Source organism: Cupressus sempervirens, chromosome 7, assembly GCF_028749045.1.
Source record: "Cupressus sempervirens isolate cs-2001-9-10 chromosome 7, ASM2874904v1, whole genome shotgun sequence".
NCBI classification, from domain to species: Eukaryota; Viridiplantae; Streptophyta; class Pinopsida; order Cupressales; family Cupressaceae; genus Cupressus; species Cupressus sempervirens.
The window spans coordinates 797,807,912-797,880,000 of NC_143124.1; the positions used below are offsets into that span (position 1 = coordinate 797,807,912).

Genomic DNA, 72,089 nt, shown 5'->3' on the forward strand with positions numbered 1-72,089 from the left:
AATTTATTTAATCAATTAAAATAATAATGCTATTTTACTTAGGCAAGAGCCTACAACACAGCGGTTATCTGGGAGGACTTGGGTTCGAATCTAATCAAGATTAATAAATATTAATTATTATTATTAGAATAATCTTTATGTTTCTTTTTAATGCTCACTATTGTATCTTATTGTATCTTTGTAAATATTAGAATGTTTCTAATATTTAGGTGTAGTCTAGAATAGAATGTTTCTATTCTATTCTACTCTCCTCTTTGTATATATAGATCATTTGATCTCTAATTAATCAGTCAAGTATTTTGCCATTTATGTGTGTAACATGGTATCAAAGCCAACACTTAATTTTTTTTGAAAATTTTACAATTTCTTTCGAAATTATCTGCTACAAAAATTTTGAAGTTTTTTCAGAGGCTTTTCTCATCAACTTGTCTAGGGTTTTCATTTTTGAGTAATTTTTCAGCAAGCCACAACTCATGACTTCTAAAATTGCACATAGAATAGATTCGGCTAGGGTTTTTAGATAAACATATCACCAAATTTGTCTACAACTCAAATGCTCCTTGGTTCGTGGTTCATTGATGCAAAGTTTTGGCCATTTGACTGCATCCCGAGCATTTTTTTCCTACTCACGACTGGAAACTACTGCATCTCGAGCGATTTTCTACTACCAACGACTAGGAAAATCACATCTAATCTCTACACCTACACGATTCTTTCCAAATCGTGTTTATTTTTTGGTGCGATTTTTCCCAAATCGTGTCTGTTTTTTTTGGGTGTTGTATTTTGGTGATATATGGTAGCTTGTGACTATGCCTTTCTCTAATGTTTACCAAAATCAAGTTGCGCCCTTTACACAACCTTTGTCACCTTTCATATCCGATCAGTTCTTGGTCTGGTTCTACAACATTTCTTCTCAATTCTACCATTATTTGGAGCTTGTTTTGCTATTGGCTAGGGTTTTTCCCGAAACCCTAATTTTTGGGGTCGAAATTTTTTTTTGATCACATAGTCTTGGTTTTTTCGAGATCTCAAATGGGTTATCATTAGATTTTTTAGGTGCCTCAATTTTCGAGCCAACAGATCCAGATTCCAATAGCATATTATTTTTAGGTTTTTCGAGCTCCCTTCTGGGTACTTCTCTAATTTTTCTGGGTCTTTCATTTTCTCACCTTGAAGTTTATGCCATTTGAGATATTCACATATTATGAGCATCTGTATCAGCAACATCAAAAGTCAAACTCAATTAAAAAGCAAGTCGATGTTGCCCACCACTGAGAGTAGAAAGAATCTATCTTCCATGCATTTATGGCCAGTATACCTGCAAATCATGTGAAACCTTCTACCTGGTACATAAATTTTGGTGCCTCCTAACATTTCACTCACAGGCGTTATTGGTTTGTTAAATTCACTCCCTATTCTAACTCGATAATCTTTGGAGGCGGCAAAGAATACAATATTGTTGGCAAGGGAACTGTTCAGATTCAATCTGAAGGAAGAAGACTCATGTTCCTCAATGTATGTTATGTTCCTAGCATGAAACATAATATTTTGTCTATTAGTTAGATTATAAAGCACTCCCCTCAGTTGGATGTCTTTTTCAGTGGAAACAAGTGTTTGATTATTGATCGTGCTTCTCACACTACACTTGCTGTTGGTTTTGAGGATCATGGTATTTATAGTCTTGTAGATTTAGGCGATTCCCTTAAGCCGTGCCTTCATCACCAAATCATCTGCTCTTAACAGCCTCTGGCATCAACGATACGGTCACCTGAACATTCAATATCTAGCACAACTTGCTCAGGATAATTTAGTCCATGGCCTACCTAATATCCAGACCCAAAACCATCGCGTTTGTGGAGCTTGCCAAGAAGGGAAGCAACATAGGACACCATTTAGGGATGGTGAATCATGGTGGGCATCTAAAGTACTCCAGCTAGTCCACGTTGATGTATGTGGTCCTATGAATACTCCTTATGTTACTGGGAACAGGTACTTCTTACTCTTTGTGGATGATTTCAGTCGCAAAATGTGGTTATATTTTCTTAAGCAAAAATCAGATGCTTTTCCTGTATTTCAGCAATTTAAAGCCCTAGTAGAAAAGGAGTTTGGTTCCCTCATTCGTACTCTTAAAACTGATAATGGGGGGAATTATGATGTTCTGGTTTCTCTGCCTTCTATACTACTCAGGGCATTAGACGTCAGTTTAACACACCTCACACCCCTCAGCAAAACGGTGTTGTAGAGCTTCGAAACCATATCATCATAGAAATGGCTAGGGCTATGCTAGAACATAGAAATGTTACCAGAAAATATTGGGCAGAAGCAGTATCCACAATTGTCTATCTTCTAACCAATCACCCACCCTTGCAATTAACCATAAAACTCTTGAGGAAGCTTGATGTGGTTGCAAACCTCGGATCAACCATTTGAAAGTTTTTGGCTCTCTAGCATATGTATGGATTCCTGATGCCAAACGCACTAAGTTGGATTCCAAAAGCCAGAAACTCATGTTTGCAAGATATAGCCACAGACATAAGGCCTACAGGCTGATTGATGTAAATACTGATCGTTTAATCTTCAGTCGTGATGTTGTGTTTGATGAGAAACTCAGACCATTTCAGCTCTCTACATCCCCACTGCATTTTGAGATTCAGTCTTTAGCAATCTCTGACTTGGGTCCTTCTATTTTATATGAGTCATCTAATGCTACTGATACACCACCTCAGCCACCTCTAGATACTACAGCTCCTACTCCTACTCTTCATCCAACTATTCTGACAACATCTGATATTGGCTCCTCGACTCTTCAGCCAAAATGGTGGGCTCAAACAATTAGTGATCTTTGTCCTAATGAACTCATTAAGGGAAGAACCTCTAGAAATAAGAGCATTTAGCACAACACGGTTAATGTTGCTCTTATGGCCAACATCCATAGTATCCCTGAGCCCCAAACATATGCAAAGGCCAAAGGAATTCCAGAATGGGAACAAGCAATGGAAGTTGAGCTTCAAAGTCTTCAAAAGAATCACACCTGGATTCTTTCAGATCTCCCTCCTAGGAAGAAACCCATTAGTTGTAAATGGGTCTATAAGGTCAAGTACCATGCAGATGGTACCTTGGACAAATACAAAGCCAAACTTGTTGCTCGAGGATTCGCCTAACGCAAAGGCATTGACTATGAGGAGACCTTTGCGCCAACAGCCAAGATGAGCACTATTCACCTGCTTCTTCCCATTGCAGCTCAATATGGCTAGAAAGTTCATCAGATGGATGTGAAGAGTGCTTTTCTCGATGGTGAATTACAAGAAGAAGTCTACATGACGCAACCCCTAGGTTTCAAGATTGTCGGTTCAGAACCAAAAGTATGTAGACTCCAGAAGGCCCTCTATGGTCTTAAACAGGGCCCTCGAGCTTGGTACATAAAGATTGATTAGTACTTGGTTGCTTAGGGATTTCAGCGTAGCCCGTCAGACAGTAATCTATATATTAAACACTCTGGTAATGAATTATTTTTTCTTGTTGTCTATGTGGATGATTTGATCATTACTGGGAGTTCAGAACATTTGATTTCAGAAATCAAACAGGATCTATGCAAAACTTTTGATATGACAGATCTCGGATTGCTTCATTATTGTTTAGGTACTGAGGTTTGGCATACTAACAACAGTATTTTTTTGTCTCAGTCCAAGTATGCCAGAAATTTGCTTGACAGGTTTCAAATGCAGGATTGCAAACCTGCCTCTACTCCTATGGAGACTGGTCTGCAATTTTTCGCACAATCTGATTCTCCTCCTGTAGATGAAACACTCTTCAGGCAACTAGTAGGTAGTCTCATCTATCTTACTACTACTAGACCTTATCTCAGTTTTGCAACTAGCTACATCTCACGGTTCATGACGAACCCCAAGACTGATCATTAAATTACAACAAAATGTGTGTTGCACTATGTAAATGGTACTTCAAATTATGGTCTTCTTTACACAAGGAGTGCTACTCCTCAGCTCAATGGATTCACCGATTCTAATTGGGTTAGCTAAATTGATGACAGGAAATCTACCTCAGGCTATGTGTTCAATATCGGATCTGCAACAGTTACTTGGACTAGTAAGAAGCAACAGGCACAAGCATTCTCCTCTACAGAAGCAGAATATCGAGCAGCTATCAAGGCAGCTTGTGAAGTAGTTTGGCTCTGTCAAATGCTTGCATATATGCATATTCCTCAAGCAGGTCTGACTTCTTTTTTTTTCAGATAATCAAGGAGTCCTCAAACTTGCCAAGAACCCAGTGGTTCATGAACGAACCAAGCACATAGAGCTTCATTGCCATTACATCCAACAGTTAGTAGAAGATGGATCTATTCAGTTACTCTATGTCCCTACCTCGGAGCAACTAGCAGATATTTTCACAAAATCCCTTGGTCCTGACGAGTTGGTTAAATTCAAGGGATCTATTGGTGTAGTAAATAGACTGAGCATTAAGGGGGGGTATTAGAATAATCTTTATGTTTCTTTTTAATGCTCACTATTGTATCTTATTGTATCTTTGTAAATATTAGAATGTTTCTAATATTTAGGTGTAGTCTAGAATAGAATGTTTCTATTCTATTCTATTCGACTCTCCTCTTTGTATATATAAATCATTTGATCTCTGATTAATCAGTCAAGTATTCTGCCATTTACATTTGTAACAATAATTAACCACAATACATAATAATTAATCATGGCTTTTGCATATTACCGATAAAAAATAAAAATAATAATGTTATATGACTTTAAAAATAATAATTTGACTTTTGTAAGGGGGAATTAAATTAAAAGTTAGGATATTATAAAGGAGTATATGTTGAACCTTGAAAATCAAAGGTTATTATTTAAGTGTAGTGTTCAATTTATTTAATTAAATGAAATATAAAGTTATTAAATGAACTCATTTTTATATTTAACCATATCATTTAATAAGATTCTAAAGTTGTTTAGAACTCAATTAATTAAATAAATGCATAAGTTTAATTAATTTAGTGTTTAAGTTAATGTTAAAGGGTTAGCAAGTAATAAAATTATTACAAACATTAATAATAAAATTATTAACTAACTTGCTATAAATTTAAGTTAAGATTTGATTCAACCCAACTATACCTAAACCATAAACCAATTAGTTAATTTAATAATGACAACAAAAACCTAGTCAAGACTTTGACCTTAGTTAACAATAGAGTTTTAACTTATCATTTTAAATGAGTAAATAAATAATTAGGTAAGGAGGTTGACTGGATCAATCATAATGATCAAACAACCACACGATCAATGTTAGTCATGATGCCCCATAATTTGTATGCTTGGCTTAACATGTTGCAATAACTATCGCAAACATAGTTACACTTCAACTATCAACTTAATAAACTTTAGTACTCGAAAAGAAAAATTGGTGTTTTTCTACATTTTGGTCGTGACACCAATCTCATTATTATATCAGTCTTAAAACAACTAAAAAAGGATGTGTACCATGTTAACCTTTCTAATGAACATATTTTGTTTTAAATTTAATAAAATTTTGCATGAAGCAAGAGGCTCTTAAGAGGGTAGAACTAAAAAGTAAGAGTTAAAAAAGGATTTAAAAATGTAATATTTCCAATCTCTATTAGTGAACATATAATTGTATTTTATTGCATTTTCTTATCTTAATAATATATTGTAAAGTGTTGTCTAGAATATTTATGTTAAAAATTCACACAATAAATCTTTAAAAATTCTAATTTCAAGAATCAATGCTCCCCCTAAATGAAAGCTTTTTTAAAATATCAAATGAATTTCGCAAGGCCCATAAGAGAAACAAAATGGAGTTCAGTCACCGGGAAGTGCAATATAAACTTAAATTCCTTATTTATATAATTTGACATTAATAATTAAAACAAAGTATCTTTTCTTGAAAATGTGAAATTATCAAGATACCTAATTAAAACATCTAGGAGCATTCGCAATAGATTCTTACAAGCAACTATATTTTGAAGCACCAAAAATAAAAATAAAATACCTAGAAAAAAATTTAGAATAACACTAATAATTAATGCAGTAAATTGTATATATCAAAGACGCCCATTGTTTCATTGTACTTGAATTACCAACCATGTTATTAGCTTTGAAATAGATGTTAATGTAAACGAGTAGAATTATTTAAAAGCAAAAATTAACAAGAAAAAAATCATGACAAACAATCTTTAGTCAGACATCCTTTCCTGCCCATATTCATCCATGGCACAGTAGCTACAGAGAACATATAGCACTTGATTGGCTTTTAAGTAAACGCTGCAGGCATGATTTATATCCCTACAAATAAATTATAATCCTATGGTAATGAATTTGCAACTATGACAATGCTTAGGTTTTTCATTGGTAGATACTGTTAATAGAGAACAATGATCTGGAATGGAGCTGCTGGGACACCTGAAAGGAAATGTGTAGTTCCGTAGAAATCAAATAATAATACAAAGTGGCAAAGTGCATATTAGTTTTGTAAGAAGAAGCAGCATTACACTATGGCAACATACTAGAGTTCAAAGTAGTTACCAATGGCAGTGTATATTCTACAGGTTGGAACTCATTGCAAATTACTCATCAAAATTTTCAATATATCAGAACAAAGCTTAAGTTACAACATTGCCAATGAGATTTAATAAACAAAGTTTAAAGTTAAAATGTATCCGTCCTCCTTGAATATCTATGACAAGGAAAATAGCACTTAAATGGCAGCTAAACAAACAAACATCTAAAACTGTGCTCATTCTTCAAGATCCTCATCTTCAGGCACACCACGCAAATATAGTACATTGTTGCACCTGCATTTAAACCAGATTAAGTGCATAAACCAGATTTTGTAGAACCACATTCAAATAAAAAGATTTTCAAATTCAAAACAAAAACTACAAGATGATATCAAAAGCAAGGATTCAAAAATCTTGTAACAATATTTCTCGCTCTTTCTTTTCTCTGTTCTCTTTGCTCAACATATATTTTTTGGTCATCCAGTTCAGTCCATGAATGTTTTGCTCTCTTTAACTAAAAATATTGTTAATTTTTCAACTGGCCAAATTAGATAAGCTACAACGATATTGTTCAGAGTCTCAGACAACTTGTTCAGTATTCCAAAAGTCTCATTTATTTTAAGGCCGTTATTTTTTATAATGTCCCATTTTCGAAATGATATTATCATATCAATTAAAATATAAAATATTTGAAATATTTATAAATAATATAGAAATGAAAGTTTCATATTGATTTAACCAAAAATGAGAGAGCGTGGAAGAATCGTGACTATTTTAGGGGAAAAGATTATAAAAGAGGCACCAAACAAGGAGAATGAAGCATCATACAAAATATATATCTTTTATCACAGGATAATTACTCTTTTGGAGCATGGAACTGCAATTCATTATTATCTGATAGTTATGAGACTAAAACCCATTTATCTTCCTTCCCAAGTTTGTGGGAAAAGAATCTCAACTCAGGCTGATTATGAAATTATTTACCAAAGGCATTAGGCTGCTGTAAACTTGCAGAATATTGGCAATAATACAAAACAATACCTCATATGAATTTAGGCAGATTTCTGAGTGTTCAAAGCAATTTAATAAGTTAAATTTGACAGTACTAAATCAACAAGTTTAAACTTTAAAGTCAAGAATTCTTATCACTGTACAAGTTATTAATAATCAAAAATTCTTATTACAAATCAATTGGCCACATTCATATTCTGTGTGCTAGGGGTTTAAACTAAGGGAAATAAAAAGGGTCACTACAATTTTCTACACATTTATTCCAGCATGAATCTATTGATCTATCTTTCTAATCAGTGTATCATTATTTTCCATTTAAAAAGTATCATGTCACTATGCTACAATATGATACCAAACAGTAATGATATTTTACTTGGAATACTTGCATCTTGAGAATCTACTACAGGAATCAGTACACAATATGACTTAATCTTACCTAATAAAAACTTCTCCAAGGTTGCCTGTGAACTGCCCATCAATATATTCTTCGGTGCTGGCTAGCTGCATAAGCACCAGAGCAAAATTCATTAGAGAAATACAACGTTACTAGAAGAATAAAACACTAATTAAAAACATTAAGTGAAAAGAAAAGCAAAATACCTGCAGATTCATATAAGAATCAACAGACACCAAATAACCTAATATGCACATTTCACAAGACATTAGATAGTCGGTGTATGTCAAAGTATGATACTAATCTAGAGCTTTCACATTTAATGGTTGGCATATAATCAAGTCAACAATTACCTTTGTATTCCATGCCCCATTTTAATTTCACAATAACAGGCTTCCCAGTCAGATTGTTTAGAAATGGTTTTGGGTTCACAGGAACAGTCTGCCAAGAACAGATCAATATCAGTTACTGAACAGCAAACATAAGAAATTTTCAAAAACAACAATATCCAACAGAATAAAGCGTTTTTAAATTTAAAACTATAATTTGGTTTATTTAAGCTGAACTAAAATTACATGTCTCTTCCTCACAAGTATGTCAGCCAAAAACAGAAATACAGTTAGTCAGCCTTGAAACAAGTTACAAAACACATGCAACCAAACACCTATAATCATGAGAAAACATCATTGCAGCAACTACACAACTTACAATAGATTACACTAGCACTTGCAGTGTTATATGATAGGTTGAATACTGATTCTAAACTGTCAGGTCTCTTTGTAAAACATCAGCCTTCATTTCTCTGAGCATTCTATTGAAGTACTAATATATCTCATCAAAGATGGAACTGTCAAAATCCACATATCTCATGACTATAAAATTAGAAATATGTTAAAGATGTACATTTGGCACTTGAACAATAAGTCACATTTCAACACTTCCTTCACCCTTAACCTCTGCCCTATCTGATTCCAATCCTATGACATGATCACTAATCATAAGAGCTCCTAAATGTCAATCAAACTCTTTAATAGGATTAAGCAGAATGTGACTTGATTTTTACAGGTTTGACAGATTCCTTTTTGAAAGACCAAAATAGCATGACATATGGTGATTGGAAAGAAATATTTGCACTTCTCTAACATCGGCTACAACTTGGTTGATCTTTGAATTTGTGGCATGCATACGACAATAGGTACAATAGATACGCTTGTAGGCAGCTTCAACCAACTCCAGATGCCTCTACACAAATGTTACATTCATCACAACCTGCCCCACATTGCTATCGATGAGTGAGTCGGTGTCTAATGTTCATCCACCCATCCACAATAATGTTACATCACACAAGTTCAATGTGGCATTCATTCCCCCAGCAAAGCAATCATCTTGTAATAGTGTTTATCAAGGCTGCCTCAGGCAATTTTGGACATGGCCTCATTAAAATAAGTAGAGTAAGCAATCGAATGGAATGCCCCACCAAAATCATTTGCTTCATCTTGAACCTATACATTGCAGATATAAAACATGAGGTAGAGTTGAACTCGTGCCCTTGAAATTCCCCTTGGGCTTCACTGCACTTGCCTCAAAAATAGAAACTTGCATTTGCTGAGTATCAATGATTCAAGAGGGTGTCGATGCTAGTAGAAGTTGTGGATATGCTATCATTACACAACCTGATTATTGCAATCCTCTCTTCAACTGAGAGTTTAGGGCATATTGCAGCCCCTTTACCCTAGATGTGTACAATGCATCGTTGTAGATGACTCCCATGAATCAACAATTTATTTCACATCCATGCTTGTTGCATATTATCATAAAGGAGCCTTCTTATTAAAAGGACTCTACTCATTGATGTCGCCATTAGACATCTTGATTACAGAGAGTTTTGAACATCCTAGAGCCCCTTATCATAGATGTGTAGGTGTGGTATTGAAGATAGCAAAAATAGCCTCTTTATAGTTAACTTTCCCACGAATTAACAATTTCATTCACATCTATTCTTGTTGCAAATTCTTGTAAAGGAAGGTAGTTAGGGTTCGTTTGGCAGCATGAATATGAGTGGAATAGGCATATGTAAATTCTTAAAATTTCAAATTCTCCATTTGGGTGTACCAAATCAGAATTGTGAATAGGAATACGTATTCCAATTTTGGCTCAAAAATGAGAATTTGCAATTCCACCTAAATAGGTGGAATTGGAATACGTATTCATATTCCAGTTTTATTTATTTTAGAAAACATAAATTTTTGGGTCCGTGAATTCTCCATCAAATTTCGATTGAACCAAACAAGAATAGGAATATGTATTCTTATTTTCTATTCTAGAATAACAATTCCAAAATACATATTCCTATTCCCATATTCTTATTCCCACAGCCAAGCGGACCCTTAGGGAATGAACCCTTGGCATACGTTTACAACTTAGAAAGGCTGTTAAAATTCGTGCAAGAGTGGCATAGGAGTTGCACTCATGTGAGAGAAAAGACACCTTGTACTTGAGCATTACCAACTCAAAGGTAAGAGTTTGTATGAAAAGAAAGAGATTGTTATCCTTCATGCAATCAATTAAAGGAGACCATATTTAATGAAAAGGTACTTTAAGGTAGAGAATGATGGTAGTCTCAAGTACTTCTTGCAACAAAGAATTTTTGTCAAAAACTACAAAAAATGAGCATAAAAAAGTTGAGAATGACTTCGCAATCAAATCGGAGAAAGGAAAAGAGAATGTAGTTGGCAATACTCAAATTAAAAAGGATGATTCAACAAAGTCACTATTGCGCATCATTCTCATTCTATGGGCAAATAAGGTGAATAAGGCACAAAACTAATAGGATGTGAATACACAATATCTCATTCAAAAACCTCATTAAGATCCAAACAAGACAAATTTGTGTGGAAAATAAATGCTCTCTCGTACACGAATAGATTATACTTGTATAAGCCTCAACACTTACGAGTAAAGAGTTTCAACCTAGCAGAGTTAGCAAAGCTAGATGAGGAGGGGAGAATCGTTTTGGAACTTGATATATCCTTCAAACACACACCAAGACATTGTAAACGAAAACCATTGCAAAACATATGATCAAATAAAAGAAACTGCTTAGTAAAGATGCAACATGGGAGGATGAAGCAATCCTCCAAAAGCATCCTAGGATTGCCAACGTTAATGACAATGTTGGCTTTTAGGGGAGTGGTGTACTATGTCCTTAACCTATAGAACTCATTGGGATATTTCTCACCAAATTGTAGTTGGCATAACCTTTATTTAATTTGTATGATCATTTCTATAGATTTTTATTGCTAGTAGGGTCAGCCTAGGTATATATAAGAGGTAGTGATTAGTATGTCATCATCACATTGTAAGTTTTCCTCTTATTGAAGACATGTGGAGGTTGTCCACTCAAAGTGGCTTATTATAATTAAGTATTGGCAAGTAATTCCTATTATATTATCAAATATTTCCTATTATATTCTTCTTTGGTGGCAATAATTTCATTACAAAAACTCTTTTTTTTATTGATTTACGTTTTCATTATTTATACATAACTTTTGTTGTGCCCTAGTACTCCTAGGGTTTCAAGCTTTCAATCTTGATATTTTTATCCCTATCAACAGCATGCCATGCCAAGAGACATTACTTTATCAAAATCCTAGTGGATTCCGGTGACCTATATTATGAAGTAATTGGTACATATTTGCTTAATAGGTACATATTTAGTTAATGTTAATAGAGACCAAGAGGTCAATATATACAAAAGACTAAAACGATGTTTCCTTAAGAAACGATCGTAAAGAATAGAAACATTCTATTCTAGCTAAAAGAAAGCTAAAGAAAGCTAACAAATAACTACAAACTAACTAATATTAGAAACATTCTAATATCTACAATAGATTACAAATAGATAACCATTAACTAATAATAGAAGCTTATCTATTATAATAATAACCTCCCTTAATGGTTAATCTATCCACAACACTAAGTTGTCCTCTGAATTTACCAAACTTATCAAGACCAAGAGGCTTGGTAAGAATGTCTGCAATTCGATCTGTGGTAGGAACATACTGCAAGTCTAGTTGTCCTATGTGTAACAGTGAACATCTACATGCTTGGTTCGTTCATAGAAGACTACATTTCGTGTTAACTTGATAAGGCCTTCATTATCAACAAACAAAGTGGTCGGTCCTAGTAGTGACATCTACATATCCCCAAGCATCCAACGAAGCCAAACAGCTTCACAACCTGTCTTGATTGACCCTCTGTAGAGGACAGAGAAACTCCTTGTTGCTTCTTACTAGTCCATGTGACGGCACCAAATCCCAAACTGAACACATATCTAGAAGTTGACTTTTTAGCATCAACAAAGCTTGCCCAATCTGAATCTATGAACTCACTGAGTCTAGGATTAGAACACTAAGAGTAAAGAAGTCCATAATTTGAAGTGTCCTTCACATTATGAATCACACGCTTTGCTGCCATCCAATGATCAGCCTTAGGAGCTGTCATAAAATGTAAGATGTAGCTAACTGTGAAGCTAATATCAAGCCTAGTAGAAGAGAGGTAGATGAGGTCGACTACTAGTTGCCTATATGTAGTATCATCAACAAAAGGAGAAGCAAATTTGGCTGATAACTTGAGACCTTTCTCTGTTTGTGTAGATGCAAGCTTGCAATCTTGCATACGGAATTTGTCTAATAGAGCCCTGGTATATTTGAACTGAGAGATGCAAATACTAAAAGACTGTTGCCAAACATCAACACCTAGGCAATAATGCATGAGCCCAAGGTTAGTCATATCAAAAGACTTGCATAAAGTTTGTTTGATTCCCTGAATCAAAGATGTCGAACTGCTAGTGATGATCAAATCATCCACATAAATAACCAAAAGAATAATGTTACTATCAGTAGTCTTGATGTACAAATTTGAGTCTAAAGAACTCCTCTAGAAGCCTTGATCACTGAGGTACTTATCAATTTTCATGTACCATGCCGTAGGGGTCTACTTCAAGCCATAGAGAGCTTTCACTAATCTGAGAACCTAATGTTTTTTATTGACAACCTGAAAACCAGGAGGTTGCGTCATGGAGACTTCTTCATGGAGATCACCATTCAGGAAAGCACTCTTGACGTCTATTTGATGGACCTTCCGGCCAAACTACGTTGCTATGGCTAGGACTAATCTGATTGTGCTCATCTTTGCAATAAGGGCAAAGGTCTCCTCATAACCAATACCCTGACGTTGAGAAAAACCCTTTGCAACTAAATGAGCTTTGTACTTATCCAAAGTACCATCAGATTTGTATTTGATTTTGTAAACCCATTTGCAGCCAATGGGTTTCTTCCTTAGTGGAAAATCAAAAAGGACCCAAGTGTTATTCTTCAGCAGGCTCTGGTGTTCAAATGTCATGGCCTGTTCCCAATCTAGAATTCCTTAAGCCTCAGAATATGTTTGAATTACCAACATTAGTATTAGGAGATGCTCTATGATCAAGTTCCTCATCTGAAGAATCTAAATCAAACTCAAGTGAAGCATCTACAAATTTGGGTGATCCTGCAAGAGAAGCTGGAGGTGTCTGTATAGGAATCACTGGTATAATTGGAGCCGCAAGAGCTACTAGAGCCCTCCCATCAAGAGGACCTAATAGAAGCCTAACTCCCAAATCATGAGTCTTCATAGGCTAGTCTTCTAGATCAGGAACAGGAGAAACAGGCATGAAGGGTCCTCATTGCTCATCGCAACTGTACAAGAGACGAGATGTCTCAGTGTCAATCAAGCAGTAGGCTTTGTGAAGACTATTGCATCCAGCGGGCATGAGTTTCTGACTCTTGGCATCCAACTTGGTGCGAGACACATCAAGGATCCAAACAAAAGCAAGAGAGCCAAAAACTTTCAAGTGACTTATTATGGGCTTGCGACCTGACCAGGCCTCTTTCGAAGTCTTACCTTTGACCTCCATTGTGCGTGTACGGTTCAAAAGATAAACTGCAGTGTTAACTGCTTCTGCCTAGAACCTCTTCGAAAGATGTCTGTGTTCGAGGATGGAGCAAGTCATCTCGATGATTGTTTTGTTCCGACATTCAACTACACTATTTTGTTGTGGTGTGTGGGGTGTGGTTAATTGGCGTTTGATGCCATGAGTATCCAAGAAGCTAGAGAATTGATTAGTACAAATCCCCCCGCCCATTGTCTGACCTAAGAGTAATAATAGATTTCCCAGACTCTTTTTCAACTAAAGGTTTAAACTTTTGAAAGACAGGAAATGCATCTACTTTCTTTTTAAGAAAATATACCCACGTTTTTCTACTAAAATCATCAACGAACAACAGAAAAAACCTAGACCCAAGAACAGAGGGAGTGGCCATAGGGCTGCAAATATCGGCATGAAAAAGCTTAAGTACCTGAGAAGCTCGCCACTGGTGAAAGGTGTGCGATGTTGCTTCCCATCCTGGCATACATCACAAACCCCAAGCTGTTGAGCCTGAATCTCTGCCAAACCGAGGACTAACTCTTCCCGAGCAAGCTGAGAGAGATAATGCACATTTGAGTGCCCATACTACTAATGCCAAAGTGTGCTAACAGAAGACTGCCAAGCAGCTATAGCTAAGTTTCGAGAATCACCAAAATCTGTAAGTCGAAAAAGACCATGATCCTCAAGACCCACAACAACAATAGACTAAGTTGCCCTATACACTAATGTGAACTAAAGGTGATATCCAACTATGGAGAATGTCGCAACAACTGACTGACTAAGAGTAGATTTAGTTTCATCCTTGGAACATAGTACACATCGAGTAAATTGAGATGCCTCCCAACAAACCGAATTTGAATGTTGCATTTGCCGACAACAGTGTACTCCGCCACCAAAAATAACAGAATCTGAATAAGGTTGGTAGTCAGTGAACCAATCTCTGCATTGGGTGAAATGACGAGACACACCTAAATCAATATACCAGGCACAACTTCACATGATCTGCAGATCTTTTAGCCATGAAGCCGTAAAAGGCATATTTCGTCTACTCGGTGTGCTCTGCATTGTTCGCTTTGGGCTATGAACCTGATTGCTTAGATTGGGTAACTAAGCATTTTCGACATTCAACCTTCATGTGACCAAACTTGTGGGAATAGTTGCATTGAATGTTCTTCTTTCAAGAGCCTTCTGAAACAGGAGCAGATGACTTCTACTAAGGTGACTATTAAACCTTGCTTTTTATCCTTTTGAAAGGATTTAGTAGCAAAGGCTTGCTTTGTGGAGGTGGAGCTGGAACTACTACCGAACTCTTGTTTCCACTGATCTTGTTGAAGTGGGAGTGTGCAAACATTTGTGAATTTCAGATCAACACCAAAAGAAGTGATATTCAGAGTCTCGATAAAATGCTCATAGGAGTTGGGTAAACTCCTAAGAGTGATGACCACAATGTCCTCTTCCTCCATCTTGCGACCAATGACAAGCAACTAATCACTGATTTCCTGAATCCTATTCAGGTGAGCCTAGAGCAATGTTGACTCATCCATGATAATAGAAAACATAGTGTTCTTCAAAAAGAAAGCTTTGCTTTTGTCAGAAGTCTCATGAAGATTCTTGAGATGTGCCGATATCTCGACAAGTGTCTTGCCGGATGAAATCTGAGAGTTGATCATCAACTACAGTTAATTTGAGATGCATCACCGTCTCTCGAATATTCAGATCCCATGTATCCTAATCAATATCTTGAAAAGAAAAACTATGATCCGCTACAGAAAATTAGGGTTTTGAACAAAAATGGCCCTGCTGCAAAAAAAACCCACAAAAAATGGTGGAAATGTGCAGAAAAAATAGACGGCAGTTGCAAAAAAATGGTCGTAAGAAGCAGATTTCACAGAAAATAATTTCTAAAAATATTGCTCTAATAATTTCGAACAAGAAATTATAATATTTTTTGAAAAAATTCAAAGAATTGGCTTTCATACCATATTACAAAGTAATTGGTAAATATTTGCTTGATATTAACAGAGACCAAGAGGTCAATATATACAAAAGAATAAAACGATGTTTCCTTAGGAAACAATCCTAGAGAATTGAAACATTCTATTCTAGCTAGAAGAAAGCTAAAGAAAGCTAACTGATAACTACAGAGTCACACACTAACTAATATTAAAAACATTCTAATATTTACAATAGATTACAAATAGATAACCATTAACTATTAATAGAAGCTTATCTATTATCGTAATAACCTCGACATTGATTGATGCCTCTTGCAAAGTGAAAACATCAATGGGCTTGGAATGGAGATTGGATCTTGCTTTTATTGCAGGGTTGTGTTGTTGTTTTGACTTACAATCATAGTCAAAAGTATGTAGATGGCAAGAGACCCAAGAAACTATGAGCCAACTCTTGGTTTGCTTAGTCTAGGTTGGACCCATGCACTATCTTGCAAGATTAATTCCTCCAACAATAAATGAAGACCTTTGACTCCTATAACCAAGGGAATCAAATATAATTCCCAAGTGATTCCTGCAGGCACACTAATCAAATTTCCACACCCCTAAAAAAAGTTATTTTTAGCTATCAAAAATCTCTCTCTCTATCTCTCTCTAAGATTCTCTCTGAGATTCTCAGAGATTTTCCATATGCAGATCTTTCAAATTAATGCAATTTTGATTCCAGTTCTTACCACCTACTACCAAATTTTTGCATTTTTATTCAAAATAAATTTGAAGAAGCCCAAAAGCTGACAAGAAACCTATTCAAATGTGAAAAAAGTGTGGTTTGTGGATAACAACTTTATGAACAACATCAAACAATGTATTGCTCTGTATCTAAACTTAAATTGCTTAAAGAAAACATTCTTAAATGGAACAAAGTACATTTTAATAATATTTTCAAAGAGAAATTAGACATTAAAGAACTTAAGAAAGTAAATGAAGAAATAATCAAAAAAGAAGAGGATAATGAAAAATACATCAAAGAAAAGGAGTTAATAGCTAAACAAGAAAATATATTAGCAAAAGAAGAAATTTATTTGAAACAAAAGTCGAGAGAGACTTGGTTTGCTAAAGGGGATCGTAACAAAAAGTTTTTCCATAATAGCACCATCAATAACAAAAATATCAATAGAATCACTAAAATTAAAAATAAGGTAACTTGGAAGAAGAACCCACAAGAATAGATGAGGTGTTTGTGGATTATTACAAGAACATCCTAAACAAATTTGAAAGTTCTAACTGGATTGCACAAAAAATTATCGTAAACGCTACCCCAAAATTAATATCAGCTGAGGATAACAAATGATTAAAAATAAACCCTCCACAATAGAGGAAATCAAAAAAGCGCTATTCAGCCTTAATCCGGATAAATCTCCTAGCCCAAATGGCTTCCGAGCTTTTTTCTTCCAAAAGTGTTGGGATATTCTAGGCTTTGACCTTTGGAAAGCTATGGAAGCATCGAGAAATGTGAGATCACGTCTGACTGAGATTAATCATACTTTTTTAATGTTAATTCTGAAAAAAGCAGATCATGAGGAACCAGGTGACTTTCGACTTATAGCACTTTGCAACAAAATATATAAAATTTTATCAAAAGCACTAGCTAACAGACATAAACAAGTTCTCCCAAAACTTATATCAGAAGAGCAAACAAGTTTCATTCTAGGCAGATCCATCCTAGATGGGAGAATCACCATCCAAAAAACAATTCATTCAGCTCAAAACAACAAGGACGCATGCATGCTTATGTTAGATATCCAAAAAGCATATGATAAGGTGGATTGAAGATTCTTATGCAAAACTTTAAGAGCTTTTGGCTTCTCACACCAATCTTATCTTCACCTGTATTGCCACCCCTAAAATATCTCTTCTCATTTACGGCTCTCCAGAAGGATTTTTTAGCATATCCAGAGGAATTAGACAAGGAGATCCTATCTCACCTTTTATATTCATCATCATGGTTGAAGCATTTGGTAGAGCACTCAAAAAAGCACAAGAAGGGAAAATCAAAGGGATAACAATAGTAGAAAACATCCCCAATATAACACACCAACAATTCGCAGATGATACAATCCTACCTGGGGAAAGCACAGCAGAAGAAGCATGAAACTTCAAACAAATAATACAAACTTATATGGAGGCATCCGGGCAAATGGTTAATGCCGAAAAGTCAGAGATATTCTTCTTGAACACACCAATAGAAATGGAAGATGACATCTGTAACATAATGGATTTCTAGAAAGGCTCATTCCCTTGTAAATATTTAGGAATCCATCAACTAACTAAAGCAAGCAGAGCAACAAAAACCAAAGTAGTGCTCTCAGCTACACCCACATATCAGATAACTTGCCTCCCCCTGACTAAAGGGGTAAAAAAGAAATTAGATAGCAAGCTCAGAAACTTATTTTGGAAAGGGATAGAGGAAAAGAAGAAACTAGCCTTGATTAAATGCGAAAATATTTGTAAACCAAAAGAATCGGAAGGCTTAGGAATTAAAAATTTTAGTTGACAAAATGAAGCCTTGGGAGCCAAACTAGTCTGGAGAATGTGCAAAGAGAAATAAAGCAAGTGGACAAAATTTCTCTATTGCAAGTATCTTGATAGTACGGACTCGTTATCTCTTTTCAGAACAAGGAATCCGCCTAAAGGCTCAAAATCATGGAATTTCATGTTACAATGTCGTCTTATTATTAGTAACAATCTAACATGGGGCATAGGGAAAGGTGAGGAAGCCCTATTTTGGGAAGACTTTAGGGCCCCTGATAACTATAATCTTCCAGATAATATTAAAAATACACTAGTCAACCTGTGGGACAAACATGTGAACAACTACAAGCAAGTAATACAGAAAGCGGGCAAAGAATCCTTGATATAAAAATCAGTAAAAGGAATTAATTTAACATTATAGGAAAAAGAGGCTTTTAAAGACTTTCTTAGTCAGAGACAAACCAATCACAAAAATAGAAAAGATAAACTAATTTGGGGAGCATCCAAGGATGGGCAATACAGTGTTAAAAAAGGATATGATCTTATAATCAACTCTCAAAGATGGGAAAAGATAAATATACCTCTTAAGTTATGCTGGGATCCAGCATGCCTAGCTAAGGCGGGTATATTTCTATGGGCTACGACATAAAAAAGAATACTAACAATGGATAGATTTACTAAGATGGGTTTTGAAGGCCCATCGAGATGCCTTCTTTGTAAAAAGGATTCAGAGAATGCAGAACACTTCTAATATCAATGCTCCTTTACAAGGGAAAGTTAGTTTTGGCTATGTCAAAAATTCAATTGGATCACAGCCCTACCCGAAAGTCCCGAGAGTCTTCTAAATAGCTGGCCTAAATTCGGAAATAAGACAGTATATAGCAAACTTTGGAACGTTACTCCTACTATGTTGTGGGAAATATGGAAGGGAAGGAACAGAGGAATTTTCAATGACTCAGAAATGACTATTTCCTCCTTCCTTAACAAAGTAGAAGCCAGTATAGCAAAAGTTATGAATAATAATCTTAGAAACACAGCCAAAGAAGAAGGATTATTCTCAGATTGGGATGCAGATATGTGAAAAAACTGGACCTATCTAATTAACCCACCAATGGTATACCCTAAGAAAAACAAGCAAGCAAGAGAGGAATGCAATTGGGAACCTCCCCCAATATGATGGACCAAATTGAACTTTGACAAAGCATCCCAAGGAAACCCTGGTAAAAGGGCTAGGGTGCATCATCCGCTCAGAAACAAGTGACTAGATTGCAAAGAGAGCCAAACCATTAGGAATTATATCGAACAATATAGCAGAACTAGAAGCTCTAATGGAGGGACTTAATCTAAGCTTAGACCTGGGTATAAAATAGATAATAATCAAAGGAGGCTGCCAAATAATCTTAAATGCAATCAGGAAGTGCAACACCCCTAACGGGAAAATTAATTCTAAGCTTGAAAATGTACTTATTCTCTTAGATAAGTTTGAGGAAACAAGAATACAACACATATACCGAGAAGGTAACAAAGAAGCCAATCAGCTAGCTAATATGGGAGCAGATGGGGAGGACATCTTCCTTAAATCGGCCTAGGTCAATTTAATCCCAAGAAACTTATTCATCCTGTTGGGTGCATTTTTTTTTAGACTTCTTTTGCTACATTCACCTAGTATTTTGACATCATTGAGATCAAAGAGTAATTTTCATTTCTTCCTATTTGATTTGCCAATTTACTACCCTTGCTCTTCTCTATTTCCCATTCTAAATCTATCCTCTTTGGGAATATGCTCTCTATTGACATTGAAACGGTATAAGAATTTTATAAGGAGGATGGATAAATAATATTTAAGTATGGTTTGATCAGGCTCAAAGGATGTAGGCATATCTAACCTTTAAAAATAGAGAGAAAACGTAGCATTATAAGACGCACACTTATAAAGCCCATAAGAATCCACATCTTAACTTACAATGATTACTTCCTCTTGGGTCTAGTGGTTAGGCTTTCTGCTTTTATCTCTCTCGAATCATATAAACTAAAGATATGAACTTGTTCTCTTAATTATTTAATTATACTATATCATATTCTTTATTACTTAATGAGGCCAAAGAGCTTTTCTACCAATGAATTATTAGTCATCCTCATGGAGTAATCTTTGGCCATCATCTAGACCCTTCTAGTCATTTCTTGAAGTTGGAAGAAGCTTCCAGTCTTTCCTGCTATTCCTATATTAGGCGTGTCTTTTTGTGAGTTAGGCTCCTACGCTTTTTTCCCCTGTTCATCCACCACCCTTTGGTAGAATCCTACCTTGGTTTTAGTATGGAATCTTCTGTTACTTTGTTCCATGCCTTTGAGGACAAGACTATGGCCTTTAGAGGCTTTGTCAAACCTGACAGATGGAATAGGTTACTCAATCCTATAGATGACATGACTAGGCTAGTTGTGAGTAGGGCCTTAGGAGAAAAAGTGTTTAACTATGAGTGCACCTGGCGCACTAACAGCTCAATTATTTGAACTTTAATTACTTGTATGCCTAGAGCGCAGGTAGGACATTGGGACATAATCTGCCTCTGCAACAGCATGTTTGATGGAACATGGCTAGATGGTCTTGAGCAAGCAGTCTTAAGTATTACTAGGAATTTGGAAATCCCCTATGCAGAAGACTATATGACTAAGCCTCTTGGCAGCCTGCTTCAGGCCAAGGTTCTTAGACGTCCCATCCTCCAAATTTGAGATCTTAACGAATTCAATGGTGCATGGCCTAAGATGAACGCGAGCATCCAATTCCTACTAAGTTGGAGGAACATCATAGAAGATCAAAACCAGGATTGGCTCTTCAACTACCTTAGACCTTTCAGTTTCTATGCAGAACCAAAGGTGGATTTCTCTCTCCCTGACTTCAATAAATCTAGCAAGCAAAAAACAGCATATGTACTCATGCCCAAGTTGATGGAATTTGATGTAAAGGAGGTTGAAGATTATATATGATATTTATGAAAGCGGACCTCTGAGCTTTTTGTTATGGTAAATACAAGTGATAATTAAAATACAATATATTCCTCTAATAGTTTTTGTTAGGGTTAGATGTGGCGACATTTGTTCAGTCCAAAGACATTTGGTCTCTTATGGGCTACGCCATTTTGTATACGTTCTGGGACGTAGCCTAACTTATTCCTGCATGGAAGTTTTGTCATTAGGTATCTTCTCCATAGTTCTGAAAGAGTGTCTATTGGCTGGGTCTAAATGGGGCTTTGTATAAATATTGTATTAGTTCTCTAAGCCCTAGGTTCGAGCAAAGAGAACACTCCAAATTTTTGTGTATACCTCTGGCAGTTTGTAAACATTTCGTATTTTGGAATACATTAATAAAAAGTATTGTTTCTATCTTTTATGGCAACCTTTTGTTAGCGTAATATTCATGTGTTTTGCTTCTCACATCTATTGAACAATTTAATACAAATTGAATCCATAGCGCCTATAACGTTTGAATTAATCTCTCAGACCAAGGAAATGGGTCGAAACTATCTATTAAGTGAATATTCGAAACTGACATCTTTTAAAATTAGGCAAGATGTCAATGGGCACTTGGTCTATTGATGAAGATGAATGGCTCACAAAGAGCCCACCAAGAATCAAGTCTTGCTGAGTGCAAGGCTCCGACATCATAAGGGATGAGGTCGAGATCGTGCCGAGGGTGATTTTGGCGGTGTGGACACCCCTCGGACCTTGGCTCTAAGCCGAAGAGGTTTCAGGCACACGTGGGCCCGTATCGGGTTCCTAAATCTTTAAGTGGTGGCCCTCGCTGGTTGGTAGCTCGCAGGCCTCGCACCTCGTTGGGCTGCGTTGCTGGTTTGAACCCTCCAAAAAAAAATTAAAATTAGGCAAGATAATTTTAAATCAAAATGCTAATCAATATAATTGTTAGTAGACGCAAAAATCCTTGAAATCGAATTTTGTCCTAAAGACTTGATCAATCAGAGAAATATAGTAGCTTCTCAACAATTTTCAATTGAGATTAAGAACTCAGTAAAGGGAAATCGCTAAATGGAGACAGAACATACTGAATAAGAATGGTCAAATTCCCTCTTAACTATAATGGTTAGGATTGCAATCTAGTTGTGCAGCGTTACCTAGGAGCTCCTCTGGTTTTGAAATTCTACTAATCCCAGACAATCTGTGTGAAACAGAGAAATAATTAAGCTTTCATCATGTCTCTAAACTGTTAGAAGGAAATGATTGTTTCAAAATAAGTCAGGATAAGTTTAATAGCAAGTAGCGAACAATTGGCTAATAATGATGATGGAAATTATGACTTTTGGCCTCCAACTCGAATTTTATCGTTTCATTCCCCTCTCTAAATGCGAATAGATGAAGAGTCTTCAATCTGGATCATACAAAAAGACAAGCAACTCTTTGAACGACTGCTCCTTGGTAAACTCTTCATTTTCTCTTTTCTTTCAAATTCCTTTGTCATCCACCTGCTTGGGCTCTATTTAAGAGCGGCCTAACTTTATTTACTCTCATAGGGTTACTAAAATGAAGTTGATAATCAAGTTGAGGGGTCCCTCTCCTCAAATTGCATTTGATGAACCCATTTCTGACATGCATCTCTCCCTAATACTGCAAAACACCCATTATCTGATCAAGAGGGCAGTATATAGAATTTTGAGTTAAGGATTTGTGAACAATACAGATTGGTATAGAGTCCTTAGTGATATTCCCGCTATGTTTGTGGCTATGGCTTGCTCACTTGAACCAAATAAACCAAGTATTTCAATCTTATGCAAATGGTTATTCAAGCATGCATACATATGGAACCTTGACAAAGCAATGGCATGTATCAGAAACGATATATACATTTGCAAACCCTGCCATTATGATGTACCCATAGATAAAAGACAGCTTATTCTGTTTTATCCCCTTATTTCATCCTTTGACTCTAGCAGACTGGTTAAATGGTTTCCCATTATCAAAAATAATCTCGCTTTTCTGTTAGTTTTCTTTCACATTCGACCAGCAGGCAGTATCAATTGGATGGACATGCCTAGCGGAAGAAGAGATTGAAGCCTGGGACAGCAACTCGACTTTGGATGCCAACTTGTTAGAACTACCAAGCCAAAGTTTTGAAGAAGAGCAGGAAGACAATGAACCATCATCGCCTCTGATTATGCCAGACGACAAAATTTATTTTCATTTAGCCAAATAATTGAAATGTCCATCTCAGATAAGTTAGATTAATTGTGATGATTAATATAAATAATGTTGGGATTAGAGTAATCTTTCTAAGTTATTTAGTCATTATACATAAAAAGTCTGGAATTAAGATAAGCTGCAATCCCTATATATTGGAAAGGATTTCAACGCATCACTCTTCAGTATTCATTCAGTTCTTTCTTAATAAAACTAATCATTGACACAATTCAACAATCAGCTGAACCCAATATTTGTCCCCAAAATGAGTCTAATTCATAAAATTGATTTCAGCTTCATTAAGATTATTTTCCCAGTAGAGTAGACGTGAGACTAGGAAGCAATATTAGGATCGAATATTCCTATCTTAGGTAAACATTTCCAAATCGATTTTTAAGTTTCTGGCAAAAAGATAGTAATTGTATTAGAAAGAGAAAATTAAGTGGTAAGGAAGAATAGATAAAAGGAGAGTTTCAAATGATTTATGGGCATAGAACAATATATTCCAAGCCAACATAGATTCTAAAACTATAATAGGAAACTTCAAATAAAAATAGAACTATAAACTTATGATTATACTTAAGACAGGGATGACGTATTTATATAAAAGCTTCCAAAGATGTCTTAAACTATGAATCTTTAATCTTATATGAGTTATGAAAGTTGCTGAATATCAATGAATCTGGAAAGTTTATATTGATTTTGCACTAATTACTAACCTCAAGTGCAGGTGATTGGGGAATACAAAATAAAGGTACCAAAGAGCTATAGACTAACAGCTGAAGTTTAAAAGTGGAAAAGCAAGATGAATCTGAAGAAAGTGTGAACAATCAATAAACAATAAAAGCACGAAAACGAAAAGACACCTTCTGAGTATAAAATGTAAAATGTATACTGAAAGAATGTAAGGAGGGGTATGCCTCTCCAAAGACCTTTACAGAAAATCAAAGGCAAATGTATTCTATTTATTCTGGACTGTAAAGTCCCGGGCAACACTGGGGGTTTTCTTCCCCATTCTTTTTTCCCCAGTGCCCGCACTCGAACAGGGACAAAATTTTGTATATTTTATTTTAAATTAATATAAAGGCTTCAAAGCCGTTTATCGATCGGAAAAAAAAATTAATAATAGCGTCAAGTTTTTTCTAACATAGCACACCAACTTCTAAAACTTCTGTATACAGTCCCCCAAATTACTCATAGAATTAAGATTCGTTGAGTTTGTAACATAGTTTCTTAATTAACTCCTCTCCTTTTCAAAGAGTTTCAAAGTGAACACAATTTTTCCCTTCATAAACATATGACTCCGTCAATGTATGTTCATGAGTCGATTGTTTTTTAATATTTAGATTGTTCTACAGATATTTTTGCAATTTGAATTTATCACTCAACATATAAAGTATTAGATGATCGTATGGAGTTAGAAGACTCTTGGACCAAAATGTTCGAAAAGGTCTGTTGATTGGTCTACAAACCAATTGTTAATCAAACTTCAAGCAAAGTGTTGGTGTTTTACCATCCCTTCATTTCCACCAGAACAGACTGAAGAGAACTCTGAGTTTTAAAATAATTCTTTATGTTCTCATGCACTACCCATGCATGTAAATATGATCAACCTGATGCACTAATCTACATTAGCAATAGAAGAACAGGCCCAATCAAACATGCATTGTCAGAGGAGAATAAAAGGTGTTCATAAGTAGGTCAAAAGAACATTAATTTTATCATAAAGGCTGTGCTATACTTTATTTGTAAACCATCAACATTTGGCCTGTACTCACCAGATTCAGATTTTAGATTTTGGCCACTATGAGACAAGTGCAAATAAAACAAGAATGAAACGTGCAACCTTGCTGAAATATGCAAGTTGTTCCTTCTCAACCTAGTCATATAGTAACACCAAACTCCTACTGGCACGTTAGAATCTCCAGGGCATAAACCACAGAATTTTCTTTGTACACCAGGAAATTAAGGAAAAAGAACAATAAAGTTTGAGCTCTGCTGGAAGCTTTGATTTCTTCCTCTTTCTTGATGAACAACCACACCTGATTCAGTAAACTATCAATGAGGACATTGTTTATCTGGATGACAATAGCAGATAAATCCCCATGAGGAATCCAAAGGTCCAGTTTCTTAAGACATTGAACATACATTAATGTCTTTTGAGAAAGGCGTCATATTTTTGCAAGAACCATGTTAAATTATCGTTACAGGACTTCACATGAAACTTGACCAAGATTCCCTCTCTCTTGAGATGAAATGATTTTTTTAAATGTGATTCCAAGATTCAAGAACCTTTATAACTAACCAAGTATTTGCTAAAATGGAACCCCAAAATGCAAAAGTGCATCCATGGTATGGCCTAGTGATAGGAAGAATTAGCTGTCTCCCATGGAGACAGCACATATTCAAATCCTAGTAGACCAGGAAACTGTGATCAAATGAAGTAAATGATTAATGATGTAATCAAAGGACACGAATGTTTCCTAAAAACAAATTGAGGCACTTCCAAATACAAAACAACACAAAGGAGAGTCTGCTTCTATATATGGACATTCAAGTTTTTTCTGTACATACATGTCAAGGTTAAAATCAAAATTCAACATTAAAAAAAATGATAAATGTCTTCAAAATTTATCTATAAGCAAAATCACTGGCAGACTCAACTTAGTTCTTATTAAGTTATTTGTTAATAGCTGAAAATAAGCATTCATTTGTGTGTCATTCTTACAATCAAGCATATGCAACATTGTTGAATCAGCATAATTAATGTTAAAATAGTTGTAATAATACTCCCTTAAATGAACTACTTAATTTTGGAAAAAAAAGACCCCAGATAATGAACAGAAAACTTAGGCAATAGTGCACCCGTTGATAAGGTAAAACTGAGAGAACAAAAGTTAATGGACAAAGCCAGAAGAAGGATCGATAAAAGCTAATTTCTATGGGGTTCCTAGTGGCTATCTGGGACCTTTTGAGGCAGGTTACGCATTAGAGACTGGAAGGATAATACAGTGGCCTTTGGCTCTTAGAAACTGATGGAGGTAACAAACAATGAAGAAGAGGCTCAAGCAGCATTACTCGCCTTGAAAGTAGTAAGCAAATTGGAGGTGCCAAAATTTCATCTGCAAGGCGACTCACAAATAGTTATCAATGCACTTACGAATAACGAGATGTCAAATTGGATTGGATACTTTTATTTTCAGTCAATCTTTTTGAGCAACATAATAGGTCTCTTACAGTACATCGAAGCATGACAGAGCCACAAGGTAAGACAAGGGTTGGTTTTCACAGGCATCCTGACCTCGAGTGCAGTGGAAGATCTCAGCAGGGATGGCCTTTTAGCAAATGCACTCAAACCCACTCAATCCTAAAGAGTTCTATAATTCACAGGGAGAAATATGTATTTCAACACTCTGGGAAAGGTGTTTTTCCAGGAAATGATAAAAGACCACAGTATGTTGAAAGTGGCAAACGAATTGGAGGTGCCAAAATGGCATTTGCAAGGCAACTCACAAATAGTTATCAATGCAATTAAGAATAAGAAGATGTCGAATTGGATACTTTCATTTCCAATCTTTCTTTGCGAGCAACATAATAGGTCCCTTACAGTGCATTGAAGCATGATGGAGCCACAGGGTGAGACGAGGGCTGGTGTTTGCAGGTGTCCTGGTCTCAAGTACAATGAAAAATCTCAGCAGGGATGACCTTTAACAAACGCACTCAAACCCACTTCAATCCTAGAGAGAACTATATAATTCACGGAAGTAGAAATATGGATTTGAACGCTCTGAAAAAGGGGATTTTTCAGGAAAAAATCAAAGACCACAGTATGTTGACTGGTGGACGGCGGGTAGAGCATGGAAGATTCCAGCACATCCAAAAAACTGCATCCCAATAACACAAAATGCTGGGAAGGACACGGAGGGGACTCCCATTTGAAGGGGTTTTGCTCCCATTTGAAACATGGGCCCATTTGATTTCAAAAAGTTGACAACAGACAATAGAGAAAGACCTTAAAGTAAACCCTAATATGATTCATGCAACTACTGCTCCTTTGTTGATGGATCATAAAAAGAAGGGCTTTGTTAATCTTTTGAAAAGGAGGGCTTTTTCCTGAAATGGTGTTCTCCGTGGCCTGCTTTTCATAAAGTTCGTGAATGGTGTGACATAAGCTGGGGAAAGGGTTGCACTCTGAAAACCCTCCCCAGTAGTTTCTATTTGATTATTTGCTCTTCAGCTCAGCAGTAGTGGATTCTTGACAGTGATCCACATATGATCAGGGGCAAAGAGTTTTTCTTGAGGATTGGATGCCAAACTTTAATTCAAAAACAGAAGTGGTTAGGGAGGTCCCTCTATGGATTTGTCTGTACAACCTCCCGCATGAGTATTGGGATGTTGGAGTTTCAAAGCGTATTGGGAATGTTTTAGGGTCTTTAGTCAAAATGGATGAAGCTTTGGAACATGAAGACTATAGTATGTATGCCCAGATTAGCATAATGTAGAAAGACATACACCCTCTGCCGGCAATGACTAAGTTAAAGTCTGGTGAAGGTGTTTGGAGGCAACAGATTGAGGTTAAAGAGTCGAATGATTTTTGCAGCTCTTGCAAGGGTAGGGGTCATGTAGCTGAAGTATGCACACGCAACCCTAAAGGGATAAACTTGGAGTAGGATGTCCTTGCAGCTCTGCTGATAGCTTTGAGTAAGGAATCAGAGGAAGAAACTCTGAGAAGTCTTAAAGAGTGCCAAGACATGGAATGGAACCACCTAAGTCCTCAGGATCATGGGTCCTCTTTAACAAATGAAAGAAGTCAGAAAAAAGTGATTGACTCTATCTTTGAAGATCATTTATGTTTGAATGCGCAGATGGATGAAAACTTAGCTTCTCTTGTGCAGTATTGTGGAACAGCTGATAGGAACATGCTGGATGAAGGTGCTGCAAGGAAGGATCTGGATAGGGTCTTTGCAGCTAGGTGAGATAGGACTGCATTAAATATCCTCAGTACATGGATATTTGGGACAATGTTATTGAGAATCAAACTTCAGCAGACCGAAATAGCAGTGCAAACGCAAAGGATAGGTAGAAGTGAACTCCCAGAAGCAGAAGATATTATTTTTAAGGACATTCAAATGTCGCCGCCAAAAAAATTTGGATAAATCTTTTGAAGAGGCTGCTACAGGGGATTTCCCTACCAGTGATGAAGACAGTTACTCGGACTTTGAACGGGAAGAGATTGCCATGAATGACTTAGGAATGGAGGGTTCGTTGGGGATAGGAGAAGAGATCCTGGGAGAACCAATGGCCCATAACAAGAAAGCAAAGGCAGATGAAAAAAAAAAGGAGAAGAGGTGCAAGAACCAGCTAGAGAGCTGCTTGAGATGGCTGGTTGTGCTGCTGGCCAAAGAAAATTGAGATCGGGAAAAGATTATACTTTTCCCCGCGAAGGATGAAGCTCCTTTCATGGAACGTCAGGGGCTGCAATGCTCCTTACAAAAGTTGTTCGATCAAACAAGACCGGATGTACTTTTGATGCAAGAAACAAACCTTAAGTATGATGTTTGTCAGTTTTCCTTTCAGCATGCAAGATGGTGGAGAACGTCCTTTGTTGAGGCTGTTCGTGCCTCAGTAGGTCTGGGGTGTTATGGGATGAGTCAAAGGTGGATTTACAGGTGAGGGGTGGGAAGAATACGCAGGGCTGTAAAGCTTTCTCTAAAATTTAAATGTTTCTAACATTATTGTGATGTATGGTCTGAATAGCGTGAATGGGAAGAGATCACTTTGTTAGGAGATTAAAAAAGTTCTTCTCAACAAAAGTGACTCTTTGTGCATTGTAGGTGGAGACTTTAACACTAATCTTCACTTTGGAGAAAACAAAGGGGGCTTAGGTTGGAGCAAGAGAGCACAGTTTGGTTTTAGTAATTTTGTGATGGATGCTTGGGGCAATGTTATTGAGAATCAAACTCCAACAGACTGAAATAGCGGTGCAAAAGCAAAGGATAGGTAGAAGTGAACTCCCAGAAGCAGAAGATATTATTTTTAAGGACATTCAAATGTCGCCTGCCAAAAAAATTTGGATAAATCTTTTGAAGAGGCTGCTACAGGCGATTTCCCTACCAGTGATGAAGACAGTTACTTGGAATTTGAATGGGAAGAGATTGCCATGAATGACTTAGGAATGGAGGGTTCATTGAGGATAAGAGAAGAGATCCTGGGAGAACCAATGGCCCATAACAAGAAAGCAAAGGCGGATGAAAAAAAAGAGGAGAAAAGGTGCAAGAACCAGCTAGAGAGCTGCTTGAGATGGCTGGTTGTGCTGCTGGCCAAAGAAAATTGAGATCGGGATAAGATTATACCTTTCCCCAGGAAGGATGAAGCTCCTTTATGGAACATCAGGGGCTGCAATGCTCCTTACAAAAGTTGTTCGATCAAACAAGACTGGATGTACTTTTGACGCAAGAAACAAAGTTTAAGTGTGATGTTTATCAGTTTTTCTTTCAGCATGCAAAATGGTGGAGAACGTTCTCTGTTGAGGCTGTTCGTGCCTCAGGAGGTCTGGGGTGTTATGGGATAAGTCAAAGGTGGATTTACAGGTGAAGGGTGGGAAGAATAGGCAGGGCTGTAAAGCTTTCTCTAAAATTTTAAATGTTTCTAACATTATTGTGATGTATGGTCTGAATAGCATGAATGGGAAGAGATCACTTTGTTAGGAGATTAAAAAAGTTCTTCTCAACGAAAGTGACTCTTTGTGCATTGTGGGTGGAGACTTTAACACTAATCTTCACTCTGGAGAAAAGAAAGGGGGTTTAAGTTGGAGCAAGACAGCACAGTTTGGTTTTAGTAATTGTGTGATGGATGGTGGGTTATTAGAAGTACCTTTCAAAAGGGGACCTTTACTTGGACAAATCATCATAATGACTCATCAAATATTGCTGAAAAGTTGGACAGATATTCCCTTGCAGGTCATTAGGGTGGTATTGATTGAGTGCATGAGGCTGAAGTTCTACCAATAACAGGGTCGGACCATTACCTGATCAGTTTGGTCTTTCAAGCCAATTCTTCACCTATTTGATGTCCCTTCAAGTTTGAAAAGATGTGGCTAACAGTGGATGGACTCAAGGACTTGGTTCAGGATTGGTCTATGGCTCCAAGTCAAGAAGGGAATGAGGCTTTTTCTTTTTCCAAGAAGTTGGAATTTCTGAATGGATGTCTTAAAAAGTGGAACAAGTAGAAATTTAAAAATATCTTTTGCAGAGAAGCTGTGTCTGGAAGAGGCCTTGAATAGGGTGCATGCAAAGGATTTTGAACATGGTATGTGTAACTTTGATTTATCATATTAATGAAGAAATGGAGTTAAATAAGGAATATGCTGAGATTCTCGGCAGGAAGAAATATTCTGGCACCAAAAATCCAGAGAAAGATGTCTAAGGGAGGGGGGACAAAAACACATTATAAAAATCACAATTTGACCAAAGCAAGGAGGAGCACAAATAGGATTACATCTATTGTCAGTCAAGATGGAACTGTCGTACATTCCCCAGAAGCAAAGAATAAAGAGACTGCACTTTTCTTCAGTGGTAGTGGCAATAAGGAACAACACCAGGAGAGGAGGATGGTGAGTTCTGGACTGTCATTCCTAAGTGCATTTCTGAGATAAAGAATCAGAATCTCATGCACCCAGTTCCAATGGATGAGGTTAAGACCGCCCTGTTTTCCCTTGGTGGGGATAAAGCTCCGGGGCTGGATGGCTTCCCAGCAGTTTTTTTCCAGCAACTAGAGGACATCTTTCCAAAGGATTTATGGGCACTGGTTGAAGAATTGTGTCAAGGTGGCTTTGTATTAAAAGACTTCAATAACACTTTTATTGCAATGGTGCCTAAGAAGGATGAGGTGAGAACTTTCTCTGAATTGTGACCTATCTCTTTGTGTGAAAACTGTTTCTAAAGTTATTGCCAAGGTGATTGTGAACAGGGTTAAAAAGGTTTTAGGGTCCATTATTTCTGCAGAGCAGAGTGGGTTTTGCCTGAATAAATCTATTGTTGAGGGGATTATAATTGCCCATGAAACAATACACTCGATTAGAGTGGCAAAATCTAGAAGGATGATGGTTAAACTGGACATTCGCAAAGCTTATGATGAGATGGATAGGGGCTTTTTGCTGCACATGCTTCATTGTTTTGGTTTTGCTGAACAGTAGGTATTTTGAGTTGGCAGTTGTATTAATACACCCCAGATTTTCGGTTTTGGTGAATGGGAGTCTGCAAGGGATTTTTGAGAAGGAGAAGGGTATTAGGCATAGTGATCCGATACCCCCGTTTTTGTTCATTTTTGTGGCTAAGGCTTTGGCAAGACTAATCACAAAGCATAGAAGGGCAGGGATGTGGAATGGCATCAGAGTTGCTAGGGGCACTGACACTATTACACATCTTCAATTTGCAGACGACACCTTCCTTATGGGGGAAGCTTCATTGAAAGAAGCCCAGAATATAAAGAAAGTTATAGATCAATACAATCGGTTGTCAGTTCAATACGTAAACTGGAGAAAATCAGTGATTTTTTTTTCTTCAATACACACCTACAATTCCAAAGGGAAATTTGAAGTATCTTAGTAATGAAATTGGAAGATTCTCAGGAAGTACCTGGGGATTCCACTATTTGGGGGAGCTAACAGAGTGTCACAATACAGCATTTAGTTGACTCTTGTCTATAGAGGCTGGAAGGATGGAAGAGTAAATGGCTGACATCAGTGGGGAGTATTTTAATGCTTAAAACTGCCATCTCTGCTATTCCAATTTTCTCCATGATTTGGATGAGGATTCCACAGAAAGTGCTCAATGTCATTGCACAAGAAATGAGGAAGTTCTTCAGGAACGGGGCACAAGAGCAGGATAAAATCCATTTGCTGGCTTGGGAAAAAATTTGCAAGAATGGCAGATCTTAAAGATTGATATGGGTGCAAAGTTGGTATGGAGCATGTATGGAGAACCATAACCATCTCTGGATCAAAATATTATAAGCTAAATATTTAGAGTTGGAGGCAAACCAGAGGATTTCCAATATACAAGATCCTCCCAGAGGATTGGCTATTTGGAATTTCACTCTAAACTGCAGGCCTGCCATAAGGACCATCTTACGTGACAAGTGGGGGATGGGAGAATGGCAAAAAATTGGAATGATTTGTGGGACGGCTTGCCCACTTTAGCATAGAATGACCAGTTGATGCCCTTGAAGTTACTTTTAACTGAAAGATGGGGAAGCAAAGTTCGATATTATATGGAATGTAAACATAATGCAAATGGGGTAGAATGGGTGTGGAAAGATGTAATGCAAGCTGGTTTGTCCCTGAACCAGCAAGGTTTGCTCAAAGAAATATTTAAAAGCAAGCAGGTACTACTTTCAAATACAGCTGACAACATTGTTTGGTGTAGGGTCTTCCAACCTCAAATACTCAGTCAATTTGGGGTATCAACTGTTGGAATCAAGGAGAAATGAGGAGGGGTGGCCAGTGCAACTTTTTTGGGGAAAGGAGTGCCTTCCCAAGCCTGGAACTTTTGCCTACTTGGTTTTCAGAGCAAGGATTCCCACAGGAGAAAGGCAGAAACAGTTAGGGATGATAGGGTTGTCAAGGTGTGAATTTTGGAATGTGTAAGCAAAATGAAGCCGGTAGGCCATCTCATTTTTTACTGCAAAGATGCTCTTTCATGTTGGAGAATAATAACAGGAAAACTGGGGTGGTAAGGGCACTTTCCAGACACTTAACAAAAACATTTTTTGAGCTGGTTGGTAGTAAGAACTAAAACAACATTATCATGTGTATGGGAGATATGCCCTTCATTGGCAGTGTGAGAAATTTGGAAGAGGAACCGGAGAGTTTTTCTGGAGAGGAAGGAATCTTTAGAAAGGCTACTTCCAAGAATTAATCACTCTATTAATAAAGTAGTGAGAGCAATGTCCTCAAGATATTTTAATGCAAAGGTGCCATTGACTGAGCAGGATAAACATATTCAAATGCAGTTGCCAGGGATCAAAATGAAGCCCATTAATGGGATCAGCTGGGTGCATCCAGCCTCTAAAGAGTATGATAAAGATACAGCAAAATGGAACAAACCAGAGGATTGGAGAAAGATGAACTTTGATGGGGCTTCAAAGGGAAACCCAGGACCATCTAGGATTGGATGTGTTGCTTAGGATTGTGGAGAGACCATTTTGAGTTTGGTAGCTAAATGAACCAGGGATGGGACAAATAACATAGCTAAAGCTATAGAGGCACTATAGGCTAGTCGAATGGGTCGAAGAATGGGTGTCAAAGGATTACACTTGGAAGGTGACTCCTTGGTGGTAGTAAACGCTATCATTGTGGGTCATTTCAAGCTTGGCATCTCCAAAAATGTATTCAAGTCATCCAAAGTGAATTACCCCACCTTAAGAAATTTGAAGTATCTCATATACTAACACAAGACAACAAAGTGGTTGATATACTATACAAATGGGCTCTGACATTTGAAGTAGGAGACTGGCGTCAACAAGATTTCCATAATCTCGTTCTTGCATCAGAAAGTGATGACGGTGGCCAAACCAATTATGAATTAATGCAGTGGAGGGTATGCAGTTATTGAAATGCAACTTTCAAGGTGTACAGGCACTGGCATTTGATGTGGTGCCGTTTAAAGGAATTATTCTCTTTTATGCAATCACAATTTTCCTTTGTGTGTCTCTGGTCTAGGTGCGACAGAGAGGACAAAGGCCACACTTACTCTGCTAACAACTAGGCAACAACAAGCTTTCTTCGGTAATGTGAGGATGTAGAAGCTTAAGTGAATGTGTTGATGCAAACACAAGGTAGTTCTAAAAGCCTTAATGAAGTTGTTGGTGGAGGTATTTGTCAGGGGAAAGTATACGTATCACATCAACCTTGCCATTATCAGCATGGCATTTGGGTGGGCGTTAGAAAGTGCAGAGGATGCAAAGGATATCAAGTGGATGTTGTGATCTTTGGTAATGAAGGATATGGTCCTGGGAATCGACCACATTTTCAAATGGGCAATCCCAAGTCAATGTTTTGATGTGTACGAAGGCATAGAAGATGCAAGAATTTGGGGTCATCCCTTTCATTCATTAGTCTAGCATTGTGGACAAGGAGAAGTATTTGAATAAAACACAGGTGGCATGGGAGGATTTAAAGAGGAAAATCAGGGAAGTCCAACTCAAGGCCCTAGAAATGGCGAACGGGGAGGTTGTGCAACCATTGGTGTCGAGGCAAAAAAGGAATCAGCGTGGCAATGGGGTGTATTTTTCATCTCACAGCTGGAACTAGTAAGGGCGGTGTTGAATGCTAGTGGTAATGCTGTGGTGATGCAGTGGTAATGCTTTTTTTAGGTGGTTTGTTGGTAGCCCTACATTTTGGTATGGCCAGGAGAAGGAAAAGATGGTGTTTTAGCAATAGATCCCACTGGTGTTTTATGGTGAATTTTTTTGAAACTCTATGTTTTAGTATGGCAAAAGAAGACAAAGATGATGAAGTGGAGGCTTTTGTTATGGTATGCACATGCAAGGATCAAAGCTCCCTTTCTTTTGTCAATCTGGTTTTTTCTAATTGAATATCTGTATCAGGGTAGTTTTGGGTGTTTACCGCATGGGGTAAATAGATTAATGCACATAGACAATAGACAAGAACAACAGTACTCCTTTTATTATTCGCATATGCCAAAGATATTACACAATACTTATGCTGATGATTACAATGATCTCGGAGGGTGTATATATACTTCCCTATGAACCTTCCCGAAGGGCCATCGGCTACATAAAAAGAACCTTCCCAAAGGGCCCATCGGGTACACAATATTTACCAACGACATACATCCCGTCGGCTACACAATATTTACCGACAACATCATCCCCCCCAAAAGAAAAGTCGTCTCCGGACGACAACACAACAAAACTCAAAATAACTAATTACATTTATTCATAGATAAAAAACAACATAAACATCATGAAGTAGAAAGTTGTGTCTCTGACTGTGTAGACCAGCTGCGTCATAGCTGTTACACCTATTCCGTCCAAACCTTTAAATCAGCTTTGATCTGTGAGTTCTCCTCTACTACCTCCTTCAACATCAATGTAACCTCATGGCATTTAGCTTCTTTCTGATCGTGAGCTTTCTTTGTTGCTTCCTTCTCCTGTAACGCTGCTGCAAGTTGTTGATCGACCTCCTACTTCCTCATCTAATTTCCTTGAGTTATGCTAACAGTGCTATCCGCTCTGTTTCCCATGCCAACTACTAGGTGGCAAGTCGTTCGGCCATCTCCTCCCGAGCCTTCTCTGCAGCCTCCCGAGCTTCTTGCCCAACCTCTACCCGCCGGCTCTCTGTGAGCACCAACTCTGCCAGGAACTTGCTTCTCTCGGCAATGTCACTAAGGCATGAATGGATATCCTTTCCTTTTCCTCTGCTACAGGTATAAGATGTTGCATCTATATCCTTCTTTCTGCTTTTTCTGGTGCCTCTACACTCTGATCTCCTGCTTCTGGTGATGTGGGGACCTCGACCACCCCGCTGTTCGACCAAATTGCTTCTAACTGAAGATCCTCTCTCATAGGAGACTGAATGGAGGGACCTCCGACAACAGGGGCAAGTAGTCGTCGCCTCAAGTACTCACTTGCCCAACTCGCTGAGCTAATCTATTTCACTACTAGCATCTAGGGTTCTGCTTTTGGCAAGCTCAAATCAGCATCCTAGTCCGCCGCCTCACCAACAAGGTGTCAACTATCGTGATGACTGCATCCATCCCAATCACCTCTAGTCGAACCTACTCCTGTGCACCTCCCTAACTGACTCCTCCCTTTGTGGCTATCGACTCTGCTACAAGAGATGGTTGTGGCAAACTTACTGCTACTAACGGAAGTGATCCTTGCTCCAAAGGTAAGGGGGTCAATTCCTGAACCACTAGCTGAGGTTGTGTTCCCGTTGGGTGCGTGCCCGTAGGTGTGTCTGCTGGTGATGCTATCCTCCAACTTCCTAAAGGTTGGGCAGTCGCTGACTGTGAAACTGATCCTGCTACTGCTACTACTCTCTGTGATTTGGGATTTAGAGTGACTGGGGTCATCATCACTGGATGTCGAAACTGTCTAAACCCTGGGATGTGAACAGCTGCCATAGTGTGCATATGCGGAGCTGAAAATGATGGCGTAGTTGTTACTGGAACAACCGCCAATTGCCACGGAAAGTGAAGTGGGGTTGTTGAAATCACCCCAACTTCCTCATCATCTTCTTCCTCATCCTGCTCCACCTCCTCCATATCCTCTGAGTCATCCTCCTCACAAGAACAGCAGTACTCTTTTTATTATTCGCATATGCCAAAGATATTACACAATGCTTATGATGATGACTACAATGATCTCGGAGGGTGTATATATACTTCCCTACAAACCTTCCCAAAGGGCTGTCGACTACATAACAAGAACCTTCCCGAAGGGCCCTTCAGCTACACAGTATTTACCGACGACATTCATCCCGTCGGCTACACAATATTTGCCAACGACATTGGGTAGCCAAATAGGGCTAGTGGCTTACAGAGGGGTTTGAGAAGAAAACCACTTTTAGAGCAGTAACTGCTTAGATGTAATGTGGTTAGGGTTTAATTTCTGAACTATGCATCGTACATATTATTTTAATATTAATAAAATATCAAAATTTCTGATCAAAAAAAAACCAAGAAGCCAAATTGGAAATTAAATAAGTTCTCATTTCCTATTCAAGAACTATTTGAGAAATTTGAAAGATTTCACTTATCTCACGTTTGTAAAGCCTTAGCTGATTGATGGCTATACAGGCAGTGAAAAGACAGATCAGAGCAGGGGAGTTGATTTGGGAAGATCTTTGGTTTGCATTGTAGCGAGTAAATAATGAATAAGTAGAGAGAGAATGTAAGAGGATTAATAATAAAAGTATGCTGAATGCAGTGGAAGGACAGGCAAGTAATCATTAAGGAAGCAGGTTGTGCTGGCTTTGAGTTTTTAGGCAGCGATGAAGACATAAATGGGACAACACAGTAGGAGTTGCAACCAAGAATGGAAGTGAATTCAGATTGATAGCAAGGGACATATAGATTGTGTTAAGGGAAAGAGTGATTGATGAATGAATGAAGTACATCTTCATATGATATGATCCAATGATGTTGCAGGACATAAAGATGATGCTAGGTGATAATTATCTGACTTTGGATAATAAATACAAATCAAATACTGGCATTGCTTCTCTATTCTTAGCATGGACTCTGCAATTAGAAACAAAGAAGGCCAAATGGGCCATTATGGAGCATGCTTGGGAGAAATGGAGGGGCCTGACGGAAGTCTACCTTGCAATGGATGACCCGGGGGCTAGCTTTGATGCACAGGGAGATACTTGATGCAAGATTGTTACAGGGTTAACCCTCCCCTGCAACCTGTCTTTCTGTGGGGTATCAATTTTGACAAAGATCGGAGAAGAGACCAAGCCTTGGCAGTTAGGGAGTTTGTCAAAGAGATGCTTGAGGAACCAAAGGCGGTAGAAGTGAAGCTAGCAGTGGAACCATCAAGCTCGGCTACATTGGAGACACGATAAACAAGCAATGGAGCAGAATAAGAGACAGCCAAACCTATGGCATTTTTTATTTTAGAATAGTTAAGTCTACGTTGAAAATGCCGTATTTTTGGATGATTCGAATGTAGTACAAGGAACTATATGAAATGCATGTTTTAAGGCTTTTTTTTATTCTTGCTAATTGTAGAACAGAACTTCGATGTAAAATATTTATTTGCCGTATTTATATAATGGATGCAGGTCCCAATTCTGCTATTTACCAGTCAAAGCAAATAAGCAATGCTGACCGAAAGGTAATGGTAACGCGGTGCACTCTTAAGAGCATCACCGCTTTGCTATGAAGCCAGACGCAATTTTAGTAGACGTAGAAAATTATTGTGTAACAACTATTGGGTGCATGCAACCTCGTTAATGTTAGAGCATGGACAAGCAAGGCGCCAATTCAGGCCAAGAAACTTCCCTTTGGAAGCCTGGTGTAGAATTTATTGCATTTACATTATATTAGTCAGATTCTATATATCAGGGTTTCTATCCATAACATCTACCAATATTGTTTTAGTTTATAAATTAACACTAAAGAATAGAAAATGAGATGTCCAGGTGAAGTTGATGAACATACCGCCATTGCTCAAATGCCACGGGAACCTCTGTCAATAACAACGCGACAATAGCCTTAGTCAGAAAAACCCCGCCTATGTTGTTCGTATTGTTTCGTTCACAATGCCCTAAAAAGGATTTGGGCTTAAGGGTTTAAGGTTTAAACTCCAGCATTATTCATGAGAAGTAAAACAAAATTTCATATTACAGGAATAATTTTGCATCAAAATAATACTTCTTTCTGCAGGAGGTGACAAATGAGCGACGATTTTTCTCCTCGCCAAGAGCAGCGCAAGAGATCCTCGCTCGAGCTTATTCTTGACTTCGCAATCTATTCCCGAGCTACAATTTTTATGCCTATTGGGGTATTAACTTTTTTTTAAAATAATTAAAATAATAATAATATTGTTGAAAATAAAGGGAAAAATAAATAAATTTTAACATCCACAAGACTAAAGAGAGTCTATAGAACACAAACCATCCATGTTGAGTTTTTTTTTTTTTTTTTGCATTTCTTTTTTTTTTCTAATAATGAGTACTTTTAATTGTTCAATTATTCTTTTATTGAAAAAATCAATTTATAAGTTAGTGATCAAACTAACAACATAGTTGTCTTTAGTGTTATTAAGACATCAAATCTTGAAATGAAATGTTTTTCTCTTTTTATTTTTTAGAAGTGTAGAAAATACTCACTCTTTCTTTCCAAATTTCTTTTAGTCTTTTTCAATGCCTAATTTCACAATGAAATCGATGAGGTTCAGTCCTTAATTGCGCATTAAGGATTTTCCCTTTCTAAGAGATATTAACCCTTGTTTATGGTTTTTTATTATGATTATGAATTGGATTAAACTCTCTTCAATATAATGCTTTTCTTTCTCATTAGACCTTTATTCCAAGAATGATTGGGAAACTTATTCATAACAAAGCCCTTTGTCTCTTTACTATTTGTGAGGCATGAATTCAAGTAAATACCTAATTTACTAAACCATTTGTTGTTTGCCACATTGAATTCTTTTTTTTCCCTTTCGCACAATATGTCATTGAAGACAACCTTAGGCCAATATGAATCTTTACTTAGGGCTCTAACATTCTCAAGATTTTGCATCCATTCTAGCATCATTAGAAGTCTTTTATGGATTCTGAGTAAGTATTTCAAGGAAAATAATTTGTTTTATATTTTTTTGTTGTATGTAAAAGTGAAAGTATTATGCACCTTATATGAAGAAAATATTGAAATTACCCCTCTCAATTTTTTTATCTATCTTTTTGATCTCAAGGAAAAATCTCTCCTAATAATTTTATTACTCCCTCCTTCGATTATTAAATATTTTGTACACATATGGCCCCTAAAATAAATATGTATTACTACAAGCATTTAAACTATAGTGGTGCTCTTCGTGAATCAGAAAAATACAATGCAATCAAAATTGTCATACTTATGATAACCACATGTGGGAAAGTATCAGGGAATGATCATGTACTCAAGTCCAAGCCATTCAAGAGCTACTACATGTTAGTTCAATATGAAATTCATGGACAAGACCTTTAGCATCAAAGCCTAGTAAATCGCTCAACTACAAACTTCAATAATCAAATGAGTCTTTTTTTAGAGGACCTAAAAAGGATTGAGTCTCATAAGAGGCCCTTCATGTGTCTTATTGAAAGTATCATGGTTTTGATTACGTAAAAACAGGTTTTAGAGGACCCGAAACCTTGTACAAAGTATCATAGAAACAAGAGCAGAGAAGCTCAGACAACAAAAGGCCTCATAGCCAAAAAGGAATAGATAAGACAAACCAAAAACAAGAGGCCAGAATACAACTATGCATGAAAAGACAGCAAAAGGAAAGCAAAAAGACAACCCCAGGACAACTGCAAAGTCTTTAGAAGCTTTGTTGCTTGGTCTGCCAAGATGTTCATATTTTCTACAAATGCTTTCATGTCATCCAACTTTTGTGCTTCTGCACCCTCATTCTTCTTGAAATTAGCCCTTGTGCACTTGCTCGAGCCCTAGTCTTCTTTCATAGCATTAGAGTCTTGACCTTTACCCTGTTCAAGCTTGTTCAACAGGGTGTTAAAGTTGTTAGCCATGATCTTCAAGATAGTGTAGTTCTGATTGGCCAATTTCTTAACTGTTTTCTCCAAGTTACCCACTCTATTATCTAGATCATCCATCCTTTTTTGAAGATCTTTGCCTAGTTGATCCAAATTTCTATTCTTGGCTTCAAGTGGTGGCACGTGTTTCATCAAATTCTTTACCTCTTCTGTGTTGCCTATATAACCTCAGAAAGTCTATCAATGTGTTGACCCAGTGTTCTCTTCCCCCCTTGTCATCTTGCTGAGCTGATCAAAACCCCTTGAGCTATCCTACATTTGTTGCTTTAGAGTGCTAATATCCTTCATCATTATCCCTAGGTTGCCAAAGATTCTCTTTAGAAAACCCTAGTCATCCTCATCCTTGTTATGCTCAAAGTAGTCCTCATGCCCCCCCTATTTGTTCCTATCCAACTTTGTCTCCTTAAGTTCTTTCTCAACATCCACATCCTGAGCAAGCACTTTTTTCCTTTTTCTTTCCACCCTCTTAATTAAGAGTTCATTATCAAAGGGGACAACATCTCTTTCAACATTCTTCCCCTTGTTTCCCAAAACCTTACCCAATGTTCCTCTCTTCTGAATAATCTCTTCCTACTGCTCTTCAAAATCACTATCTTGATCTGGATCAATCTCATTTTCCTTCATTTTCTTCCTAGATAATGGGTGTTGCACACATTGCATAATATTGTTATATTGTATTATTTTATTTTATTATGTAATGTTGCACCTAGATGGACGTGCAAGATGTAAAGATTCCCATGGGATATGCTTGATGAGTTGTATTGTAACATTGTGATAATATTTCATGTAATTATTTAATATTGGGGAAAAGAATTAAAATTCCAATATTAAATGTGGGGTCAAGGGGTTAGGTAGCACATGGTTTACGTAATACCACTTAGTGGTTTTGTGGGACTTGCTACCATATAAGCAACCACAAGGGTAGTTGTAGAGTGAAGAGGAAAAAGGAAAAGGCAAGAGTTGAGTGGGACAAGGCTTGAAAGGTTAGCTAAGGGACCATTTGTGAAGGTTGGAAGCATGGCATGGGATGTGTGTATTCATGCTTGTTCACATAGATTGCTTGGTTGTGGCCAAGGCTTTGAAGGCATCTATGGTTGTATTGCAATGATATTTTTTGTTGAATAATACATGGAGATGGATGCTTTTGGAGGCTGGGTTTTTCCCTTGACGAGGGTTTCCTAGGGTATATCTTGTGTCACATTTTCGTGGTTATGTTGTCTATTCTCTTGCAAGTGGATTTCAATTACAAATGTATTTCAGATCTATAATGGGTTATGTAGAAATAATTATATTCTTTGTGGCAAGTTTCCTTACATATATACAATTAGAGAATATTTCTAAAGCAATTACAACAAGGATAACTTCAAATCTCCACCACATGTTGACATAGTCAACAAAACTTGTCTCAAAGAGGTAAATTTCAAACCCATAGTCAATAAAATGAAGTGATCCTACAGACCCTCATCACTACCTCAATATAATGCTCAAGTTGTTGGACTATTCAAAAAGTGAAAATCAATCCAAGATATAATGTCAAACATAGATCACATGCACTCTAGTTAACAAATGATTGACGATTGGAATAGTGTAATGGAAAAAGAAGTCTAAAAGTTATAAATTAAAGATAAAGAAGGAGAACTTTGATAATAATATATATACTCTTATCAATATACTTCAATGTAGTAAAGGTGAGAGAAGATTGTTTCATACATGGTAAAATAAGGGCACATAAATCCAAGAGGTACAATGACTTGTATTATCCATAAAAGGTGAAAGGTTTGTGACATAACCTCCATAGATGAAGAGATGATAGATGTAATGAGATGTGGCACAAAGCTAAAATATGGTGAGAAACTAAAATACCCCATAGATAAATGATCTGGATTATTTTAGCAATTCAGAGGACAATACCGAAAGAATAAATATTGGTATTGTAAATGACTTCTAGTCATTCATAATATTAAATAAAAATTCATATAATTGTGGACAATCTTGCAAGTGAGACATATGCCTGCAAATCAATCAAATTTGGACAAACCCATGGAGGAGTTGTGTGTCTTAGCTCATAAAAGTTTGGTTATCCCATGAATGAGATGTATGTCCATGAGCTCTATAGGAGTTGAGCAATCTCGTGGTTGAGATGTCTACCCATGAACTTTGTATATAAGATCTCATACAAATTGGCAATCTCAACAAATGAGATGTATGTCCATATCATTCTCCACTATTGTTGAATTTGACTTGAGCCTCTTTATACATCTTCATGGAAGTTGAAAGGTAACTTTATCTATATCTTCATTAGAAATTAAATGGACAATTCCAAATTGAAAAGTCATTAGAATTAATATAATATGCATGTTCAATTCTAATCATTCCTCCCCTCTTATGAGGCAATGGGCCCCATTGCCTCATCACCTTCTGCATTATATACACTAAATTATAATTCTGTCATGTAGCTTGAAATATAGATATACTAGAAGTTCATGTATGGAGATACCCTCTAAGTTGTCATGATCTCAATAGCTTTAACAAGAAATAATGGAAAAATCATCTTCCCTTAATGTATTCTTTGGCTTCCAATAGAAAAATCTCGCACTAGACTATCAAACTTTGCATCTTTACTGAAGTCATTTATCAAATAAACTAGCTTTAATCTACATACCCTTAATGCTAATGAATAGCTCCTTAGGCCACTTGTAATATAATTTGGTGCAGAAGATGCAATGTGAGAACAAAGATAAATAAGGCAAATCTCATAAGTTGAAGCATTATGTGATCGGGAAGGTGATAAATCAGCAGACCTTGAGCAAGAACCAAAAAGTGATCTTGAGTTTGAATGAGGAGAGTTTGAATGTCATCATCTTCTAGGTGCCACAGGGGATTGTGAAATTATTCTCAGTGAACGAGATCGAGATATAGAATCATGATGCCCATTGCCAATTGATCCCCTCTTGCCATCTCGAGAGCGATGTGAAGAGTAAAACCTTTAAATAGGAGAAAGACTCTAGCTCCAAGGGGTGAATGGTGTCCACCTCGAAAAGATGTAGAACAATAACTAGGAGACCATGAGCATGACCATGATCAAGAGCAACCTTAGTAAGGTGATTGATATCATCCATAACCTCGTGGTCTTCTTCTACTGCACTAGCTTATCGTACACAAAATACATTTCTCCATGTAGTCTACAACTTCTTATTTTGTGCCTTTGCCCTCCCTATCATCACGTTCTCCAATGACGTACAATGTCCTATTAATGGTCTTCGCAATGTCATCCATGAACTCCACCATTTCTTCATAACACTGCCTACTCTACTAATTTTTCCATCTAAACATTTTTTTTGCTCAATGACTCTATAGGTGCCATTCTTGTGGACCTCTATTCAAATAACAAAAAACAAAATGTATCCTTCAAAGAGGAGACTCGATTTGCCCTGGAAAGTAATTGACATGAGGAACATATCCAAAAGCGAGATTTAAAAAGTTGAAGCATCATAAGATCATGAAGGCCTACCATTACTAAATGAATTGATTTATAGTTTGGTTGCACCAACATCTCTTGGAGATATAACACTTTTCTCCTCCAATCCAAATGGCGTCTTTAAAAAAGAGTTATACATTGGGATTCAGTGGAATTTATCTTTAATCACAATATTTAACTGTTGATATTCCTTTCCCACTATATCTTACATTTTGGTTAGATATTTGATCTTCTTCTGCAAACCAAGAAACAAACTTCATACGGAGAAAACTCACACATGCAGATGGAAATGATCAAACTTGGCTCTAATACCATTGATCTAAATTATTTTAGCAATTCAGAGGACAATACTGAAAGAATGAATATTGGTATTGTAAATGACTTCTATTCATTCATAATATTAAATAAAAATTCATACAATTATGGACAATCTCGTAAGTGAGATGTATGCTTGCAAATCAATCAAATTTGGACAAACACATGGAGGAGTTGTGTGTCCAAGCTCACAAAAGTTGGGCTATCCCGTGAATGAAATGTATGCCCATGAACACTATAGGAGTTGGGAAATTCCATGGTTGAGATGTCTACCCATGAACTCCATATATAAGATCTGATACAAATTGGCAATCTCAACAAATGAGATGTATGTCCATATCATTCTTTGTTATTGTTGAATTCGACTTAAGCCTCTTTATACATCTTCATGGAAGTTGAAAGGTCACTTTATCTATATCTTCATTAGAAACTAAATGGACAATTACAAATTGAAAAGTCATTAGAATTAATATAATATGCATGTTCAATTATGATCAATAAATTAATGGTTATAAAAGGTAGTACAACTAGCTAAAAGAGGATGGTGTGGGAGGGATTGACCATGTAGCCAATGTTTGGTATTGTGTGTCTTAATATTAAGCACATCTAATAAACCTAAGAAAGATAATTAGTATATGTTATAAGGTTAATGATAAACCTACACTAATAACCTCTCCCCCTCACCCCCCACACTTGCCGCCTCCTCCCCCCCCACCCAAAAAAATAATAATAATAATTGAAACTTAGGTGGATAAAAAGATTGGTCCTAACAAATAAAGTTTATTGAGATACTTGCAATACCCGTCCTTTGTTATTATTATAGACTTAGTTGTTAAATTTCTATATGAATCTTCTATAGATGTGATAGCCCTTAATTGATATTTGAAATGCAATACTTTGATATGTTGAGTAATTGATTATGTCAGGTTGTAACAATTTTCTACTTGTAATAATGATGCCTTAATTGTTCTTAGTTAGTTCATGAAATTACTTTTGTGATGATGTCATATGTTGTATCTTAGAAAGATGTTTATTATGTCCTTGCGATGATGAGATGTTCATGTTAGAATATGATGTTATTTGTATTTAGGATTTACTATTATACTTACCCCATACTTGCATGGGTATGGTGTGGGTTTTTTGTTTTACATTTATGTTTGACGTGCCTGATATGGTCGAGGGAGGGAGTTGTAGTCACTTGCTAGTTGGGATCTACATGATGTACCACTCCCCACCATTGCATGTTTAACTTATAGATATGCACATGTACATGCTCATCTTTATACAGATTTGCAAGTAGCGGACATCGACTTCCCTGAATGCTAGGATAAGCGTGTCCTATCACGAAAACTGAATGGTAAGAATGGGGAGATAATGTTCAAGTCCAATCACAATTATAGCCTAATTACTTGTCCTAAGGAAGAGGACATGTATTTGACTACCTACCCTTTTTAATCCCATGAGTTTATCTTTGTGTGTTTTGTTTGATTTTGAGTTTTGGTCAGTTTTGGTAATCTTGCTTTTATGTGGATTTGGCTATGTGATTTATTTGGTAAATGATTTAATTGTAATATTTGGGTTAATCATATACTATTGAGAATTCTTAAATATTATTTGATTAAAAAAATAGTAAAATATGAGAACATTTAATTAATTGAAAACTAATTAAATATGTGATTTAATTTAAAATTCTAAATTAAGAAATTAGATAAAAGAGATTAAAATATTAAAGAGTTCAAATAGTGTTATTGTAATTCTCTAGTTGGTAATATCCAAATTAGAGTTGCATTTGAAGAACAAGCTTCAATTATTATTACCAATTTAAACAATAAAATTATACTTTTTATAGCACTTGCACAATTTAATAGATTGGAGGAAGAGAATTAAAAGAATATCTTAATTAAATAATCCTTTCAGTGTGCATGAAAGGATTAAACAATTGAAATATCAATATTTTTAATAAAGTTGGGGGCTTTTGAAATATTGAAGAACGAAAACCCTTGTTAGGGTTATGGTTCTTTATTTGAGAGACACATGTTTTAAGGAGCAAATTTTGGAATGGGAGAAAAAGAATTATTGGAAGCTTCGAGGGTTTTGGATTAGCAAGGGTTTCACCAGATTGTCTAGATTAGCAGCAACAGATTAAGGTAGGGTTTGAAACCCATGGTAGTAAATTTGTTAAAAATATTTATATTAGTTGTGTTCTTTTGAGTGCTTGAAATTTGATTGTTTGATTTATTATAGTAACTTGGATCTATGCAAATGATTGAAAATTTCATATCTTTAAATTGGAAGCATTGGAAAACTTATTATTATCAAACCCTTAATTGAAACTTCTGAGAAGAAAATTTGGATAGAAAACAAATACATTCAAGATAGAGAACGAAGTATATTATGCTTGCATGTTTTTAGAAGATCAAAGGCATGTGAAAATAATGATTGCATGTTTTTATTTTTATTTTTTTAATATAATTTAATTTTGAAAAAAAAAATATGATTAATTATTAATTTCGGAAAGTAAAAAAATTATGAAAATTTAATTTAAAAAAATAATATGTATTTACTTCAAAAATAAAATAAATAAATTAGGCAAGAGCCTACAACAGAATGGTAAATTGTGAGCCTCTTAATTAGGAGGTCTTGGGTTCGAATCTACTCAAGCTTAACTAATAATAACAAATAATTAACCATGATAAATAATAATAATTAACCTTGGCTTCAACCTCTTACTGATAAAAAAAAAAAAAAAAATACTACTTATTTTCTTATAAGTGGTTTTTTATTTAGCTGATAGGCTATTTGTGGGAGCTTTGCTCCTAGAATTTATTTTTTAGGCAGAAATATTGTCCGCATTGATCAATTTTTTTTTTAAAAATTCCAATAGAAATTTTTTTAAAGCAATATTTATTTTTTGTAATTAATAAAAGGTTGAAGTCATATATTTTATATACATCTATAAAAGATTACAAAAGTCTTTGTTCAAATGGGCACTGGTAGGAAAGAACACAGAAGAAAACTTCCAGTCTTACCTGGGACATAAGTCTTTTACACAAATACGAAAATAAAAGGGGCATGCCCCAGTTTCAATATCTTAAAGCGGGGATTTTCCTTCCATATATTATGTTTTTCTTAAATAAATTTACTATTTATGCTTTAATAAGTTAGCTTACATGTGCCCTTTTACCAACGGGGTCTCAAGAAGGCATTCGTTCCTTTATATCTTCTATTATACTTGTAAAGTCCTTTATCCAAGTTGAGTGGCACTTACAAATACTTTGGCGTCAATTATCGATTCCTTCATGAGTCTTTGTGTCTTACATACAACATCAACTCACATAAAACATTAGTCTTCAAAATCAAATCTTAAATCTTAGTGGATAAATCCTTTCAATATTATATCTCAATTGTTTTAAACTGTCAAGTTTAATTTAGAGTGTGATTTTTACAAAAATTATACTTTCCTTTTTGGTCTTGTTAGGACCTCTTGTTTAATCAAGGTTCTTGTATGTCGTCTATCCTAAATTATGAATAGTCACTAATAGATCATTGGTAGATTTCTTCTAATTAATAGTATTTTTAAAATTATTATGTATTATTTTAGTTTATAATGTATTGTCTACAATTCTAAGAATATCTTGAGGTTAATTTATTACCTTATTTTACTCTGTGAAAATTTAAGAGAGTACAATCTTGTTTTTTAAGTTAATTTCATGGTTTGGTATTATGATTTGGGTGCTTGGTTTAAAATATGCTATTGTCCAAATTGTACTACTTTAGGTTTTGCTAATTAGAATGTAAAAACCAATCCTTTTTAATCTTATACAAAATTTCTAAAAATGAAACTTCACTTCACATCATGCAAATCATGAGAAATTTTGATGCATATGAAGATTTGTAAAATGTAATATCAATTTAATAAATTTTTTAAATATCAAAAATTTTGAACTTAAAATATTAAATTCAAATAATAACACTATCATTAATTGTTGCATGCAACTGCTAGTATTAATTCTTTTTAAAACTCTTGGTTGGTTATAACTTGTTATATATTTATTAATGCAAGAATGTGTGTGTGTGTGTATTATGAGAGAATTTGTAGTTAACTTAATTAAAATTAAAATTGCAAGCTTGAGTTATCTCTAGTTGCATGATGATTTAAAGGAAAAGTAAATATTAATATTAGACTTAGATAGAAGCCATATTAATATTTTAGAAATGAAATTGATATCAATATTTTAATCTAATAATATACATTTGTGTTATTAATTAGATCATTTATGAATTAAGATTACTTAAATTAATAACATGATAATATTGCATGATATTTTACATGCACAAAGAGATTTGACATTTAAATAAGTATACGAGCTTAACAATTTATGTAAGCATATATATTCTTACTTTAATGCTAAACACATCTTTATGGCCCAAACTAAAGAATAAAAAATTATGGAAGTAAACCATATGGCTAAAAACTTTGTATTTTTTAATATTCTACTTATAGGCTTGCGATGTTTATTTTTGCGATGGTTTTCTTTGTGGGTTGTTTAGTTGGCCAAGCTAGGATGTGCACCAGAGGCATTTTTGAGATTTCTTTGATGATTATTTCATTGGATATTATGATGTGTTTTATGATTTATTTTGGTGAACATTTATAAGAACTTGGGTTTGAGAGCCAATATCATTTTTGGGTTGCTTGTTAAGGAACCAAATTATATCAATATTACTTTTGTGGTATGGGACACAATTGTCATTTGTGAGTTTTGGAAAGGTAGTCTAGGTGCATGTTCGTCTAAGTGGCTTGTAATGGGGCCAAGGGCTCAAAGTGGTTGCTAGGGTAAATCATTATAAGTTGTGTAACAAGTGTTGATATAGTAATTAAAAATATTGTCTCGCCCATGCCTTGAGATAAATTAAAAAGATAAGTTAGAGATTTTACCTCATTCGTGCATTAAGTGTTTGTATAGGCTAAGGATGAGAATGGGATGATACCCTGAGAAGTATGGCTAGTTTTCTCTTCTTCACGAGAGGGTATTCTAGTTCTACATAGAGTCACTAAGGGGTTGGGGTCTTGAGAGACTAGCAAGATAACCTTAGAGTTGGCTCGTGTATGACACTCTACCGTATGTAGCCTGGGTCTCCTTCATGTTTTCTTTATATTTGCATCTAGTGGTGTACTTGTTGGATGTTACTTTTGATAGTGTATTTATTGTGAGTGGTTACTTATTGATTTGATATCATTTATTGTTGACAATTTACTTTTATTGATGAGTGTCATTTATTCATTGGTGGTATTTTATTGTCAGATGTTATTTATTGTTGGAGATTTACTTTCATTGATGGCAATTGATAATTTGTTGGTTATTGTGCTTTTGACATTTGGCACTTGGTTTCAGAACATATACTCTTTCAATGTTATATCTCTTTGTTTTGAAACTTGATTTATACTTGATGTTTAATGTTGACCTTCATATGTGGAATATGATTGGTTGAGCATCTTGTTTGACTTTGGTTATCTTTCTTTATCACTAGTTTGTATACCCTTGAGGTAGATTTAACTATCAAGATTCCTTGCCTGGGATTGTTTTATGTTTTGATTATCTTCGTGTGGATTATTCATTATCTTCCCTGTACGGTGGGAGTGGAAGCTTGATTAGGTGACACACAGTTGGGGGTAGTGACTTCTTATTATTTGATTCCCCCTTAGATTGGCAGTTATTAGATGTTCATTGATGCGACTTTCCATTTATCATTATTGTTCTTGTCTTGGAGACTTCTATTTAGGTGTTGTATATGTGTATCATGTATCTTGTATTTGAGATCATATGGGATGTTTTATTCTATATTGATGTAGATGTATTTAGTATTACATACCATGTGACATGTGTAGTGGATGATGTTATCTAGATGTACTTTATCGTATTGGGTATTCTTATGTATCTTTTTGTGGGATTAGGTATATGTCATTCATTTATGTTTATGGACATTGTACTCAATAGTTAAACCATTAATAAAACTTCTTAAACGTGACTCAACATGAAGGAACCCTTCAGGAATGAAATATGTATTTGTATTACTTATGTGTAAATGTTGTGTATGTGTATGTGTATATTGCTTCTACATTGTTACTTTAATGTTGCTTAAACTTGTTAAAAAAAATAGTTCAGTAAACTTTGTAACATATTAGGTTTATTTATTTTCTGTTCCTAAGGGGGCATTACAATACTTGTCTATAGATATCCCTCCCAAAATAAAAAGCCACCCACCCTCTAAAGTGGAAAGAGAGAATGAGTGAGGGGGAGAACTAAGAAGTCAATTCCCATTTGAAGTGCACATGCATCTCAATATGTTTTGTCCTCTAATGATAAACTAGATTCCTTGTGATTTTGATTGCACTATGGTTAATGCAAACTATAATTGAAGGTTGTTCAAATCAAATGTAATGTACTAACTTATGTTTCTTATATAGATTCTTGTATTCATGAAGAATCAAAGTTATAAATGATTATTTCTCCAGTTATTAATATAATACTTATTTATTATAGTTATAGCATGTATGCATAAGCTAGTTCATCTAGGATTGGCCAAGACATCTCTAAGTCTTGGGTATAACATTGGCCTATTGTCCAAAGCTTCTCCCATTGTGACTTCAATGGGTGTGATGTAAGAACAAGTCTCACTATCTATCCCTACCTTCTTCTAGGGTCTTCACTAGGCCACTTCTCTAGCCTATTAGGTTTCTTCACTAACCATAACTCAAGAGGATTTTATTCCCAATCCTCCACCTCTTCAACTTGTCCACACCAATGATGAAATCTACTCAATCCCTAACATGCTTCGTGAATACTTTCTTGCTTCACCCAAATCATGTATTCAAATATGACCAAAACCTATCATCAATGGAAAGAAAGGTTTATTTCTAGGGCATTAGATCCATCCCAATGCCCAACAACCTAAAATGCAAAGAAATCCTTATCGATTTCAAGAAATTGCTCCAAACTAGGCCTAATAGGGCTACAAGGAATCAGGCCTCCAAACTCACCTTTTGGCACACAACTTGAAAAAAGTTTTAACAAGGTGGTAAACAAACTTCATATCCAAATACCCTCTTGAAAGACCTTTGAGATTCACCTAGTCTCACTTCCCCAACCTGTCCATATAGTGGGTTGCTAAATTTAAGCCTAAAATTAAGGGTTTTCCAATATGTTGACAGATTTCACAAGGGCTTGTTCAAATACCTAAAAAACATGTCATTAGGACTTGTCCTTAGGTATAGGACTTCTCCATTCTTATATCCTTCTCTCCATCAAATTGGATTGAAGCAACCCATAAACTCAATCCCATCAAATGTGTTAGAATATATAGTCCACTAATATAACTGAGAGGGGGGATGAATCAGTTATCCAACTAATATCACAATTAACAACCTTAAACAATCTTAACCATATGAGTAATATAAACTAAAACCACAACAAGATACTCATCCACAATAACACCAGATATGTTAACTAGGGAAACCCTTGATTAGAGGGAAAACCCTGGTGGGGATGGTACCCATACGATGATATACTAATATAAATATTCCTTGTTAGAGGATAGACTCCATTAGGATTCTATTACAACATTCAGTACATATGAGTCCCTGTTAGGAGTTGTGGAATACAACTGGACCCACTACCCAAATAGCTTCAAGGGCAAGACCAATGAACCCACTATCCAAATGATCTTTGTATTGTTCCTTGCAAAATAATAGAACTGAAATGTACTTTGTTGCTTTATCTCTATCTTATCAATCGAACTTCTTCTCCTTCAGATCTTGTAACGAAATCTCAAATTTCACATCTAATAATCCCTTGGATCGCTTACGTGCATTCAGTAAGTACTATGCTTCTTTTCACACTTCACACTTCAACAACAATCTCAATACACATCATAATCTTTTACAATCAAGGAAAACATCTTTCCTTTATACCATATCTTCATAATAATTCCTTGAGTCGGCCTTGAGGCTTTCCCAATTAATTAAAATAAGATAATTAATTAATTACAATTACAATAGCATTGTTGGCTCACATTCTATACAAAACTTCACATGTGACATACTAAGGTTTGGACACTCATTAATGTCATCAGCTAACTATCCTCTATCATTGCCTAACTGTGCATCTCTTCAGTACATCCCAAATGTAAGATAGCCAACAAACATTAGGAACTACTTTTCCAATACTCTGTCTTTGAACTGCTCTTGGTAAATTAGGTACAACTTCCATACATCTTCGACTTAGACTCTATGCACTTGACCACGTCATTCATACATATCCATAATTGGGCACAACCAAACAATCAAACCATTGTCTGTACCATCAAGATATCTATTTTCTACTCAACTACTCTTTACGAAAACCATGCTATGTTGACATCAATAACAAACACAATCATGAATGCAACATATCAATACTCTCCAATGCTTAGGATACTCCCCAAAGTAGTGTCACTAGTATTCATGCTAACAATCTCCCCCTTTGGCATTGATGGAAACATAGATGAAAAACTTCCAAGAATACCAAGTAATACTCTATTGTTGCTTCTGTCCTCATCTCATGCATAGTCTCCCCCATACTTTAGAAGATGTTTTTCATGCATATTCTCCCCCATTGACATCAATGTCAAAGACTTCAATCTCAATGTACCAATTGTTAATTAGCTGGTCCAAGTCATCAACCAACTTGAGTGTCCAAAGACATTGTTCAATACCAAATACCAAATACCAAGAGTCTTCAATGACTCGATACATACTAGATACTCCCCCATACAAGAAGTATCAACATTCAGTCGAGTCAAAAAATAGTGCTATATAACACTAGACTAATGCACTCTCTACATCATCTACTCAAAAGTAGGTAGGGGCATAACCCCAAGCATACCTCTCAAGTACTCAAATGTATCTTTAGGCAAAGGCTTTGTAAAGATATCTGTAATCTAATCTTTAGTACTTACTATTGGATATAATTGATTAATTGTGTATTATCCTTGATGTTACACAAATAACATATCATTATCAATCAATGGGTGATGAGCTTACTCAAGCATTGAAGGCAATTTTCTATGTCTACTGAGCATTCCAAAGTGTGCCTAGTTTAGAATGCAGTGTCTACCAAGTTTACTTGGGCATCAAAGGAAAGTTTGTGGAAAATGAGTGTTAACCAAGCTCACTCGGTTAATGAAGGAAAGTTGGATAGAACCAGTGTCTACTGAGCTCACTTGGTTACCAAAGGATCTATGCAAGTATGTAATGTTTATTGTGTTTACTTAGTTAACACAGGAAAATCATTTTTGAATTAGTGTCTACTAAGCAGGATCGACTAATGAAGGATTTTTCTTATTTGTGCATATTGAGTTTAATTGATTTATCTGATGGTTCTAGATGACTGAGGAGATGAATCTTAATTATTCCAAGTTGTATATGAGCTGACTAGACAAAATGAAAGATATAAGTATAAGGTCAAGTTGAGAATTTGAAAGTGTGTGAGAAGTGCAAGAGTGTGAATGCATGGAAGATTTTGAAGATCTAATGATGTAGTGAGGAAGTGAATCAGAAGGATAAGTAGAATATCCTTGTGGAGTTGAAAAGACATATTTGATCAAGAAGGATAAAGTACAAGCCAGAATTGAGATTTGTAATCAGCAATTCAATTGCATCCAAATCAGGTCATCTCATTGTTACTCTCTAACCATTGTAGCAGTGATCTAAATCTCTTAACAAAGTTGGCTTAATAACCATTTGTATATTCTCTAACAAGGTGACAGTTCTTTTGAATTGTTCAAAGATCTCTGACAAGGCCACTCCTAACAGGGTGATTAAATCCTCTAATAGGGTCACACCTAACAGTGTGTTTTGTAACCTTTAATAAGGTTGGCTCATAACAGGGCTCACTTCAAAAGAGTGAAAATAGTAACTAGTTGCAATTGGTGATTTTTTCCAAATTGGGTTTCCACATTAAATCTTGGTGTCAAATGTGTTCATGCTGTTTCTTTTCTATACTTGCAACTAAGTTAAATTAATGATAATCATACATACATCTTAAGATTTGCATGCTAAGTAATTACCAAGCATTCTCGATATTTACCGAGTTACAACATTTCCTTGTTTGTTGAGCATCAACAGAATTAAGTTTTGACAGAATTATTTTGTGCTGATATCTAAGGGATTGGGATTTATTTTTGTAGTAACTGATTCACCCCTCCCCTATTAGTTACTCCTCTTATATTTCCAACAATTGGTATCAGAGCTTTTGGTGCTTGTAGAGAAGGTTTCAAGGACCTAAGCTAAAGATCATGATGTCTTACAAAAGAGAGATTCCCAAGTTGAACAGAGACAATTTTGCAGCATGGCAAGGACTTATGAGGTTACATTTGGCTACCATCAGTGACTCGTATTGTAAATATCTTGATGTTGAATACAAGACTCCCACTGGAACATTATCAATTGAAAATATTGCTAAAAAGAAGAATCATAACATTAGGATGATTGATATTGCATTTGCTCTCAGTTATGCTAGATTTGATGAAGTATTAGGCTGTAAAATTGCTAATGAAATGTGGACCAAACTTAAAGACATTTGTGGAGGAGATGAAATGTAAGAAGAGCCAAAGCCAAAAGTCTCAGAGGTCATTCTGATCAGATGAAAATGAGAGAAGATGAAAACATTGTAAAATATGTGGAAAGAATCAAAGCAAGTGTGAGTGCAATCAAAGCATATAGAGGAGACATTGATGACAAAATTGTTGTAAGCAAGGTACTCATAACTCTTCTTCCTATTTATGTAATTAGAGTGTTTTCTATTCAAGAGATGAGTTGTGATCCAAATAATAAAATAACCTTGGATGCTCTAGTTGGAAGATTGGCAATTATTGAATTGGATAACTATGATAACTATGTTCCTAGTTCCAAAAATATTGAGTCTGCATTTGAAGCCAAACTCTCACTCAAAGAAAAGAGCAAGAAATCAAAGGTCAATCAATTAGGAAGTGAAGAAGAAATTGAAGAAAGTTTTGACAGTGATCCTAAAATTTTTGAAGCCCTACTTGCAAAGAAATACTCCAAAGGCAAAGGAAAGTACCAAGGTAAAATTCCTCTAATTTTTTTTTCTTGTGAAGAAGTTGGTCATATTACTGCTAGGTGTCCAAACAGGGAAAATAAGGATGAGAAGAAAAAAAACAAGTACAAAGGTAAAAAGGAATTCAAAAATTACAAGAACTACAAGGACAAAGGTAAGAAATATTGTTTTATGGCTAAAGATTCCGATAGCAGTGAAGATGAAATGGTATATATTGTTGTAAAAGATGAATCTAATGATGAAGGAGATAAGATGGCACTTATCTCTGATGTTAGCAAAAATGATACATGGATTATTGATAGTGGTTGTTCACATCATATGACTGGAGATCAAACAAAATTTGAACACATGGAACATTATGATGGAGGTAGTGTAAGATTTAGAAACAATGAACCTTGTTGCATAAAAGAGAAAAGGTCATATCTCTTTGACTAATGAACTTGTATGTGATAATGCCTATTGGGTTCAAGGACTAAAGAATAATCTAATGAGTGTGGCATAGTTGAATAATATTGAATTCAAGGTAGAATTCATGGATGGAAAGGCCAAACTGCTAGATGAAAAAGGAAATCTGGTTGGATCTAGCAAACAAACAAAAGGTGATCTATTTTATCTTGATCTTGGTGAAAGTTTATGTTTTATTGCTCAAATAAAAGAAAGTTGGTTATGGAACAAAAGATTATGTCATGTAAACTTTGATAATCTGGTTAAGATAAGAAAACATTAAAGAGTAAGAGGTATTCCTAGTTTGAAGAAACCTGATGTGGGTTTATGCAAGAATTGCCAAATTGGTAAGATGGGAAAGACTAGTTTCAAAAGCAAGAGCTATCACTCTGAAGAAGTCTTAGAACTTTTACATACAAACTTATGTGGACCCATTAGAATAGAGAGTTATAGTGGAGAAAAGTCTTTATTCTCTTTGTTAATGATTATTCTAGAATGATGAATGTAATGTATCTAAAAGAAAAATCTGAAGCTTGTCAAAAATTCAAGTGGTACTTGGCAAGAGTAGAGAAAGAAAATGGAAAGAGATTGAAATATTTGATGTTAGACAGAGGTGGTGAATTCATCTCAAATGAATTCAATAATTTCTACATTGAAAGAGGGATTAAAAGACAAGTATCAACCCTTGGTACACCTCGGCAGAATAATATAGCTGAAAGAAGGAATAGATCCATCATGGATTGTGCAAGAACATTGATGATAGAAAAGAATGTTGAAATCAAATATTGGAAGGAAGCTATCAACACTGCAGTTCATACCTTGAATGGAGTACAACTGAGGAAAGATTCAAATCAAAATCATTATCAACTATGGTATGGCTACAAACCTAATGCAAGTTTCTTGAAAGTGTTTGGTAGTAAATGTTATATCTTAAAGGAATCTAGAAAAGGAAAATTTCATGTCAAAGGTGATGAAGGCATATTTCTAGGATACTCCTATAGAAGCAAAGCATACAAATGTTTGAATTTGTCTACTCATAAAATCATAGAAAGTGCACATGTGAAAATTGACGAGTTTGCAGAAAAGAGTGAAGAAGAAAGCAATAAAGATCAAGAGGATTACAAAAGATTTGTGTACTATGAACCTGATACCTAGCCAAATCTATCTGAAAGAAAGGAAGCTTCACCTCTTGAGTCCCCAAAATCTCTAAAAATTATTGAGTTGCAGATAGTACAACCCGAGTCATAGTCTGAAGGACCCAAGTCATAGTTAGAGGCTACTGAGCTACCTCAAGAACAAACCGAGTCTGATGGACCTGAGTCACAGATAGTGGGACCCAAGCTTGATACTAAAGTTCGTGATGAAATTAGTGAAACTCGTTGTAAATCCAAAGAACCTATGTTAGCAAGATATGTCAAACGGCATCATGCACCTGATCAGATCATTGGAGACAAATCAGATAGAATATTAACAAGAAGCAAATTAAAAGGTACATGTTTAATTGCTGAATTTGAACCTAGAAATGTTAAAGATGCATTGGATAATGAAAGTTGGGTTGAAGCAATGAATGAAGAAATAGAGAAAATGGAGAAGAACAAAACCTGGACTCTTGTCCCTAGAGCCAAGGATAAAAATGTAATTGTCACAAAGTGGGTGTTCAGAAACAAGCTAAATGAAGAAGGAAAAGTATCTAGAAACAAAGCAAGGTTGGTATGTAAAGGTTATTCTCAAGAAGAAGGTATTGATTATGGTGAAACTTTTTCTCCTATTGCAATATTAGAAGGTGTTATAACTCTAATAGCATATGCAACACATAGAGGATTTAAAGTGTATCAAATGGATGTTAAATCTACATTCTTGAGTGGAATTCTTGATAAGGAAGTCTATATTAAATAGCTAGAAGGTTTTGTAGATCCTAGAAAAAGAAAAATGGTTTGCAAATTACACAAAGTATTGTATGGTCTCAAGGAAGCTCCTAGAGCTTGGTATGAAAGACTTCATAATTACTTGATACAGATTGATTTTCAAAGAACAAATGATAACAATAGTCTATATATCAAAGAAGGACCAGACAAGAAGATTGTGTTGGCAGAAATATTTGTTGATGATACACTATTTATGGGAAATGATGACTTGTGCAAACTATTTTAAGAAGAAATGAGTAAGGAATTTGAAATGTCTATGCTCAAAAAGATGAAATTCTTTGTTGGATTACAAATTCAATGGAAGAAATATGGTATCTACATTACTGAATCCAAATATATCAAGGAGACACTAAAGAAATTTGGAATGGAAGACTTAAGACCAATTGGAACCCCTATGTCTGTTGGACATAAGCTTTCCAAAAATGATGATTCCAAAGAGGTAGATCAAACCACATACAAATCAATGATTGGAAAACTGTAGTATGTAGTGCATACAAGGCCTGATATTGCATTAGTAGTTAGTATGGTGGAAAGATTCCCAGCAAATCTCAAAGAAAATCACATGATGGCAATCAAGAAAATCATGAGATATCTGAAAGGTACTAAAGACTATGGTTTATGGTATAAAAAAAGAGGCAATTTGGACTTGAAGGTATTCACTGATGTTGATTGGGCAATGATGACAAAAAAAGCACTAGTGGTGCAACATTATTTCTTGGTAAAAGACTAGTGTCTTGGACAAGCAAGAAACAAAATTGTATCTCTTAGTCCACAATAGAGGTAGAATATGTGGCAACAATAGTCAATTTCTTTAACATTTTTTGGTTCAAACAACTAATGACAGGTATGAAGATAGAGACCAAGGATCCAGTAGTCATATATTGTGATAACATTAGTGCAATCAATATATCAAAGAATCTAGTGATGCATACTAAAACATAGCACATTGCTATAAAATATCACTTCTTAAGAGAATTGGTGCAAAATAAAGAAGTTAGATTGGAATATGTGAATACAAAAGAGCAAATTGTAGACATATTCACTGAGCCATTACCTAAGGATGCATTTCTGTATCTAAGAGGTAAGTTAGGGGTCATTCCCCTATCTGAAGCTCACTTAATAATAATTAGTGATGCATCAACCAGAGCATGTTGAAGATCAATTAGTTGGTGTAGTATTGACAAGGGCATATTGCAAATGAATCAGTACTTAAGGTACATTGACATTCACTTAACATTGTCTCTAGCATGTGTTGTCAAAGAGGGAGAAGTATATATGTCATATCCTATAGAAATTTTAGTTATATAGAAGGGAGAAGTTTTCTATTATAGTGAAGAGATGTCAAAGAGGGAGAATGAACTTAACAAAAGTTCTAGTAGATAGAAGTTTTTCTGACAGAGGGAGAAACTGAAGGCAAAAAGAGTTCACACTGATAGAGCAAATTTTCATGGATGTGAATCAGAATGAAAGTAAGGATATGTTCCTTACTTTATTATTCCTCCAAAAAATCTATTGTGTTATGACATGTTGTTTTTCCATCAATACCAAAGAAGGAGATTGTTGGATACAATTGGTTAATTGTGTATTGTATTTGAAGTTACATAAATGTCATATCATTATCAGTCAGTGGGTGATGAACTCACTCAAGTATTGAAGATAGTTTTCTATGTCTATCAAGTGTTTTAGAGTTTCCCTAGTTCAAAAGGCAGTGTCCACCGAGTTCACTCAAGCGTCAAAGGAAAGTCTACGGAAGATGAGTATTAACCGAGCTCACTTGATTAATGAAGAAAAATTGGATAGAACCAGTGTCTATCAAGCTCACTCGGTTACCAAATGATCTGTGAAAGTATGTAGTGTTCACCAAGTTTACTTGGTTAACACAAGAAAATCATTTCTGAGTTAGTGTCTACCGAGCAGGGTCAGCTAATGAAGGATTTTCTTATTTTGGCATATTAAGTTTAATTGATTTATCTGATGGTTCTAGCCAATTGAGGTTATTAACATTAATTATTCTAAGTTGTATATGAGCTAACTTGAAAAATTGAAAGATATAAGTATAAGGTCAAGATGATAATTTAAAAGTGTGTGAGAAGTATAAGAGTCTGAATGCATGGAAGATTTTGAAGATCTAATGATGTAGTGAGGAAGCGAATAGAAGGATAAGTAGAATATCTTTGTGGAGTTGAAAAGACATATTTGATCAGGAAGGATCAAGTACAAGCCAGGATTAAGATCTATAATTATCAATTTAGTTGCATCCAAATCAAGTCATCTCATTGTTGCTCTCTAACCATTGTAGCAGTGATCTAAATCTCTTAATAGAGTTGGTTTAAAAACCATTTGTAAATCCTTTAACAAGATGATAGTTCTTTTGAATTATTTAAAGACCTCTGAAAAGGACACTCCTAATAGGTAGATTAAATCCTCTAATAGGGTCATACCTAATTGTGTGTTTTGTAACCTTTAACGAGTTGGCTCCTAACAGGGCTCACTTTGGAAGAGTGAAAATAGTAACTAGTTGCAATTGATGGTTTTTCCCAAATTGGGTTTCCACATTAAATCTTGGTGTCAAATATGTTCATGTTGTTTCTTTTTAGTACTTGTAGCTAAATTAAAATAATGATAATCACATATAACATCTTAATATTTGCATGTTAAGTAGTTACTGAGCATTCTCAATATTTACCAAGTTACAATATTTCCTTGTTTGTCGAGCATCAACAAAATTAAGTTTTGACTTTGAATTATTTTGTACTGATATCTAAGGGATCTAGGATTGATTTTTGTAGTAACTAATTCACCCCTCCCCTCTTAGTTACTCCTCTTATATTTCCAACACTTACATACTCCAATGTGATCTCCTTTTCTACTATTTTCTCTCTCAGTACCTGATACTTAATAGATGTGTGCTTAGTCTTAGAATGTAATACAAAATTCTTAGACATACTTAATGTACTTGTGTTATCACAGTAAATGATAACAGGTTCTTCAATCTCAATTATGATATCCTTCAATATCTGCTTCATCCACATAACTTGATTACAATTGTTTGCTGCTACAATGTACTATGCCTCAACAATACTCTGTGAATACAATCTTTCTTCTTTCCTAACCAAGAAACTAATCTTCCTCCAAGAAAGAATGCTTGACTATTGATGCTCTTTCTATCATCCATACCGCCTACCCAAACAACATCAATATATGCACATACAGTGAAATCACTTGATCTGTCATACCAAATTTCATTGTCAGATGTCCCTTTCAGATATTTGAATATTCTTTTTGCTAATGTAAAATGATATTCCTTAGGATAAGCATGAAATCTAGCTACAATCCCAACTACATTTGCTATGTATGTTCTGGTGTGAGTCAGATACTGTAACCCTCCAATCATGGATCTATACTTCTTCTACTCCACTATAGGTGTCTCGTCTTTGTTGGATAACTTGTGACCAATTATCATAGGTGTGCCAATGAGTTTACAACTTTCCAAACCAAACCTTTTCAACAAATCTCTTAGGTACTTAGCTTGTGAAATGAATATACCATCATTATTTTACACAATCTACAAACCTAGAAAAAACTTCATTTCTCCTATCATGCTCATGTCAAATTCATTCTTCATCTCTTTAGAAAATTTATCATTAGCTTCATCATTACCTCCAAAAATGATGTCATCAAAAAATATTACAATAATCAACAAATCATTTTCAACTTCCTTCAGATACAAGTTACTCTTTGTTGTACCTTTAGCAAATCCAAGCTTTGCCAAGTAACTATCCAACCTTGCATACCAGGTTCTAGGTGCTTGCTTCAAACCATAAAGAGATTTATTTAATTTTCTTACCATGTATTTGTCTTCTAATAAAGGAAAACCTTTAGGTTGCTCAATATAAACCTCTTCTCCAAATTCTCCATTACGAAAGGTTGAATTAACATCCATGTGATAAACCTTGAACTTCTTGTTTGTTGCATAAGTCAGGAACATCCTTACACCTTCCATTCTTGATACTGGTGCATATGTTTCCTCATAATCAATGCCTTCTTGTTGTGAATAACCTTTACAAACAAGTCTGGCCTTGTTTCTCACAACTTCTCCTTGCTCATTCATCTTATTCCTGAAAACCCATTTTGTTCCTATCAAATTCATGTCTTTTGGTCTAGGAACTAACTCCCATGTATCATTATTTACTATCTGATCCAATTCTTCCTTCATTGCTTGGATCCAATGATTATCTTTGACTACTTCATCTGTGCACTTGGGTTCAACTTGAGATATCATATCTCCTCATTTACTCCATTACTTGTCATCACACCTTGATCTTTACTTCCAATCATCTGCTCAGGAGGCTAATTCATTGTCAAATTTTTGTTGGAGGTAGGAGTTGACATCTCAACTCTTATCTCTTCTCTAGGTTTAGAACTTTTTTCTCCTCTATGCTCAAAAGTTAGCACATCATTTTACAAGTCATTGTTAGTCTTAAACAAAACTTCAACATTATGTCTAGTAATTCTAGAGTTACTCTCTTCTTCATCTGAATTATAATCAACCATCTTTTCTTTAGTTCCAAAATTTTCATCAATCCTTACATTTTCTCATTCAACTATTGTCTTAGTTCTATAGTTGAAACATCTATAAGCCTTGCTTTTCAGTGAATAGCCAAGAAACATACCTTTATCGCTTCTTGGATCAAAATTACCAATTTCATTATCTCTCTTAATATAACATTTGCTCCCAAATATCCTAAAATACTTGACTGATGGCAAATGTCCAAACCATAGTTCATTAGTTGTCTTGTCCATACCTTTTTCAATTTGTACTTTGTTCAGAGTATATACAGTTGTAATAACTACTTCTCTCTAGAATGTCTTAGAAACATATTTCTCAAATAACATTGCTCTAGCTACCTCTACTAAAGACTTATTTCTTTTCTCAGCAATCTCATTTTTCTCAAGTGTTCTAGGTGAAGATAGTTGTCTTTTGATTCCATTTTCTTTACAAAATATGTTAAATTCTCTAGAAGTGAATTCTCCTCCTTTATCAGATCTCAAACACTTAATCTTAACTCTAGATTCATTCTCAACTCTATTCTCAAATATCTTAAACTTCTCAAAAGCTTCATATTTCTCTTTAATAAATGTTATACACATCATTCTAGTGAAATCATCAACAAAAATCATAAAATACCTTTGACCATAGAATCCTCTTGTTCTAGAAGGACCACATAGATCTATGTGAATGATCTCCAACTTCTTTGTGGTAGTGAACTTCATGCTAGGGAATGATAATTTCTTTTGTTTAGCCAAAATACATTATATACACACAACATTAGTAGGCTTAATAATCTTAGGCAATTCTTTGACTGCAAAAGTGCTACTAACCTTCACAATATTATCAAAGTTTATGTGATAGAATCTTCTATGCCACAACCAACTATTATCCACTGTAGCTACCAAACATGTCATCTCAGTAGGATTCAATTGAAATACATTAACTTTGGATCTAGTAACAGTTCCAATTATCTTACCATCTCTATCTTTGATATTGCAGGTCTTCTCAATGAACTGCAACAGATAACCTTTGTCCACCAATTGTCCAACACTCAACAAGTTATGCTTCAATCCATCAACAAAGTAGACATCATCAGTGTTAGTTTTACCATTAAGAGTAATGTATCCAATTCTTGTTATATGATAGGTTGCATTGTTATCAACTCTAACTATACCTCCATCATGATTCTTGAACTTAACAAATTTATTCATGTCACCAGTCATGTGATGTGAACAACCACTGTTAATTATTCAATTAGGCTTCTTTTCTACTTGGGTAACTAGAGCTCTTTCTTCTCTAATTTATCTATCAAGATCATCCTTATTGTAAGAATTTGGCTTAAGCCAAAATTCACCCAAGACCAAGGAACTAAAACACAAGCACAATAGTAGACAAATAGAGAGAGAGTATGATCAGAATGATGATATATTCATTCAATATGCCATATTGAGAGTACAATAGGAGTGCCTGTATATAAAGGCCTTAGGAGAGCTTCTAGAATGCATAGAAGTCAGCATCATGATAAGTCATACAATCAAGCACATGTCCACCATATATGGGTTATCCTCCATTAAGCATATAATCAAGTGTGATGATGTGAGGATAAGCCTACAATGGCGTAGCACACAAATCAAACAAAAGCACAATAGTAGACCAATAGAGAGAGAGAGTATGATCAAAATGATGATATATTCATTCAATATGCCATATTGAGAGTACACTAGGAGTGCCTGTATATAAGGGCCTCAAGAGAGCTTCTAGAATGCATAGAAGTTAGCATCATGATAAGTCATACAACTAAGCACATGTCCACCAGATATGGATTATCCTCCATTAAGCACAGAATTAAGTGTGATGATGTGAGGATAAGCCTACAATGGTGTAGCATGCAAATCAGTGGTGTATACAACATGTGTTAAATTAGGAGTGCGAATAACTATGTTGTCAACATGACAACTCAGTGAATGATGCAAACTCTAGTGTTGTAGACACCATGTGCATAATTAGAGTTGCATACTTCTGTGAGAGTACACAAACTCCTAAGTGTCTCACCTAAATAAATAATAAAATAATGCATTAACCTAAGTAAACTTAAGTAAGTGTAAATAATAAATACTTATTTACACCAACACTTATTGATAGCCACAAATCCCAATTCATCATCACTTTTACTTTGACCTTTCTCATCAGATTCTTCATCTTCATTAGCATACAAACAATTTCTATCTCTATCTCTTCTAGGGTTAAACATTCCCTTATACTTTTTATCTCTTTTAGGACGTTTATATGCATGATGACCAAATTCATTACAAGTATAATATTTAGAGATTTTCTTACCATCTTTTTCTCTTCTCACCAAAAGTAGCCTTCTTTCCTCAATCTTCTTGTCTTCATCAGCTCTATTGTTGCCAACAAAATCTCCATGTGTGCTTGCACTCTTTCTCAAATTAGGTCAAATGTTTAGGGCACTAAAAGTTGTTTCGACTCTTGCAAGTTCTCCAGACTATCTCAGATTTATTTTTGTAGATTCTAATCTTTCAAGCAATATTTCCTTTGTGAAATCCTTAGTGCAGGTCATTACTAGTTGTATCATCTGAGCTATCAGTTTGAAATATGGTGTCAAACATTCAAGATCTTCCATATGACTTCATCATCTTCCTTTGTTCCACCACAAGACCAAATTCTTGTAACTATTTCTAATATTTTGCCAATATAACTTCTCACAAATTCATCTTCCATCATTCTAGCATCTTGTAATGGACATATCCAATTTTGTAATCACATTCTTATTGCATATCATCACCTTCAAAAGTATATTCTAATGTTTTCCAAATTTCATGAGATGTTACAAGTAACTTTACCTGAGTGTATTCATTCTCTAGAAGAGCTATTAGTAGAGCTTCTCTTGCTCTCGTGTTACACATAAATAGATCTCTCTCTTCTCCACAATATCCTTCAAGTGTTTCTTCTTCAATGATTGTCTTTTGACTTTTTGTCAAGATCCAATATCCTGGACCCGTGCACAATATATGAGTCTTCATATTCTCCTTCCAACTATCATAGTTGGCCCCATCAAACCTTGGACTATCAGGTTCTTGAACATATTCACCATTGATCTCCCAAAGTTGTTAAGCTTTTCTTCAAGGACCTAAAGCTCTGATACCAATTGTTAGAATACATAGTCCATTGATATAACTAAGAGGAGGGGGGAGGGGGGGGGGGTGTTTGAATCAATTATCCAACTAATATCACAATTAATAACCTTAAACAATCTTAACCATATCAGTGAAATAAACTAAAACCACAATAAGATACTCATACACAACAACACCAGATATGTTAACTAGGGAAACCCTTGATCAGAGGGAAAATCCCAATGGGGATGGTACCCACAAGATGATGTACTAATATAAATACTCCTTGTTAGAGGATAGACCCTATTAGGAGTAGGTTGCAACATTTAGTACATATGAGTCCCTGTTAGGAGACTTTGAATCCGTGTTAGGAGATTCCAACCCTATTAGGAGTTGTGGAAGACAGTTGGACCAATTGCCCAAACAACTTCAAGGGAAAGAACAATGAACCCACTGTCCAAATGGTCTTTGTATTATTCCTTGCAGGATAATAGCACTAAAATGTACTTTGTTGCTCTATCTTTGTCCTATCAACCAAACTTTTGCTCCTTCAGATCTTATAACCAGATCTCAAATTTCACATCCAATAATCCCTTGGATCGCTTACAAACATTTAGTAGGCACTATGTTTCTTTTCACACTTTGCACTTCAATAATGATCTCAATACACATCATAATCTTTTACAATCAAGGAAAACATATTTCCTTTATACCATATCTTCATAATAATTCCCTAAGTTGGTCTCAAGGCTTTCTCAATTAATTAAAATAAGATAATTAATTAATTACAATTGCAATAGCACTTTCAGCTCACAAACTATAAAAAACTTCACATGTGTGATACTAAGGCTTGCGCACTCATTGACATCATCAACTATCTGTCCTCTATCACTGCCTAACTGCACATCTCTTCATTACATCCCAGATGTAAGATAGCTAACAAACATTAGGAACTACTTTCCCAATAATTTGTCTCTAAATTGCTCTCAGTATATTAGGTACAACTTTTTTACATCTTCAACTTTGACTTTGCACACTTGACCATGTCATTTGGACACTGTGTTGTACATGTCCATAACTGCACATGACTAGACAATCAAACCATTATTCATACCATCAAGATCTTTATCTGCTACTCAACCAGTCTTTACAAAAACCATGCTATGTTGACATCAATGACAACCACAATCATGAATGCAACATATCAATACTCTTCAATTCTCAAGATACTCCCTAAAGTAGTATCATCAACATTCATGCTAACAAAATGTTGTTTTAATCGTTCTGATCCCTAACCATGCTCATTTGGCTTGCCTAAGACATCACTATAGAAATACCAAACATGCTTTCTAGGTCCCACGTACTTGCACACCTATATTACAAGGATTCATATCACACACAAGAAACTATATAGATGCCATGGTGGAAAGGTGAGTTATGGCACCATATTCAAAAATTGCCCAGTTCAGGCCAGCGATAGTGAGGAAAACAAAGATTTTTTAAAATGCAAAGAAATGAAACTAAAAGTACCATCTAATCACACACTAGAACTAGTATTTACACATACTAACTCATAGATAAGTCACAATACAAATTTCAATCCATTCAATGACCCAAGAAACAAAAATGCTCTGACTATGGTACAATTGCTCAACAAAATTGTTTGTTCAGTGACCAACTTTCACAAAAATGCCATCCAACCCTTGTCATAGGTCAAGGGAGGCCTTATATAGGTCCAACATACCTGTTTCAACCACTTTTAAGTGGTTATTCCACCTAGTTCTTGAAGATGCAATTTTTGCAATAAAAGTTATCATGACAACTTTTGCAATTTTGCAAAGTTGTCATGCAACTTGACAACTTTTTGCCTAGTTAGACCAGACTTGGTCAAAACCCTATGAAACTCTACCAAGTGATTGGATATTTAACTTATGATATTAAACCATCATTCAACCTTTTATTTGTCCAATTTAGCCTTCTAAATGCATAATTATCACCTTTAACAATGATGACATCAAATTGCACATCACCTAGTAGCTTTGGACAAAAATGTAGCATTGATGACCTACTTAGACCACCTAATGGCTAAGTCATACTCTAGGATTCATAATCTCCTTTATTACACTAGTGGCTTGGCTAAGGCCACTGCAAGCCAAAACTAGATTGAGAACTTTATGTTACCAAGTAGCCTTACCTAGGTGCTCCTATGCCATGCTCCCCACAAAATTAAATCATGTTACAATTGTAGACAAGATGTCATAAAAAATTCCCAACTTCTTGAAGTCTTTAGCTACAACCCATGTTTCCTCTAACTCTTGCTTAGCTTTCCATTTGATGAGGTGTTCCATGTACTTCTTATGTCTAGTAGTCTTCTTGACCCTTGAATCCAGTACTTTCTTTGCCTCTAGTTCCAACTTGGGAGGTAGTACATTAGGTGTTACATCCTTTCCAACCTTATTTTTATCCATATCTACTTCTTTTAGAAGTCCCTTTTAAATTTGGTTAGGTCTGCCACATTGAAGACAGGTGAGATGTTCAAATTACTAGGCAAATCCACCTTATATGTATTAGCTTCATATTTAGCTATGATCTTACATGGTCCCACTTTCTTTATCTGTAGTTTGGTGGGTACTCCTTTTTTTAACCTAGATTTATTCAAGTGTTCCATGACATAATTACCTACTGTAGATTGAACATCCTTTCTCTTCTCATCTACTTTAGCCTTCAATCTTTGTGTAGTCTCTTGTATAGTTCTTTTCACCTATTCTTGAATCTCCTTCATGGTTTGAGTGAAGTCTCCAGCCTATCCACTCTAATACTCCATAGCTCTAAGGTCTCTAAGTTCTTGCACTCCCCTTGAATGCATCCCATAAACAATATCAAATGGGCTCTTACCTGTGGTTCTATTCACACTATCATTAGATGCATCCTCTGCTCGAGGAATAATCGCATCCCATGTTTGATCATATTCTTTAGTTAGGCACCTTAATAAGTTACCCAACACCCTATTAACCACCTCAATTTGGCCATCAATTTGAGGGTAGTAATTTGATCCAAAAGACAGGTGAGTTCCTAACCTGCTCCACAAGGTTTTCCAAAAATGGCTCATAAACTTGGCATCCCTATCTAACACAATGCTTAGGGGTAGTCCATAGATTCTCATAATCTCTTTAAAGAAGAGATGTGTAATATGGCTAGCATCATGGGTAGTTTTGTAAGGTATAAAATGACCCGTTTTACTAAATCTGTCCACTACAACGTAGATACTATCACATCCCTATTTTATTTTAGGTAACCCCACAATTAAGTCCATGCTAACACACTCCCATGACCTATTAGGGACTAGTAAAGGTTGGTACAAACCTGCATAGCTAGCTCCTCTTTTTGCCTTCATGCACACTACACATTGTTCCACATATCTTGTTACATCTCTTGACAATTTTGGCCAATCGTAGAACCTTTGAACTAACTTTAGGGTCTTGTTGATGCCAAAATGACCAATTGAGCTTCCATTATGTTTTTATTGAATAAGGTTCTCTCTCAGGGAACCCTTAGGAACACAAAATTGGTTTCCTTTGAACAATAGTCCACTCTGCAAGGTATAACCAACAAAAGAACTATGAAGATGATTCTAAAATTTAAAGCATACCTTGTAGGCTTTGGAAAAATCTTCATCATCCTTGAAGAGGTCCTTGAAATTCTCTATTCCAATGATATGTAGTTGAACTTCTTGAATAGTCAACATCCTCCTACTTAATGCATCTGCAACCTTGTTCAATTGCCCCTTCTTATGCTTGATGGTGAATGTGAATGCTTGAAGATATTTCATCCACTTCAAATGTCTATTGCTCAACTTGTCTTAGGCATTGATGTAGCTAAGGGCTTGGTTATCAATCAACACTACAAACTCCTTAGGTATAAGGTAATGCCTCCACTTCCTAAGAGATTGCACTAAAGCATACAATTCCAAGTCATAATGAAAGTATTTATTTTTTTCCCCATTTAGTTTCTCACTAAAGAAGCCTACTGGCCTACCTTCTTGCCTTAACACACCCCCTATTGCCATTCCACTTGCATCACACTCTAGGGCAAATAGTTTGTCAAAACTAGGTAGTTTAAGGATAGGTTATGTTGATACTTGTTCTTTTAAAATTCCTACTTTATAAGTCCACCTGAACTTGGTCTCCATCCCACCCTTGATGGTGTCTAGTAATGGTCCACAAATACCACTGAAGTTCCTAATGAATTTCCTATAAAATTGAGCTAACCCATGGAAGCTCCTTACCTTTGTTGTTGTAGTAGGTGGTGACCATCTTTGGATAGCTACAACTTTGTCTTGGTCCATCTTCAAAGACCCCTTGGATACTACAAATCCTACATATACAAGCTCTTGCTTCATGAATTCACATTTCTCCAAATTGATTGTCAACTTCTCTTCATGCAACTTCCTTGGCACCATCTCCACATGTCCAAGGTGTTCTTCTCTTGTCTTACAGAAGATGAGTATATCATCAAGATATACCACCACGAACCTTCCTGTATAATCTATTAACACTTCATTCATGAGTCTCATGAATGTGCTAGGAGCACTTGAGAGCCTAAATGACATCACAAGACACTCATACAATCCATCTCTGGTCTTAAAAGTTATCTTCCACTCATCACCTTCCTTTATCCTTATTTGATGGCAACCAATTTCGAGGTCCAACTTTGTGAAATATTGAGCTCCTCCAAGAAAATCCATCAAGTCTTCATTTCTAGGTATAGGAAATTTATACCTTATAGTGATCTTGTTTATGGCCCTTGAATCTATACAAAGCCTCCACTTTCCTCCTTTATTGAATGCCAAAACTATTGGCATTGCATAAGGACTGATGCTCTTCTTTATCAGATCATGATCCAGAAGCTCTTGTACTTGCCTAGCTACCTCTCTATTCTACTCTAGCATAAGCTTATATGCTGCTTTATTTGGAAATGAAGCACCAGGTAAAAATTCAATCTGATGACTTATCACTCTCCTAGGAGGTAAAGTTGCAGGTGTCTCATCATTGACAATGTCCTTATACTTCACAAGCATCTTTTGGATTTTGGTGGGTAAGGGCTCTTAATTAGATTTCTCTTCTTCCTTAGGCTTAAGAAGAATAACATACCTTTCACTATCTTCATACTTAAGGGTATTGATGAACTCCTTCCCACTACTCAATAACACACCAGGAGTCTTGGACTGCGATTCATCTTCCTCCAATAAGGATTGAATTTTGAAGATTCTCCCATCTTTCTCGAAAGAAATGGAATTTTCCTTCCCATAATAGACAACACCTCTATCATATTGCCAAGGTCTTCCCAAAAATCGATGACGTGCATCCATAGGCAATGTATCACAAAGTAATTTATCTTTATAGCTTGCAATTGAAAACTCAACCTAAGTTTGCTCATTCACCAACACGCTTTGCCCTTTGTTCAACCATGCCACCTTGTATGGGTTAACATGAGTGACCTTTACCAACTTGAGCTTATCCATTGCTTCCTCTGACATGATGTTATCTATGGAGCCTAAATCCATAATAACACACCTTGCCCAAAATCTTGCACCTAATTGTGAACAAGGCCCTTCTATGCTTGGGTTCATCCTTGGTTGGTTGTCTAATCAACACTCTCTTCAACATTAAGTTCTCTCCTCTCTTTGACTCAATATGATCTACCTCATATGACTTGGAACTCATGGTGTCCTCATGATCATATGCAACTCTCTTATCATTGTTTTAAGAAGTAGGCTTGTTAGGACATCTATAAGCAGGGTGACCCAACTGACCGTGTAACATTTCATGCTTGAAAAGTACAAATTACTCCTACTTGCACCTCTCCCTCTATTGGAGCCTCCTTGAGTACCTCTTCCTCCTGTATAACCATGCCTTAAAGTAGTTTCACTTTCCTTCTCAACAATTTTAGACTCACCTTGGTTTCTTTGATCATTGCCTCTGCCTTGGTATCTACCTCTATGTCCTCTTTGGTCTCTCTCTTTTCCTCTACCTTTGAAGTTTGAGTCTCTCTTCTTCTCATTCTTCTCTTCCACCTTAAGATCCAACTGATGACACTTCTAAATAGTGGTAGGGGTCCATAGGCTTAGCTCTTCTTGGATGTTCCATTTCAATACACCCACATATCTTGCTATGTTAACAAGTTCCTCCTCTTGAATCTTAGACCTTAGGCATAATTTTTGAAACTCCTCTATGTAAGAGGCTACATCCAAATATTTCCACTTCA

The 72,089-nt window shown here is 35.8% G+C and overlaps 1 protein-coding gene across 2 annotated transcripts; it reads right to left on the reverse strand.

Moving 5' to 3' along the window:
- Window positions 1–6,441: 6,441 nt before the first annotated feature.
- On the reverse strand, window positions 6,442–39,100 carry LOC149549769 (putative small nuclear ribonucleoprotein F). 2 transcript variants are annotated; one of them, XM_089793033.1, is made up of 6 exons: window positions 38,981–39,100; window positions 38,768–38,795; window positions 8,297–8,384; window positions 8,150–8,187; window positions 7,986–8,050; window positions 6,442–6,832 (listed from the first exon to the last, which is right to left on the reverse strand). In XM_089793033.1, the coding sequence occupies exons 2-6, from the start codon at window positions 38,771–38,773 to the stop codon at window positions 6,775–6,777; spliced, it is 255 nt and encodes an 84-aa protein (XP_089649159.1). In that variant the 5' UTR covers window positions 38,774–38,795; window positions 38,981–39,100; the 3' UTR covers window positions 6,442–6,774. The 2 variants fall into 2 exon arrangements, with proteins under 2 accessions (XP_089649159.1, XP_089649160.1); XM_089793034.1 differs by having other exon boundaries at window positions 38,768–38,873; window positions 38,981–39,090.
- Window positions 39,101–72,089: the final 32,989 nt, after the last annotated feature.

Excerpts from the sequence above, each read along its gene's own strand:
- LOC149549769 (XM_089793033.1), bottom strand. Across the intron at positions 8,051-8,149 it reads ATTCTTATATGAATCTGCAG|CTAGCCAGCACCGAAGAATA; the intron begins GTATTTTGCTTT and ends GTGCTTATGCAG. Across the intron at positions 6,833-7,985 it reads CTTGGAGAAGTTTTTATTAG|GTGCAACAATGTACTATATT; the intron begins GTAAGATTAAGT and ends GTTTAAATGCAG.